The sequence below is a fragment of the Gobio gobio genome, assembly GCF_949357685.1.
Source record: "Gobio gobio genome assembly, chromosome: 14".
NCBI classification, from domain to species: Eukaryota; Metazoa; Chordata; class Actinopteri; order Cypriniformes; family Gobionidae; genus Gobio; species Gobio gobio.
In genome coordinates this window covers 9,107,421-9,167,182 of record NC_137107.1, presented here as the reverse complement: position 1 = coordinate 9,167,182, position 59,762 = coordinate 9,107,421, and the positions used below count along the sequence as shown (strand labels likewise).

The window sequence follows — 59,762 nt, the reverse complement described above, 5'->3', positions numbered from 1 at the left end:
AACCACATTTTTATCTTAAAAATATATCTAAATTATGACAAATGCAGAAGAGTTAGTTAATATGTTCATGACCTTGAGGCTAGATTATTGTAATGCTCTACAGCAGGCATTCTCAACCCTGGTCCATGAGGGCCACTGTCCTGCAGAGTTTAGCTCCAACCCTAATCAAACACACCTAAACCAGCTAATTAAAACCATTCAGAATTACTAGAAAGCTACAGGCAGGTGAGTTTGATCAAGCTTGGACCTAAACTCTGCTGGACAGTGGCCCTCGAGGACCAGGGTTGAGAATGCCTGCTCTACAGGGTGGTTGTCATGCATGCTTAATAAAACAAACTCCAGCTGGTCCAAAATGCAGCAGCTAGAGTTCCCTTTCGAATTGGAATTTATACTGCATCCTCTAGAGGACACTTTGGGGAACACCTTCAGCGTGACCGGTGTCTGGAGCATGTGTAAAAACGTGGCAATATTATTGGCCAACTAGAGTCTGTGACGTCACCACGGGTGCGACCATGAGTATAAAAGTGCACCTGTATCAGCTTTCAGGAGACTGTTTGTTTTTCATTTGTTTTCAAGGCGATAATGGCTGAATCCTCTGACAAGCGTGTGTCAAGCATTACCTGACACTGGACAGAGATTAGATCTCCCTTGGAGGTGCGAGATGCCACAGATCACTCGTAGGCATTTAGACAAACGTTTTTGACAGGCCATAAAAGTACAGCTCCTGTGAGTTTTCCGTTTCTCCCGGATCTTCACACTGAGGTGGAAAGGTCCTGGAAGAAACCATATTTGCCTCATATTCATCTCTTTCATCTTTCGAATTACGCAAATGTTGAGGGGATGTGCGAGCATGGTTATGCATAGATGCCTCCTATGGAAGGATGCACTCGCAAACTAGTTTTAGGACTACAGACAGGCCCAGAGGAAGAGTGTCGCCAACAGTGCCCCCCTTCCTAATCAGGGGGTAGGGCTCTGAAGAGGCGTAACCAGAGTGGAGGTTGACTGATTGATTGGCCGGCTGATTAATCGGGCTGATTTTTTTTCTTTTTTTTATTAATCGGCATTAGCCGATTGTGCTGCAAATTAGGGCGATTAATAGGCAGGCGCATCTGCAAACAGCTAAGCGGTGTTGTGGAACATGTGACGCTGCCTCTTGCGACAAGCAGATTGCCATTCCACTGCCCCCCTCTGCCTGCTTGCTTTTTGAAGAGAGCTGGCAACTTTCCAAGAAAGTGGTAAGACCTACGTCTTTATCATTCGTTCTTAATCAAGCCATATATATATAATTGGTTAAATATGATACTACTTTTGGAGAGAGAATGAGAATAACATTTGGAGAGAGAATTCGAGTAACTTTTTGGAACTGTATTGTTAGAACAGATGAAAATTCTGGCTAAAACGTTAATTTTCCTCATTAAATATATCCGACTTAGCCTCCATGACTTCATCGCTCGTGGCCTGTGCACTCTTATGAGCTGCAGGCTATGTAAAATGAGTGAACTCTTTTATTTTTGTTATCACTTTATGTTTTCAGTTTATGGCCATTGTGTTCACACTAGGGGTGCACCGAAATTTTGGCCGCCGGAAATGTTCGGCCGAAAATGGCATTATCGGTTTCGGGCCGAAATAAAAAAAACTGCTGAAAACATAAACCGAAAATGAATCTCACCGCCCCTCCCATCCGTGCGCAAGCGCTTAGGTTTCACTCACGGTCGAGCTGTTATCACGCAACGTGTCTGCCTATCAAAGATGCATGTCACCGTTATGAGAACACATGAAGACTTCAGATGCAAAAGCCTCGAAGTCCGTCTGACGTTTTTCTTTAAAATAATTCTTAATGGACTGAGGCTGGGATTAGTCGGTCTGAAGTGAAAGTATTTTATGAACGTATACTAGGCCTATATGCGGAGAGCATTCACTCAGTATCGTTATCTCATTTTTGACCGAAGTGGCTTTTAGAGGCTTTTGCATCTGAACTCTTCAAATAGAGACGTATAGCTGAACTACACATTGCCAGAAGCGACAATCCCCTTGACTACTGGCGCGCGAACGAAGGCTGCTTTCCATTGCTTGTGCGGATTGCATGCAGGTATTTATCTGCCCCAAGCACCAGCACAAACAGTGAAAGACCATTCAGTGCAGCATCTCTTAATGAGAACCTTTCTGTGATTTTGTGTGCAGTTATTCAGATAATTGTGGATCTTTTTTTGCACAACTGTTAAAAAACTATTTTATTTGATAGAACATAAAACTTGAAGAATAATTTTATTTGGTATTATTATTTATATGTATTGTTAAAATATTTTAGGTTTTGTTATGTAACTTAATAAAAGTTTGATTATTCTATTGGTTCGTGATTTTTTCATTTCAGATCCATTAAATTTAAGCAATTTATATATATATATATATATATATATATATATATATATATATATATATATATATATATATATATATATATATATATATATATATATATATATATATATATATATATAAAAATATATATACACATATATATATACACACATATACATACATACATAATAAAAATATATATATTTTTGTGAGGAAAATAAATATTTGAATACCCTGCTATTTTGCAAGTTCTCCCACTTAGAAATCATGGAGGGGTCTGAAATTGTCATCGTAGGTGTCAGGGTTTGTGTAGGTAAAGGAGCGAGGACTCAAAGATGCAGATAAATGGGCTTTTTAGTGATAATAATAAAACAAAAAAAACAAGACAAAACAAACTACACCAAGGGGGAAAAGACTTGACTTGACTTGACTTGACTTGACTTGACTTGACTTGACTTGACTTGACTTGACTTGACTTGACTTGACTTGACTTGACTTGACTTGACTTGACTTGACTTGACGGGAGCAGGGAAACATGAGGTACATTCGACGACGATTCCGCACTGGACTGCAAACACAAGAAGATTAAATAGGGAACAAACAAAAGAGGGTAACGAGGGAAGACAGGTGGGGCAAATGAACCAATAATCAGGAAACAAGGTGGGCGGGGTTAGACAATGGACTCGAGCACATGGCACAAAGAAACACTTAACAAGACATGTGCTCACACCAAACATGACATGAACATGCAGCTAATGAGAACTCATCAGCTGCATGTTCACACAAAACATGACAACATGACGTAGCACGTAGCCAGTGAAAAACACCAACCACGTGCTACACAACAAGACAAAACATAACATGAAAGCACACGGCCGATGTAAACATGAACCGTGTGTTACACAGACAGAAGAGCACACGCTCACGTGACAAGACAGTGTGACAAAACAAACACGCGGAGCATGAATGTCCGAATCCCAACACAAAACTGAAACCCAAACTAGACCGAAGTGCTGGGATCCGAACACCACGCCCGCACACAAAACACAAGGACAGAGCACGCAGCTTGAGCATGCTCAAAGCTGCGCGCTCACACAAGACAAGAAATACAGGAGTGTCAGAGCTCTGTCACAAAACCATGAATAAACTAGACAGAAGTGACAGAACCCTGACAGTAGGTGCATGTCCACTGTGAGAGACATAATCTAAAAAAAAAATCCAGAAATCACAATGTATGATTTTTTAACAATTTATTTGTATGATACAGCTGCAAATAAGTATTTGAACACATGTCTATCAGCTAGAATTCTGACCCTCAAAGACCTGTTAGTCTGCCTTTAAAATGTCCACCTCCACTCCATTTATTATCCTAAATTAGATGCACCTGTTCGAGGTCCTTAGCTGCATAAAGACACCTGTCCACCCCATACAATCAGTAAGAATCCAACTACTAACATGGCCTAGACCAAAGAGCTGTCCAAAGACACTAGAGACAAAATTGTACACCTCCACAAGGCTGGAAAGGGCTACGGGGAAATTGCCAAGCAGCTTGGTGAAAAAAGGTCCACTGTTGGAGCAATCATTAGAAAATGAAAGAAGCTAAACATGACCGTCAATCTCCCTCGGACTGGGGCTCCATGCAAGATCTCACCTCGTGGGGTCTCAATGATCCTAAGAAAGGTGAGAAATCAGCCCAGAACTTCACAGGAGGAGCTGGTCAATGACCTTAAAAGAGCTGGGACCACCGTTTCCAAGGTTACTGTTGGTAATACACTAATACGTCATGGTTTGAAATCATGCATGGCACGGAAGGTTCCTCTGCTTAAACCAGCACATGTCAAGGCCCGTTTTAAGTTTGCCAATGACCATTTGGATGATCCAGAGGAGTCATGGGAGAAAGTCATGTGGTCAGATGAGACCAAAATATAACTTTTTGGTCATAATTCCACTAAACGTGTTTGGAGGAAGAAGAGTGATGAGTACCATCCCAATAACACCATCCCTACTGTGAAGCATGGGGGTGGTAGCATCATGTTTTGGGGGTGTTTTTCTGCACATGGGACAGGGCGACTGCACTGTATTAAGGAGAGGATGACCAGGGCCATGTATTGCGAGATTTTGGGGAACAACCTCCTTCCCTCAGTTAGAGCATTGAAGATGGGTCGAGGCTGGCACACGGCCAGGATAACCAAGGAGTGGCTCTGTAAGAAGCATATCAAGGTTCTGGCGTGGCCTAGCCCGTCTCCAGACCTAAACCCAATAGAGAATCTTTGGAGGGAGCTCAAACTCTGTGTTTTTCAGTGACAGGCCAGAAACCTGACTGATCTAGAGAAGATCTGTGTGGAGGAGTGGGCCAAAATCCCTCCAGCAGTGTGTGCAAAACTGGAGAAAAACTACAGGAAACGTTTGACCTCTGTAATTACAAACAAAGGCTACTGTACCAAATATTAACATTGATTTTCTCACGTGTTCAAATACTTATTTGCAGCTGTATCATACAAATAAATAGTTAAAAAATCATAAATTGTGATTACTGGATTTTTTTTTTTAGATTATGTCTCTCACAGTGGGCATGCACCTACGATGACAATTTCAGACCCCTCCATGATTTCTAAGTGGGAGAACTTGCAAAATAGCAGGGTGTTCAAATACTTATTTTGCTCACTGTGTATATATATATATATATATATATATATATATATATATATATATATATATATATATATATATATATATATATATATATATATATATATATATATATATATATATATTAGTATATGTTTTTAAAAGAAGCCATTTTTGGCTTCAGTTTCAGTTTTCGGCCAAGTGCATCCTAAATTTTCGGTTTCAGCCCAGAATTTTCATTTCGGTGCATCACTAGTTCACACGTTTTTATCTGTGTAAGCACTCAGTGAAGAGCGAGCACCATTGAAGTACTCGGTGAAGAGCATAGATTGTAGCCAATCACAGACATGTATGTGGAGCGTGTGAACACAATGGCCAATCAGAGGTGTTTAAGAATCCGTTCAACATCGCTCAAAATGCTGGAGGGAAATGCTGGTATCGTCACATTTTTAAAATTTCATTACTTTTGTTTTTTATTTTCTTCCTTTTTTAATAATTACAGTCTGATGCCTGAACAGAAATCAAACCAAGTATGGAGTATTTCACTCAGCCAACATCAGGGAAGGCCAAGTGCAATATCTGCCAGACATTTCTGAGCATGGGAGCAGAAAAAGGAAAGACTAAAAATACCACAAACATGTGGAATCATCTGAAAGCCCACCACCTCCAAGCTTATGAAGATGCGCAGAAGGAGAAAGAAAATGCAGCAGTACAATTACTTCAGCCCGCTGTAGTAAAGATGTTTGATTCTCAAAGAAAATAATTCTGATCCCCGGTCCAGAAAAAAATTGATGCCCTAATCACATAAATTATTGCTACAGACAACCAACCCTTTACAGTTGTTTCAGATATTGGCTTCCATCGCTTTCTGACAACAATATAACCGAGATACCATCAAAAGTGAAAAATACTACCACACAGACATGCTGGAGAGTGTGTACAAAAAGTTTGAACGGGGAATTAAGAAACTAATTGCATCAGAGAATGCTGGCCCCTATTTGTCCTTCACCAGACTGTTGGTCTGGATAAACTGAATCACTGACTACGTTTACATGGACAGCAGTAATCTAATTATTGACCTTACTCTGAATAAGACAATATTCTGATTAAGGCGTTTACATAAGTCGCTTTTAGAATATTACGTTCATGTTCCCGTTTTATATGTTACAGAACATAGCTCGATTAATGGTACGTCATTACGTCCCCATGCCACGCTACACTGTCCGACGTCCAATCATAGCACGACTTTCGTGGGTCTGTTCAAATCAATGGGCTCAGTCAACCCACTGTAACTTTACCTGCGGGGGTCGCTGTTGGACAGTGTTCCTTTATAAAAACGAGTGATTTTTATACTTTTTAATGTAATTTATATATATATATATATATATATATATATATATATATATATATATATATATATATATATATATATATATATATATATATATATATATATATAGATATATGTTGTTTTATATTTGTAATATTATATAGGTATTGTGTCTTTCAGAGACACTGCCCATCTTGCCTCCTTCTTGACAGCCTACATTTCGAATAATAGCTTTGATTAATGATGAAAATTAAGGTTTCAAAATCGTGATTGTTAGGATTGTTTTTTTCTGCCGTCGAGCCACAGGCGTTCACTGAATGGCCACATGGCTCGCGAGCCTAGAGGTTCCCGACCGCTGTTGTAAACAGACAATTATGAATCTGGGATTACAGATACAAACTTATTGTATTTTACTTTTACAATGAGCAGAATTATTACAACACAAAGAAAAAAAATATCGAGGAGGCCGTGTCAGAGTGAGCAGTCAAGCAGTCAAGCACCATAGCAACACGTCATGGCAACGACATTTAAGACTGAAAGATAAGTAAAAGATAAACGGGAATTTGAGCGCTTTGTTACTGTTTTGTACGCCCGGTTATATTAATTATAATTCAAAATTCTGTTTTATTTGTCACAATATTATTGATGATTGTTGAGAGGTGCACTTTTGATACTTTTGATACGAGCCCCCTAAGCCCTCCCCTCTGCACTTGCCTGGTGTGTGTGCCTTGTGTGTGTGTGTGTCCTGTCACAAAACGCGGCGAAAACTCCTACACAACGTTAATAGTTAGATTAAGGTGTGTACATGTCTACAATGCACTTAGATAATGCGACTAAAATAGGCATACTCCACATGTCTTAATTCGATTTTTGTTTAATTCGAGTATGGCTTTAACCGGATTAAGGTATTTAGAAATCGCTGTTTACATGGTAGTTTCTTAATCAGAGTATGGTCTTAATTAGATTAATATCGGAGTATCGTTGTCCATGTAAACGTAAAGGAAACAGGTGGTCCTAAATGTCGAGGCCATGTCTGGCTCCCATACTGGGGAATACATCAGGGAGATGTTCCTTACCATGCTTAATTATTGGGACATCAACCAAGACAGAGTAGTGCTTGTGCTGCGAGATAGTGGTGCAAACATGATTAAAGACCTCAGACTGGCAGATCTACCAGACTTAAGCTGCAGTGCACACACATTGCAGCTTGTGGTGAAAGAAGGCATCAGCAGTCAGCGAGTAGTGGGGGACATTATTGCCAAGTTAAAGACATGTGCTACACACTTTAGCCACTCTATGCTTGCAAAACAGCGTCTAAGAGCCATTCAGAAATATATTGGCCTCCCCCAGCACAGCATAATTCAGGACGTTCCCAACCGCTGGAACTCCACATGACATATATTGGAACTATTGGATATAATTTTAAATTTGATTGATACACTGGGCCCTATTGAGGAAGTGACTTTTAAGATGAGCAAGGCAGAGGCCTATGCATTGCTGTGCTGAAGATGGTGCTTCAGGCTGAGGACACTCAGAGAAACCATGTTGCAAAGCTTGGAGAGACGATTTGCAACGGTGGAGGAGACCAAATGTTTAGTGCTGGCAACACTGCTTGATCCACAGTACAAGGGTTGTGTCTTTGCAGTGGACACACTGAGCAAAGCAAAAACTTGGCTGCAAGAAGAGCACGCCATTGTGTCCAAACAACATAAAGGGAGCCACCAGTGGAGACGAAGGATCAAAACCAAAATGGATAAGGGTGGAAGGATAAGGGGAACCCGGTCCCTCTGGTCTTCTTGAGAAAATGTATGCAAATATTTTGGGGGCTCATGGAACTCCTGCTGAAGAGACTAGTGATGACCATTACATTTCTGAGCAGTTGGACCCGTACCTCCATGAACCATTGATTGGCAGATGGACTGGTGTGCCATGGGATGGTGGAAACCCACCTGTGCCACCTTGCACCACTGGCAAGGCAATTCCTCTGTCTAGCCGCCTCCTCTGTTCCCAGTGAGAGAGTATTCAGTGAGATTTTGGGATCATCTATGACAAGAAGAGGAGCAAGCTCACAGGAGAAAATGCAGAGAGACTGTGTTTCCTGAACTACAACCTTAAACTGGGAGTACTTTAAGTGATGGATGGGTGGAGTGAAGAAGAGACTTTGGGACAGGAACTGGAGCTAAAACTAAAGATTCTGTGCACTTTTTTGTATTGTTTACAAACTTCCCTCGGTAATGGCAATTATCTATTGCTGTTAATTACTCGAGAACTTCTGTGCATACTCGAGTGCATACTTAGAACAAGGGTTCAAGTGATGTTCAGGTGTGAAATAGACTTTTCTTCAGACAAAAAACAAAGAAATGTGGCTGGGTGTTACTGTGTCTAGCATTAGTATTGTTTATGTGAGTTTACACATTTTTGTTCTCGGAAACCTGATAAATGCTGCAACGTATTTATTGACTTTGTTGATTACTTGAGCACTTTGTTTTACTTATTAAAATGATAATTGATTCAGACTCAAAACATGTGTTCAAGTAAAGTTCAGGTGTTAATTTTATATAGTTTTGTTCACTTCAGACAAAAAATTAAGAAATGCTGCTGGGTGCTACTGTGTGTAACACTACTTTAGTTTAATTTATTTATCATATGATTTATTTTATTTATGTAAGTTTTTGTGCACTAAAACTTTGACAAAGTCTAGATTTTTTGGTTACCTTAATATTTAATGTGTCATATACATTATGTTTTATTTAAATTATACAAGTGCACTGATTGGAGAGGCTTGTGGTGTTCAATACATGTTTAATTTAAAGGTCCCATGGCATGGATTTTTTAAAATTATTTTATAATGTTTCCTGAGGTGTATTTATATTGTTAGTATTGTTTTTACATCAAAAAATGTCATAATTTAGAAATAAAAAGCATTTTTTCTATACTGATATTAGCCCTCTGGCTTAAATGCTCTGTTTGAAGAGGCGTGTCTGCTGTAAGACTTCAGTGAAAACGCCCACTGTTGTGATTGGCTGGCATATTTGCATCTGAAATGAGTATTAGATTATGTGGCGGAGGGGGCGTGGTTTAGCTAAATTTTATTGTACCGAGTTGTTGAGACCGCAAGATTATTTTGTTTGTATCTGAGAGTTCAGAATAAACACGAGTCCCAGTCACGCGACCCTGTCGTCTTCCTCCTTATTCTATGAACTTTGTAACATGTGGAACCCTCTCGAATACTTTTACTACGTTTTTACCATCACAGCCGTCGAGATGAACGCATCGTCAAAGGGTTGATTATAGCATTATTTTTATGTGAATGAATAAATACAGTAAGAGCTTTGTGCAGCATAACAGCGTCATTCACTATAATGGCAGTTTGGGCAAGTGTGCAGATACACTCGTGACGTGTGATTGACAGATAATACATTATAAAGAGAGAATTCCTTTGATCGCTAATCTAGTGTCTAATCAAAATTGAAATAACAGATTTGTTTCATGCTACTAACAGAAACGATGTGAAGTTGATCGTTTTAGTCACTGGCTTGATTCACTGATGCATTACGCTTAGGGCATCAAGACGGCCAGCATCAGGACTGACAGTATTAAGCGATTTAGAAAGAAAGTCTGCGTGAACTTGAATGATTAGCTACACATCAGAAATCACTGATCACAGATCAGGCATTAATGAACACTGTGACTCACTGTTTGTGGCGGTGCTGTCTAATCCATATGGTAAAAGTCTGTTTGTAAAGCCTGTGCTGACATCGCGACTGATAAACAGAATCCATTTTCTCCAAATTCGCTGGGCAGGCAAAGCAGAGGAAGGGGAGGTAACCGTTCCCCGTATGACGGCATATAGGGGAGATTCCAGATCGGCTCGTCTGAGCTTTCATTTTCTCAAAGGCAGAGCAGGACACCCAGAACTCGGATTACACCTATAAAAATTTCTAGCCACTTGGGGACCATATACAGGCTAGGGGAACTCATATTAATGTTAAAAAACCTCATAAAATTAAAATTTCATGCCATGGGACCTTTAAGCAATTTTCTGCTTCACTTCTTATTACTTAACTGTTAGATTTAATATATACTATTTCTGCATTCTATATACAGTATATACTTAACTGTTAGAGGTTATTGAGTGTAAACATGCTGGCAACCAGCCACGCTTTAGAGGGAAGTAACATCTCACCTTCTCTCATAGGAGATTGTTAATGTGGTCGTCTAGTTTGGGCCTCCCCCTTACGGTCTGTAAGTAGGTCTTCTGCTCCCACAAGAGAGCTCGAGTTGATCCCCAGACGGCCAGACCTTGGAGACTATAGCACGGCTTTTTTAGTGTAGCTGTTTCTAGTACTCTTCCTCATAGGTATTTTTGGGGTCTTCGTCCTTGGTCTTAGCCTAGTCTAATCTGGGGATACCAGTTGTGGGTGAGCATTGGACTCCTCTCGATTAGAGTGTCATTCTGCTGAGTCCTCGGCTCTGGCCCTGGTGAAAAGCGGCTTTTTGTCTGAGCTTTGTATCCCTAATTATTGGTTAAAAAATTTCAGGAGTATTTTACTGAGGTCGAAGCTGTCTACCCCTGATTGCGTGTCATGTAAGTAGACAGCTCCCTTAGGTTATGGTTAGGGTGTCAGTTTTCCCTTAAAGATAATGTCTAGCACAGAGGCTAGTATTAACAGACCTTTGAGCTCCGGCTTTTTAATTTAAGAGGTTTTGGAGCTTGGGTGGTGGTCGAAGGGAATAATGTCACTGACAGTTCTGTGGACCTGAGTGAGGGAATCTGACTCCAGCATCTAAAGCCGCGTTTCCACTGCAGGAACTTTCCCCAGGAACTAGGAACTTTGGGGGGGTACTCTGTGTGTTTCGACCGCAGGAACCAGGGTCTAAATTAAGTTCTGGGTAAATATTTCCCCCTCCAAACGGCCCTGCTCCCGAGGTAGTACTTTTTCAAAGTTCGGGAACTTTCGGGGGTGGGACTTGTGCGCTGAACATGCTGATTGTTTGAGCTAACGCAGCATTTTATTTCAACTGGCATTTTTAAAAGTCTTGCGAGATTCGTTCTGCGTTCAGTAAATATCAGTCTTGCTCTTTCTGTCCGATGGCACGCGTTCGTCTCAGCAATCGCACGGTCAACGTCCGTAATAGCTGATAATAACATACGTTGTCTTATTTTAAATCTAGCTTTTACGACCTTTCAGAATACGCTTTAGTATCAGTGCTTGTCTCTTTTCCGCAGTTTTGTTAATGACCTCTTTATTAAACCAATACATAACCAGCAAAAACAGCACTGCTTGAATCTCCTCCATACTTGTTATTGTTGCAGACAGTATCGCGCAAAAATTATTACTGTCCGTCGCTGACTGGGAGGAGCAGTCGCGCGCAGTCCTACATCACCGGACTAATTTGCCTGATCTTCACGGTACTTTAAACCGCAGTGGAAACGCAGACAGTAGCAGGTCTAGGGGGGAAAAAAGTTCCTGGTACAAATTGTTCTGGGTAATTTTGGTGGAAACGCGGCTTAAGTCCGTTGAGCTTGTTTTGTGCTTGTCACAGCCATTTAGGCAGTTATTCCCTGCATTTCTCCTAGCATGGCGGTGTGGGCATTTGTTCACCAAAGTGTCCTCTAGAGGACGCAGTGCGATGTCTCAGGTTATGCATGTAACCATGGTTCCCTGAGAAGGGGAACGAGACACTGCATATCTCTGCCATGCTTTTGGCCTGCCTGTCAACGTCTCCTTTAGACAGAAGTTTAATACAGGTGCCTTTTTATACTCACAATCGCACTTGTGGTGACGTCACGGACTGTTGTCGGCCAATAACATTGTCATGTTTTTACATGTGCTTCAGACACCAGTAATGCTGAAGGCGTTTCCCAAAGTGTCCTCTAGACTAGAGGATGCAGTGTCTCATTCCCCTTCTCAGGGAACCATGGTTACATGCGTAATTTGAGACGTTCTTACTAGAACCAGGAAGTATGACGATATCAGCCTGGTTCTGTCAACACTGCACTGGCTCCCTATTAAACATCATATACATATTAAAATCTTGCTAATTACTTAGAAACCACTAAATGGTTTAGCTACTCAGTAATTGAGTTAGCTCTTAATGCATTATTGTCCATCACGTCTATTGCAATCTCAAAATTCTGGCCAGTTGATAATACCTAGAATATCAAAATCAACTGCTGGCGGTCGATCCTTTTCCTTTTTAGCACCTAAACTCTACAGTCTTCCTAGTATTGTTCTGGAAGCAGACACACTCTGTCAGTTCAAATCTAGACTAAAAACACATTTCTTTAACCTGGCATACACATAACACATGATCAATTTCTATTATTCAATTAAATGTTAGGCTGCATAAATTAGGTCAACTGGAACACTTCCTATAGCACCCAATGTACTAGTTACATCATAAGAAGAATGGCATCTATGCTAATATTAATACTGTCTCATCCTTATCGAGATCAGATGGTGGACCTGCACGAAGACACAACCAAAATACATCCTTGAATGTCAGCAGAGACTGTGTCTACTAGAAAATCCCCTGTGAAGGCCCTATGGCCAGTTTTGGCTCCATACCGGTGTGATGAATCCGATCTTCAAGCTAAAGGAACTGGATGAATATTTGAATGCTACCGATCCCGATCTGAATTCTGAGTTGTGATGAAGCCTGAATCATAATCACACCGTGTTTGTTCGTTGACCAGAGGATAACTGGCCCTCCGACTGAGCCTGGTTTCTTCCACATTTTTTTCTCCATTCTGTCACCTGATGAAGTTTGGGTTCACTTGCCACTGTCACCTCTGGCTTGCTAAGTACACTTAATATTCAACAATATTATTAATCTGACTGTACTGACGCTGTTGTATGAGAACTGAGCTGGACGATGACAATTTATTGCAGAACTGCTTTATAGATTAAATTAACTAATTTAATAATCGATCATCTTTACAACAGAACTGAATCAACACTGAACTGACTTCAGCTGAACAACAGCCAAAATGTATAATTTTCCTAATATCACTGTAAAGCTGCTTTGAAACAATCTGTATTTTATAAAGCGCTATTAAGGTGACTTGACGTATGACCATTTGAATGGACTGTAAAATGTAATGATCTATGAGCTTCAATTAAAGTATATTGATTATGAATTTTGTTCACCTAGAATTATTATGGCTGTTTATGATATGTTGCAACTGATTGTAAAACAGCAATTAAGGGCCAGTGTGTTGTAGCAATTAAAGAAAATGTATTTAGTGTATTATTGATGTTTAAATATAATATTATTTGTTTAACATTCCGTTAATTTATGTTAATTATGAAAGTAGACCATGTGTGAGTAAGATACGCAAGATTGATATTGATATGTCATAAGAGGCTGTGGCTAATGGAGTGAGACATGGAGTGGGTCAGATCACTTAATTTGACTTTGTTTCTTTTGGAAAGCTTTTCTTTAAAGTGAATTTTGGTTTGTATTCATTTTATTGTAATTTCAATCAATGTACTATCAATAAATATTTTTATTGGACTAGACAAAAATATGGATATGGAGCAACAAAAAGGACAAAAATCTAGATATTTCTTTATTTTATTTTATTGTATGACTAATGAAGATAATCAAATTATACAGGGCTATAACATTAAGACAGCAAACCTTTACAAAGACAATAGCCATTTCCCAGTATACAGTGCAGAATAAATCATTCTTTCCCTCTGGACATAGCTGTTTGTGCCAATGACCATGTATGCACATGTTCATCCTTTAAACTTAGTAGTTACTTTAACTTTTGCCAAGCACAAATCTATTTTCATTTTATTTATAATTTTTTTTTAATTACAACATGTGTTGGATTTCTCCAGTGCACTGCAAAATCAAAAATAAAACCACGTTCACAATCTGGTATGCATATGAAATGCTATAATCTCCCATACAAAAAAATACAAATTCATAATTCATAACACATTAAAAAATATATTATTAGATGCAACAAAACAATCTAAACGTATCTATTAATTGATGTGTAAATAATATAAATACACTAACTGAATTATTTTCAATCCATCTTTTTATTGCCACATTGCCATATCTTTGAAATTGATTATTCCAAAACTGAACAACCCACTTTTAGATTTTCTGAATGACAAACAGTCCCACAGCTAAATAGGGTGCACAGTTTGTAACTGACTTTTTACAATATATATCGAAAACGACAGTGATGAGTGGTGGGAAGCTAATTAATATGGTTTAAAGCTATCCTTGCATAGCACAAAGCTGACTACATAAATATCATATATGCCTATAATGTGCAAAATGCATAACAACAGGTTGGTACAAATAAAACGCTGCATCTTTAGAACAAGTATCATCATGGATAATGTGCTATAAATACTGTTTTAACATGATATTAAACATCAATTCAAGATATTGAGTCGAACTCAAAATTTTACCGCATTCACAAAAGTCTGGCTCCGTAGGACTCCATGACTGTGCATGTGCATACTGTTTTCTCACATATCCCAGAGTAAACTTTCAGTCTTTGCTCAATCTGGCACAAACTCAGCAAATTTCTAGGTACTATCAAAAAGTAGTTTTTTTGTGAAGGTCAAAGTATGAAATAAATCGGGGTAACATGACATTTATCTGCATCATCAAATCCAGATAATGTGCCAGAAATATCCTTATCCAGTGACATACCCCAAAAACATCCATCCCAAAATTTTGAAAAAGAAAAAAAAGTGTATTTTAAACAAAGAAAGTAACAAATTGATAAAACAGAGGAGCACTGCCAACTTAGGCATACATTAACATACCAAGAATAGCAACTCAAATTGATCATAATGGTGTGCCTTTTATCACTTCAATCACAAAAAAGCCCTTACTAATCTATATTGCTACATCAAAGTAAAGTATGATTATGTCAAAGTTCATTTAAAAGAACTTTCTCTCTCCCTCTCTCTCTCTCTCTCAATCCAAAAATAGAGAGAATACTCCTTTATAAGTTGTTTTTAATAGGTGCTTGAGCAACTGACATGCCACAAACAAAAGAAAAAATTTGGCATTGTTATAGCATTACAAGACATATTTATATGTAGAACAGTGTATTCACATACATGGATAATACCTAGACATGTTTTCTTTTAGTTTGCATTAACAAGCAGGGACAAACATGTCTGTAATGGATCGTTTATATGTTCAGTATGACATGTGAGACAAAAGGCAGTGTGGCTGATACTTTCTTTAGTGATGTTTTTAAAAGGTTGCCCATAAAATTAAAAGAAATAAGTGGAGCACCTTCTAAGAAAGTACCCTTTCAACTTGCAAATATATACTGTACAAGGCACTACTCTTGATCCACTCTGACTTGATCACACTAAAGTGATACTAGTGAGTTACAGCACATAAGTGATAACCCTAGTGCCGTAATTGTGCGCCATCCACAAACATCTACCAAAATAAAGGATAACGAGTATTTTAACGTTAATATAAAATTGCATTCTGACATCGACAGAAGTTTACATCTTTGATCTACTGTAGTCCCTCCTCTTAAACTCTTTATAAACTGTGCAACTGCACTGGTTTTCATGTATGTAATATAATCATGAAAAAGTAAATCCAAACTAGTGTCTAGTAGATCTAGGGAAAACAATTACATACCCAAATGTTCTCAATGATCTGCACAAATCGAAACACAAAGCACTCTTTCTGGCAAGCACTGAGTTTGTACCTTGTAGTTACATTTAGCAAAGCTCAAAATTATTATTGACATCTCTAACGCTTTATATTTACATGAAAACTAAATAAATAGTATGTTTTATGATATACACATTAATCTTTTTTAAGTTCTCTTCAATTTTTATATCCATGAGTATTTTTTTTTCTCCACTGAGACATGTTTTATTGCTGTTAATGGAACCCTAGTAGAATATAAGGTCAAATAACATAAGATCCAAAACACAGGCTAAAGAAAACAGAGAAACACATGACTAAATCAAGCTGTTGATTGGGTATAGAAAAGCTTCACCCATGCAAACTTATTCCATGTGCATTGCTAATGTAATGCAAAAACATATTTAAACATTGAAATAAACATCTTAAGAATAGTTCACCCAATTTACTCAAACTTTAGGCTGTTTTTTGTTTTGTTTTTTTGTTTTTTTCTGGAACACAGAAGTAGAAGAATTTTTTTTCTTTAATTTTGCACGTACACTTACGTAGTCACCACATAAAAACAAACAAAAAAAAAAACAATAAAAGCACCATAAAAATATTCTATACAAAATCTATACTGTGAATCTCCTAAAGCCATGTGGTAGCTTCATGTGAGGAACGGGACTTTAGAAGACTTGGAATGAAGTGTATGGTATATTTTTCACTTTTATGGTGCTTGTTATTGGTGTGTTTGTCCTTTTCAGGTCTGGATAGACAGTCACTAAACTGCCATTGTAATAAAAAGAGCAAAGTGTCTCACTTTGTGTTCTACAAGATCATACATTGGAACAACATGGAGGAGAGTATATAATGACAGAAAATGTATTTATGGGTGAACTATTCCTTAAGGAAATGAGTTTTAAACTATTATTCGGTTACACTATTTCGATGGTCCACTTTAAACACTCTACTAACAATAAGTAACTTTGCAATCATATAGGAAGATACAGTATGTTACATATGTTGACACAAACTTGAAAGTGGGAACTTGACTAACATTGAAACAAATTTGAGACAAATTGTTTCTTTTCACTTTTTTGTAATTGTTTAGAAACATAAGGGGAAAAAAGACAGAGGAGTTAGACTTAGTGCGGTTGGAGGGCACCCTGTAATTTGGGTTTTTTATTCAAGTAAGTTGCCCAATACACTAAGTTAAAGGTTCCGAAGAGCAACGGGAATGCTATTCTGGCAATCCTATCGATCTTGCTCACGCTGTTGAAGGTCTTTTTTGCCTCGGGAGGTTTGGGCTTTGGCTCTTCCTTGGGCTCGGTTGGGGGAGGGGGGGCACTTTTAGCAATAGTTGCCAAACCAGGGTCTCTGGCAATGTTTGGAGCAAAAGATGTTGCTGTTGCAGCGGTGTAGGTGTTGTTCTTTTTCAGTAATGACTCCTTCTTCTTCTTTTGCTGTAAAGGAGGTCAACAGGAAGTATGTCATCAGCTGTTACCACTGGCTATTGCTGTAAACCTAACTGTAGATTATTTAAGTCTACTACACCCATGTTTTTAAAGGAGTTAAAAAAAAATAATAATTCTGTCATCAAAAGAACAAACTGCTTAGCTCAAAAAGTGAAAACAAAAACGACAACAAAACACCCTAAAAGTCAATTATTGTGCTGTATATTCCATAATATCATAATTATGAGAACGTTTTCAGAAAGATTCATATTTTTCAAATAGATCTCCCTATCTGTCAGTCACTTCAACATGGTGTCAATGTGATGACACAAGGGGTCGCACTTGTGAGTCCTAAACACCTGTGTTACTCTAAAGGCAGAGTGGGATTTGCATGTGCTACTCCCTCGGACATACGGGCATAAAGGAGGCATTGCGGATCCACTCATTCACATTTGTTCTTCAGTGCAGAGTGGATGTCAGCAGACAAACGCTCATTTCCATTCACTCTACAGGCTTTGCTGGAAAATTTACGGCACATTGCGGCGGTCTCTCCTCCCCATGCACGGATTAATGTAGTGAGCTTCCCTTGGCCGCTTCAGCAAAAGAGCTGTTTCAGAGCTCTAAAAAAGAGCAAAACTCTGGTGGAGAGTGTCTTTTTAAAGATGCATTTCTGCTTGTGTGCTTCCTGTGATCAATATTTATCTGCCACGGACAGCCACAACCTTTATCTCACGTGTCTGGTTAAGCACGCTGAGACAGCTTTCATGGATGGTTCATGTCCTCACTGCGAGAACATGAACATGGCAATGATGCGGCCACATCTCTCCTTTCTGTGAAAGAGAGAGTCACCTGGAATCCACGGGGCTGCGTTGGTTAGTGCTGAGGGCGATATGAGGGCAGCAACGGGAGTGTTTCCACTGGGTCAATCTCCATTGACCTCCTGTTCCTCGCCACGCACTTTGCGCCCAGATGAGTTCGACGTTGCGTCACATGATGAGGCTGAATTCTCATTTGGGGCTCCAGATGAGGGCGATGTTTCGATAGCAGCATTATGGAGTGTGCTTTCGCCTTCTTATGCTGTAGACTCGGTTGGGCTCTAATCTTCTGAGTTGGCAGCCATGCTTGCCCGGGACGGCGCATTGGACTAGAGTAGAATCCTTCGCCCTGTCCTGAGTGTTTGTGTCTGGATGATTGGTATCTGGGCTTGGAGCGTGACTCACAGTGCCTTTCTCCCCAGAGGTGCATGATGAGCTTAAGAAGTCGTGGTAGGCACCTTTCACTGCCCGGTCCCGCTTTGTGAGCTCATCCACCCTCAATACCCTCGATAGTGGGGTGGCCATGGTGTACTTGGAGGTTCCCCAGGAGGAGCAGGAAATTACAGTGCATTTATACCTGCAGAAAGCCGGCACCTGGAGATTAAGATTAAGGATACGTACTTCCATGTCTCGATTCTACCTCACATAGACAAAAAAGTGTGGAGTTTTCCATTGGGACCCCTAGTGTCATCACATCAACACCACATCGAAGTGACTGACAGATAGGGAATGTTTCGGTTACTGTTGTAACCTTCATTACCTGAAGGAGGGAACGAGACGTAATGTCCCTCCTGCCACAACGCTGAACTACCTGCTGAAATAGCTGGGAAATACTCTCGCCTCCTCAGCACAAACCTGAATGAGTGGATATGCTTCCTCTTTTATACCCATACACCCATCAAAGTGGCGCATGCAATTTCCACTTGCCTATTCTCACTGGGCTTTTTTGAAGTATCAGAGGTGTTTGGGGCTCCAAAGTGTACAGCAGTAACTGAGACGCTCCGAAGTTTGATCATGACCACTCAGTTTTACTTTTCGCTTTTAACTTGCCTTCTGACTAATAACTCATGGGCTTTAACAAAAATTTTGTTATGAGAATGCTGATTAGCTGAGTGCACACAAAGAACATGAACAGTCCTAGACCATTCACTATCAATTATCTGAGCATTGAAAAATTTGATTCCATCACATTACACATATATTCGTGAAGGCCCGTAAATGGAGAAAAACTTTTTGCAGCCAAAAGTTATGAAATCTACCAGCTAACTGATCTAACGGAACCATGAAAAACAGCCAAACTGGACCATTCAAAACAGTCAAACTTTGACCCCCTTGGATGCAACACATCTAAAAGTGCCATGTTTTAATATGCACAAGCAAAAATTAGATTTTTTTCAAAGGGCCAACTTTACTAAATAGGACAAATTTGTGAGACTGCAATCCCATAACAGCACCAATAGGAGTGGAAAGTTATGCGGGTGATCTACTGGCAGTTCGCAAATTAAAGAACTCAGGCATAGCCAGCTCATTTCCATTATGAGCAAAGCAATCTATCAAGAGCAGCACAAATTAGCGTAGGGTCGCAAACAAGTGGAGTCGAGGATAATCAGGTGCGAGTGATCTACTAGCAACTCAGGCGCAGCAAATTAAAAATAATGTGGCTTGGCAAACAATATGTTCGGATAACGTCTTCCTCTGGCATTCCAAATGAACACGAGTTGAGAAAAATGTCCCCCTTCTACCACTCGCTCTCTGTTCTCTGCGCTGCCTCCTCTTAGACTGACTACTGCAACCCTTTATAAATCACATTGCATGACTTGTTTAAATTTTCTCCTCCCATAAATTTTGCATCCGAAAAAACCCTACAAATACATATGTAATAAGGTCAGCCACACAAATAACTGTTCAGAAGAGGGTTTTTGCTGGCGCAAGCCGTTAGTAATTCTGGCTCATAGAATATAACATAGCATAGTTCTTTTTTGAACTTTCCAAAATAATTATAAATAATTTCTGAACACTTTCAGGGTATGGAAAACAACAGCTTCAAAATATCATGAGAAACACAATAATGTGAGTGAGAAAATTATGACAGAATTTTCATTTTTTTTAATAAACTAATCCTTTAATGACATTTATCTCGATTTGTGTAAACATATTTTGTTTTCTTTTATGTGAAAAAAAAGAAAAGAAATAGCTTTACCTTTTCTGGCACCACACTTTTCCCATCCCAGGCGTAACCCCTCTTTGTGAAGTAGTTAACGGTGGCAAACTCTATGAGAGCCGAGAAGACAAAGGCGTAACAAACAGCAATGAACCAGTCCATGGCTGTGGCATAGGCCACCTTGGGAAGAGAGTTTCTTGCACTGATACTTAGGGTAGTCATAGTAAGGACAGTGGTCACTCCTGCAAAGAGAAAACATATGGAAAGCACCTGCATTAAACAAGTTTATATCAGGTTTTTATCAGTCTGCCAGAAAACAAAATAGTGCTATTAGATTGATTGCTGGATTTGTTTTTCTAGGCTAATAGCTTATTTAAAAGAGATTTAGAATTTAGTTTGAAGCTCAAAGTAGTACGCAATATCTATTTGGAGAATTGTATATTCACTTTGCTTTCTAAATTATGAAATAATCTAGATTTATTACTTTTGGATGGAATGGAATTCTGATAAAAAAAATCTCTACAAATTTATGTTAATTTCTTTAGTATTTTCTGTACCACCCACAAAGACTGCCATATTTCATATTTTGATTTATTTTCACACCAATCCATTATCGTGATATCTATATTGTGATGTGTTCTTATATATTTTAGATTTACAAATCCCTAAACAGCACCTTTTTTTTTGTCAGAATAAACTGGAAAAGTATAGTATCAAAGACCTTGGCGTTACAACCCCAATTCCAGAAAAGTTGGGGCTTTTTGCAAAATGCAATAAAATCAAGAATCTGTTATGTGTTAATTATCTTGAACCTTTATTTAACTGACAAAAGTATGAAGAAAAAAAAATCTCAATGTTTTCACTGGCCAAACTAATTGTATTTTGTAAAAATAAACAAGTTTTGATTTTGATGGCTGCAACACACTCCAAAAAAGTTGGGACAGAGGCAAAATAAATGTGAAAAGATTACAGAATATCCAATTTAAACTGTTTCGAAACAGTCCACAATTAGCAGGTGAATTGGTTATAGGTGAGTGTATCATGATTTGGTATAAAAGGAAAATCCACCAAAGGCACAGTCTTTGCAAGCCACGTTGTGCAAAATGTCATGAGAGAGTTGTCGAACAATTTAACAATCCCATGTCTCAATGCAAGATTGCAAAGTATTTAGGTCTTTCTATCTGCCATACATAATATTGTGAAACGCTTCAGGGAATCCAGAGAAATACCAGGCTGTCTAAGGCAAGGCAGGAAACCTCTGCTGAATGTGCATGACCTTTGAGCCTTCCGGATGGCATTGCATGAGGAACCATCATGCTACTGTGTTAAAAATAGCCACATGGGCACGGGAGTACTTTGGAAAATCATTGTCACTTAACACTGCATCAGCCGCAGCATCAAGAAATGCAACTTGAATCTCTGTTATGCAAGGAGAAAGCTATACATCAATTCTACATCAGTTCTCTGGACCCGAGCTCATCTCAGTTGGTCCAAAAGACAGTGGAAATGTGTGCTGTGGTCAGATGAGTCCACTTACAGCTTATTTTTGGGAAAAACAGACATTGAGTTCTCAGTCCCAGAGACAAAAAGGACCATCCATACTTTCATCAGCGACTGCAAAAGCAAGCATCTGTCATGGTATGGGGGTGCATCGGTAAAAACAGCATGGGGGACTTGTATATGTGTGAAGGTACCATTAACGTGAAGATGTATTGGGATTGTACAGAGACATACTGCCATCAAGATGACATCTTGCCTGGGAAGCGAGAATGTCAGGCCTCATTCTACTCATGCCACAATAGAGTGGTTTTGTAGATGTGCTTGAGCTGTCTTGATTTTATTGCATTTTACAAAATGTCCCAACTTTTCTGGAAATGGGGTTGTATTTTAGACTGTAACTTATCTTTTGACTTATATTTCCTGTGTTACAAAAAACAGTGTTCGTCAACCTTAGAAACATTTCCAAGTCTAAGAACGTTACCTGTTTCAGATGCAGAAAAGCTAGTTCATGCATTCTTGACCTCAAGAATGGATTATTGTAATAGTTGTCCTGCATCTTCAACAAACAAGCTACAGTTAATCCAAAATGCAGCTGCAAGAGTTCTTACCAGGTCAAGAAAATATGACATTATCACCATAATTTTATCATCTCTACACTGGCTATTGTATTGGTTATAAAATACTGCTTCTTCCCTATAAAGCCCTAAATGGTCTAGCTCCTTTGTATTTCTTCAACCTTCTATCACGCTACAATCCATCATGCTCTTTAAGGTAAAGCTTTTTCACACTTGGCTCCTAAACTCTGGAATAGCCTGATGACGTTCAGGGCTCAAACACAATCTCTCTGTTTAAATCTCGATTAAAGATGCATCTCTTTAGCCAAACATTCACATAATGCTTCTCATAAACTACTACAATTACATCTGATAAAATAGTACCAAATAAACATGATTATCTTTTGCCTAATATGCTATGAACAGCAGCTATGTCAATCCTTTTGCTTCCCTGTTACTACCTCGGAATGGCCATCCCAGAAAAACAGGAGGAGCAGCAGCTAATTTGCATTTAAAGGGACGCATACAAAAAATGGCATGTTTTTGTTCACACAAATAGTGGCAAATTTGACAAGCTATAATAAATTATCTGGGGGGGTATTTTGAGCTGAAACTTCAGAAACATTCTGGGGACACTAGAGATTTATATTACATCTTGTAAAAAGGAGCATATGTACTCTTTAATATTGTAATATTACCCCCATATTGTAATCAATAAGAGCACAAGTTGTAATTGCTACTAAACACTTTCATTGTGTTATTTTAACTGAATATATGAAGTTAATTAACCCCTTGCCTGTCACCCCCCATTTTGGCAAGTGGGGCATTTTGACATACCCCAAATAAAAGGGTTGCCTCTCACAAGTCTTTCTGAATATACACATAAGAAACATATATCTAGAAAGCCAACGCTTAAGCGTTTCCAATTCAAAGCTCACGAGGCCGCTCGAGCCCACGAACTCGCCCCATTTCACGAGCCCTTCCTGCACCCCTGAAGCTCCCCAAATACATTTTTTTGGGGGGCCATACACCCGTGGGTGAGGCTCCTGATCCGCCTTGGCATCCCACGGCTCCTGATCCGCCATAGCCACCCACGGCTCCTGATCCGCCATAGCCGCCCATGGCTCCTGATCCGCCTTGGCATCCCATGGCTCCCGATCCGTCATGGCCGCCTGAGACTCTTGATCCGCCATAGCCGCCCACGGCTCCTGATCCACCTTGGCATCCCACGGCTCCCGATCCGGCATGGCCGCCCAATGTCCTAGTCCCCTAATTTTACACTCCACGCCTGTCCCGGACTCCATTTCCCAGAATCCTCCCTGTCTCACACCTGAACCCACTTCCTCATCGTCTCTCCCGCTCTCCCCGGTTTCCCTGCACCTGGTCGTCATCGTCTACACTCCCTTTACATGGAACTCACTCCCAGCACTCCTTGTCTGTTCTAATGTTAATGTTATACGTATGTTGGTATGCTGTGTTTTGTTCCTGTTGGATTCCTTGATTTATTAAACCTGTCTTTTGTTTTGAAGTCTGTGTCTGTTATCATCCCTGCTGCACTACCAACCCGTAACAAACGCATGTCTATACATTAATAGCTGAAGATTTTAACATTTGTTAATGAATTAGTTAACATGAACTGACACAAGATAACACCGCTTTACAACATTATTTAATCTTAGTTTGTCACTTTATAATTTTACCTTTCCTAAAAAAAGGGTATTTCACATCGGGCAAAATGGGCTTTCAATAAAACTTTGCTGCCTATGCAGCAGAAAGGTGAATTTTTTTTTTTTTCCCTACTAAACTTGCTTTTAGAAAATACTTTTTAGCAAACGGGTAAGGAACGAGATGTTGCGTAACTGTCGTACTCCGTTACTGCTATGATTTCCTTTGTAGAAATATAGGGAGTGATGGTAGAGATGCATCATTTTCAGGCACTGGTGATGCAGCACCTCAGAGGGTATTTCTAGCATTATTAAACAATAAATTGGGATTTATTATTGTATACTTCAGAAATGTGTCACACATGGAGGTCACACTGGTTTCCATGTCATTATCTCAAAACAATGGCTGCCAGTTTGTTGGATATAACACATTGATTTGACTAAATCAAAACTGTCTTCTGGCCTTACCCCGATTCACAACAATAAGCTTATTATAAGGAATTATATTTTGAGTGGCTGGATTTTCGAGGAAATGTTATATTCATGTCATTTTTCTTTGCGTAGTTCAAGAGAAGCTCCAGTTATTACAACACGTTTACAGTGGGGTGGGAGTTGTTTTATTAGTTCTGACAGCTTGTAGCCATTATTAATGAGCAACATTATTAACACTACCCCAACCATAACCATATTGAAACTGCTGATCAATAAAGGTGTCCTTGAAGGTCTAGAAAAGGGAGCCATGATTTGACCGTGGTAACAATATGAGTGTCAGCATCAGCCTGTCCCATCAACAAGGGGAAGCCACATCCTATTTCAACTATAGGCTTATTTAATACACATTAAACACTTTATTCCAACTATTAAAAAAGTGTTAGGCTATTTATTTCAACTTTTTATATTTTCATATTTTTTTTACTTAAAATAAATGTCTCGGTATGTGATTGGTAAAGAAAAAAGAAAAGGATTGGAATAGGGCAGATTCCAGGGGAGTAGATCCCAATACTAATATCCAGTGACCACGATTTGTCCTTATCAATCAAATCCTTATTAATCAAATCGAATTGTTTCAATCAAATCTTAAAATACATTTATATTTAACCACTCATGTCCGATTGTGTCTTGTGGTTTTTATGTATTATTTATTTTATTCAACCTTTATTTAACCAGAAAGAGTCTCATTGCGATTAAAAATCTCGTTTTGTGAAAATGTGCAGTTCCTGGTACACAGACAGTTAATAAGTCCTGCCCTCTGAACCCAAATCGCTAATCCTTGGCTTTGTATTTTCTTTCTAAATTGTGAGAGGCTGTTGCTACATTTGGTCGTGCAAAGCTCCTCCGAAAGATGTAGTAAGTGAGGGAGAAAACAACATTTCTTTGCATGAAAATACGAAGGGAAAAATCATATTGATTCAGGAACAGTGCAGTTTTTTTAATATGACAACCGCGGGATAAGTGGAAAACCTAATCATTAGTGTGTGTGGGAGAGAGAAAGTGTGTGTGTGTGTGAGAGAGAAAGTGTGTGTTTGTTTATATTACATTACAAATGTAATATTACAAATATACCCACAAGGATAGTAAAACCTGAGATCACCTACATTGTGGGGACCAGCCAGCGGTCCCCACAATGTAAATTGATTCATAAACATACTAAATTATGTTTTTTTGAAAATGTAAAAATGCAGAATGTCTCCTGTGATGGGTAGGTTTAGGGGCAGGGGCAGTGTAGGGGGATAGAATGTACAGTATGTAAGGTATAAAAACCATTACGTCTATGGAAAATCCCCACAAAGATAGTGAACCAGACATGTGTGTGTGTGTGTGTGTGTGTGTGTGTGTGTGTGTGTTTGTATGTGTGTGAGAGTGAGTGAGTGTTTGTGTGTGTGTCTGGAAAACCCTACATTATGAGGACAAAACGTCCCCGCAAAGATGGCAAAATCCGATATCCTTGTTCTTGTTCTTGTGTGTGTGAACACTTCTTTGTGAGGGGCACCAGCTATTTTGTGTGCTCACTAGTTAAAAATGCTTATAAATCTGCCTAATCATGTTTCTATTTAAATCCAGTGTTTTGCACAGATTACTGTGAGGGTTATGTTTAGAGGCTGGGGTTATGTAACATCACAGAATTAATTCATTAACATGTTGTTATTTAGCATTATAACATACAGTAATGTTAACATAAGGTCAATATAGACTAAACCTTAATACATTTTCCTATTCATTTCCTGAATCCTCAGCTTCTGGGGATGTCCCCACCAATTTCAAAATCAAACTTATTCCCTTGGCGGATTATTCCTCTCTACATCAAAATTCCAGTTACCATCTTGGGTTCTTTTGTAACGCTGTCTGGCTCAACCAGACAATGGTGGGCAAAGTTAGTGTAAATGTTTTTTTTGTCAATAAAATAGGCTATTTTTTGATAGGTCCAAAAATGAAATTGAGAACACGAATATAGTTTTTCAAGGCTACTGTAAAGCTAACCACCACGAGCTAAGGCACAGTCAGCTCTCAGATGCTACTTTTTGTTTGTGTGACATGCAAACGCTTGGGAATTCAGAGTGCTCAGTCAGGAGACTTAAAGCAAGGGTATCCCAACAAGCTGACAGAAGAACAAAATCTTTCCTCTCTGATATGTGTTATATAATACATTACACAGAAACAGAAAATCCTCGGGGCACAGTTTAAAACTTTGAATACTGTTGTTCTCACTGCCAAATTAAGGATTTATGATTTTGCAGTTTGCAGGATTCTCCTAAAATAACTAACAATCAATGCATGCAACCTTTTAATAAAGTATTGAAAACTATTGAGAAAACAAAAGTAAGAATTTGACTAAACTGTGTTCAAGACCAAATAAGACATGGAAAGCTGTTGATTTTTTTTATGCAAAATTAAAATAAGAACCCCATTCCAAAACCTGCCTAGCAGGTGAGCTGCCGACCTACAGCATTTTAAGCCCCCATAGTCATGTTTTCTACTCAAAGTCTGCTCCAACAATTATTGGGGACATGCTGAAGCTGAATACCTTATTCAGAAAAGTAATAATAACTTCAAAACAAATAACGAATTTGAATAATATTAATAATAATACAAATAGATGCATTAGATGCAGTCACTCTTTGTGCTTGCTAGATTACAGGTGAGCCAGGTGATGGCACAAGCATCTACAATTACAATGCAATACTGAGTGCATAAAATGAATGAGTAGAAGCTCTATGAATGAAAATGAGCACAGCGCAATCCAATAGCCACATTACAGCAAACACGTGAATTTGTCCTGGCAACAGATACATTTTACACTGATTTTCCGAAAAGGTAGCTAGAGGCATAGAGATATGTAAGCAGCCTCATTTGTTAAGGTGTACATATTAAAGCATACTGTTACACGCCTGTTCTCACACACACCTGAGTGACCACAGCAATAGTCATCTGATCATTTTAAACCGGCTGACCATTTGCCAACTGAATGACTCTGCAAATTTTTACATGTATGAATTAAATTACGAGGAATGTGGTATTGTTGCTATTTCTGTGTGTTGTACATGGAAGCAAGCTATTTTGTTTTTGGCTCTCAAAAAGTGAAAGAGACAAAATCGATGGTGGGGACATGCCCACCCAACATGCAAATGAAACCGAAGTACTCTACTAAAGATATTCCCCCTTTTATTTACCATTTAGTATTATTGTTTAAAAAACATATATAATTGTATGAATAAGGATACAAGGAGCTGCTGCCTAGGTAGATTATTCCAAATCAACAATTTATAAGATTCCATTTCATGTAGGGATGCTGATTTAGCAAGTAAAACAGCTACTAAAAAGCTCACTAGATTTTGGGAAAGAGCTGTTGAAGAGTTGGAGACTGCTGTAGAGTGATGGTAACATTGAATGGTTAACTTAAAGAACAATTTGGACACTCACCAAACACAGTTCTGGCTGGGACAGATTCCCTGTTTAGCCAGAAGGACACCTGGGACAGGATCACGGTCATGATACATGGCAAATACGTCTGGATGACAAAGTAACCAATCTTCCTTTTCAGATGGAAATGTGTTTTCATGACAACATACTCTCCTGAAAGTACAAAGAGATTCAAGTGAGAAAGTACAGAAAGAAGAACTATAATTAGATCCAATTAGTGTGTATATTAGGACAGTCAATTTAACATGTTCATTTACCATGGTTTATTATAAAGTAATGAAAATAAATGCAATTAATCATGCCCCCTGATCCATACATAAATCTGTAACAAGGGATTTCCCTAACCTCTGAATAAATCAAGCCTGAAGAGCTACTTTCATGCGAGTCTTCAGGTCTAATCAAATTGCACCAGTGGTTCTCAGTCAGGGGGACGGGGCCCACTAAGGGGGCTCAGCAAACTTCCAAGATGACTTCAAATTATTTAAGTTAAAAATTTTAATCATTTTAAAAGTGTGAGTTTTAGACTAACAGACTGACAAACTCAACTGCAACATGGAAATCTGTGGAGATGTAGCCCAGTGATAGACTAAAAGAAAGAGCGAAGAAACAATCTGTTTGCTTCAAAAGCAATTCTATGACTATTCAATGATTTAGTCATCTTCTGCAACAATATATTTTAAATATCTTCTAGGGACTTTTCTCAGAAATTATTGATATGCATGATTAATTATAATGAATCTGAACAGTTCATGAGGGTTTCATGAAGTTCCCTTTTGAGTGGAACTCGACAGTGCATTATGGTGTTGACGCTATGGAATTTTTTTTGTGTGAGCCGGTGTCTGAAGCATGTGAAACAAGGTTGAACGTTTGGACATTGTGAGTAGCGTGGCACTGTCCATAAATATATGCCAGAAATGGCCGTTGACAGCTTCTTTTTCTTCAGAAGCCATATGTTTATTGAAAATGTGTCTGCAATGTCTGGGACTGTGAAATCTGTCAGGACTTGTTAGTCAGGACTCGTAGTAGTTCTGCTTGGGTCCCGCTGCCGTCATGGGGATTGCAGGTTGAGCATGTCTCGGAGAATGAGAGGACCTCGTTTTTTTATCATCTACATCTGATGACTGGATGTGGATAAGCAGGCGAGTGCTTCGGCAGAGCAGCTTCCTCAGTTTGACACTTTTGAAGAGCTGCTTGAGGTTGTTACCTCAGTGCAGTGGCCAAATTAAATCTGGATTGGCCCGATGAGAGAAAATGGATGTAAAGTGGATGACCACTTCTTCATATCCGTGCGAGTACAGCCTCCTCACCGCCATATCCTGTTCTTTCCCGAGCTCCACACTGAGATGTCAAGATTGTGGAAAAATCCATCCTCTGCTCATGCCACAAGCATCATCAACCTACTTGCCCCATCTTCGCTCATGAGTGATTCCTTTCTCTGGTCAGTCTGGGTGATCCATGCCAGTCCGCTGCTTGAGGGCACTGAACAGACCAATTCTATTGAAAATGAAGACAACTTCTGCCTGATATCTCTCAGTGGGTTTTGAATACTGTAACAAAAGGTTACAGGATTCAGTTTGCCTCCCGTCCACTTTGTTTCCAAGGAGTAATGGTCACAAAAATACGTCAGGGAGACAAAGTATTCCTCAAACAAGAATTGTGCTCTGGCAAAAGGGCCATAGAACATGTACCCTTCATAGACAAAGACACTGGATTTTACAGTTGGTACTTTATAGTACCCAACAATTAATCCAATTTAAGATCTACGGGCCTGAAGATCACTCTTCAGACATACAGATTATAACCATACATATACAGATGCTAACTGAAACAAATAGTGCCACAAATAAAATTTGAGGATTGGTTTGTGATTATAGATTTTTTAAAGGATGCATACCAATGCTTACCAATATTGAGCACTTCCTTTCGGTCTAGCACTGTCCCCACGCATGTTCACCAAGTGCATGGATGCTTTTCTGGCTCCGCTGCGACTCCAGGGCATCTGTGTACTGAATTATATCAACGACTGGTTGACATTAGCCCAGTCGGAAGAGCTAGCAGCACGACATTGAGATCTTGTGCATGCTCATATGAAGCATTATGGGCTTAGGCTGAAACTCAAGAAGAGTCTGCTTTCTCCAGAACCACTTTTCTAGGGATAGTGTGGGATTCGAAAACAATACAGGCACATCTGTCCTAACTGTGAGAGACATCAAACTAGACCAACAGATTTCTCACGACAGACACCTCTCTCTCATGGGTTGGGATGCAGTTCTCGATGGCCGACAAGCCCGTGGCCTATGGGAGGGCCCTCATACCTTGTGGCACATAAACTGCCTTGAGATGAGGGCAGTGTTTCTAGCTTTGAAACACTTCTTTCCACAGTTGAGGGGGAACACCTTGATGGTCTCTTCCCAATACCTTGATGGTCTCTTATTTCAATTACCAGGGAAGACTGCGTTCGCGGCCCATTTTCAGGCAGGCACAGCAGATCCTGCTCTGGGTATAGAACAAGTTATTGTCTTTGGGAGAGGTTTACATTCCGGGGGTTATATGCCCTGAAATGGCAACTGTTTGTATCCTGGTCTGAGCAACATGATGCGGATCCAGTTAACTGCCCTGTCAGTCCAGTACTGGAGTTCCTTCAAGACCATCTCACAGAAGGGCTGGCTCCTGCTACCTTAAATGTGTATGTGACCACCATTTCCGCTAGCCACACACCTCTGGACTGATCTTCTCTGGGGAGGAACCCCTTAGTGATCCAGTTCTTGCATGGTGCCAGATGGTTGCGGCCTAACTGCTGGTCGCAACTGCTAACGCCTGGTCCAGCATTGGTCCTGGTATCCTTAACAGAGCCCCCTATTTGTGACCTTGGAATCAGTCTCAGACAACATGATGACTATCAAAGTAGCCTTATTGTTAGCTTTGATGCAACTCCAAAGAGTAGGAGACCTGCAGGCCCTTTCAGTAACCTCCTCCTGCTTAGACTTTGCTCCAGATTATGTCAGTGCTATGCTACACACTAGACCCTACTATATTCCAAAAGTTTATTCTATGCCTGGTACGCCAGTTGTCTTGAAGGCTTTCTTCCCTCCACCTCAAGATATGCAAGAGCAAGAAAGTCTCCATCTGTTATGTCTAGTCCATGCTTTGAGGATCTATGTCCTTCTGGTCTCTCTCGTAGTCGCAACTGAGGAAATACGGTCACCAAGCAATGCATCTTGCATTGGATTACTGATGCTATCACCTTCTCCTAGAAGGCACCTGATATGACTTCACCTGTAGGGGTCAGGGGTCACTCAACTTGGAGTATGGCCTCTTCCAAGTCCTTTGTTAAGGGTGCATCACTTTACGATGTATGTGCTGCAGCAGGTTGGTCCGCCAGTTGGAGTGCTCATAATCTACTCCAGATGGCACTCCTCCCGACTCCATCTTATGAACTGTATTTCCACAATCCATTGCCTGGACTTATTGTGATTGATTACACCTGTGTCTCATTATTTTGTTAATGCCTGTCTATTTAAGCCCTATGTTTTCACTCATTCTTTGCGAAGTCTTGTTTGTGTCACCATGCATTTCTGAGCGCTCTTTCTGATCCTTCTGACTTTCTGCCTGATTCCCTGTTTTTATGTGTTTTCTTCCCAGTTATTAGATTGTTTGCCCCGTGACTTCACCTGTATTTTGGACTACGATTGTGGATTACCCTAATAAAGCTGCATTTAAATATTCAACCCATGTGTGTCAGAGCAGGTTGTGACAGGAACAAATAAACACATATTGCTTTCCAAGAAATCTTTCTAGATCTGGAAAGATCTACCTGTTCCCAGTTGATATTATAAAAACATTCAGGAGATGTTTATGATTCAGACTGTATATGAATTGTGATCAATTGGTCAATAAAAAGGGCACAGCATAATTTGAATATCAACAAGAGAAAAAATGGGCATGATACTCTGGGCTAAACTTTCACAAATATAACCACAGTATGGAAAAGTAATACTATTTAGCTTAATTTATGGGTTGAAAAACGCACCAGTGCTGGATTGTACCACACCCGAGTCGACAGTCTGTCCCATCAAGTCATACTGGTTGAGGCGGGAGCCGTCGTCAGCCACAACCACAGATTGCGCTGCCCCTCGTGTCCATACATACACCACTTCAGCTCTCGTGTAGGCATCTGGTTCAAACAAACAAACACAAAATAAAATGTTTAAAGTGAAGAAGTCACTTGTCAGCTGTCAGTGCTTCTTGGGGTCATATACTGCAGTGGATTCTCAAGCACAGCAGAGACGCAGCAGACACTGAAATATTTAGAGCCTTGTGTCTTTGAGTCTCAAGCTTGTTTTTTTATTCATGTTTCTTTTCCTCCTCATTCTTCCTCCGATGCAGATACATAATTTTTTTTGTCTTTTCAAGGATTAGGGTAGAGCTGGCTAAATCTAGTATGTGAGGTGATCTCTAAACTCTAAGACTAGCTCTAAGAGAACCTAAGAGAAAATTCCTGTTTGCTCACATCTACTCATTTTGAGTAGGATCTAAACTTTCTATGGAAAAAATGTAAAACAGCACAGCACTTACAGCTGCCGAACTTGAGAGGGCAAGCATGGGCATCCATTGGGAAGTCCTCTAAGTGCATCGGACATTCAGCTCTGACTGTAAGCCTGAGACACAAGAGAGAAGGTGGGATACAATATTTACACTCCATGACAGTTAATTACAATTTCACCCAGTTGTAACATCTTTCAAATCTGAATACAGTTGGTATTATTTGTATGTAATATGATGCATTGATATGGAATTCACTTGATATGCAGTCACTGCTTATCCATTCAGAATTTAGAGATGTTCACATCGATACCTTTAACTTTTTGTTTGATATATATAATTCCCTAGATTATCCAAAATTAGGCATTGCCACAATGTTATTAAATAAATGCACCTTTTTGTCATTGTTTTAAATTATTTAATTTATAGCGTGAAGATGCTGGAGCCTATCCCAGCATCTCAGGCCACAGGCAGGGAAACACCCTGGACAGTTAGAAATTACTATTCCTTGGTTCTCTCCACACAAACATAGTCACACCCACATCAGCAATCTCACTACAGCTTGACAGGATGATAAAACAGTAAATGTCATCTCCTAGGGTATGTTCCTCCCATTTTTCATCTTCACCCCAATCTCCTAATTAACTAAAACAGACTAAAGGATGCCTGATGCATGTTTTGACCTGACCTGTACGTAACCCGAGGCAGAGATCCATGATATTTATGGTACGACCAAACTACAAACTTACACTTGATATGTATATTTGTGGCAATAGCCAACAATACATTGTATGGGTCAAAATTATAGATTTTTTATGCCAAAAAATATTAGGATAATAAGTAAAGATTGTGTTCCCTGAAGATATTTAGTAAATTTCTTAATGTAAATATATATAAAAAATATGATTATTATGTGTTGCTAAGGACTTCATTTGGACAACTTTGCACCCTCAGATTCCATATTTTCATATCGTTGTATCTCAGCAAATACTGTCCTAACAAACCACATTTATTTAAACAAGCTTATTTATTAACCTGTATAAATCCCAATTTAAAAAATAAATAAAAAATAATGATATGTATATAGAAAGATGGTTACCCAGCTATTCAGCTGATCTTGGCAAGTGCAATCACTTGAGATAAAACACCAACATTAAAAGGAAACAGCATGAAAAGGTCATCAATTGCACCTTTTGTTCTTGCTAAGCAGAAGAAAAACAAGTAGCAGCTTCACCTCATAGTGTAAAGTAGAGTTCCTTCCTCTGTGATCCGTAGAAGTTTGTTAGGCATGGTCATATTATGGGCGACTGACTTCTTGCCATTGTGGAAAAATGTGTCGGGGGTCCAGATTTTGCTAGCCATGAGATTGTTGAGACGGAGCACTGCCATGGGACCTTTGAATTTCAGCCTCTCATCCTTCCAGCTCTGCCTGAAGAACACATCTATGGTGTACTCCTGAAAGACCACATATTTTCAGTTTCATTTGAATAATATGCTCACATTTAGCTTAAATGTATTGTAGTTTTAATTTCAGTAAATCATTTGTTTGTTACAGTATACAGTTTTCTTTTTTTTTAAATGTGACACTCTTGTCATACAATTATAGTTCATAGTTGCCATGTGCTGTTAAGCTTAGAATGTGAAAAAACAAGCTTTTTCTCCATTTATCCTCAAATACTTTAAGGATTCTAATTGATACTTGTCGAGTAGCTGTTGTGCAGTAATTTCAGTAAAACTGCAGTCACAGGAGGAGCCATGAGCTTTCTGAAGCATTGGTGGTTATAATTAGCGGCATGAATCATTCTAACAACTACTGATTGTCATAGCTGCAAGCATTTTTTTTTTTTCATTTTCACATGATCATTCATTATGACACTGATTAGTGTTGGCTAAGTTACTCAAAAAAAAAAAAGTAATTAATTACTAGCTACTAATTACATCTTCAACAGTATATTTAGATTACTGTACTAATTACTCATACTAAAAAGTAGTGCATTACTAAATACTTTCTAAATAGCATATCAACTCCGACCAGTTGAACATGGTCAATAAATAACATAATTTTGTATAAATTACATAGGTTACATTAATAACATACATTTTAACATTGTTAAATCCACCATTGCTCATAGAATTGTTATATAGTCTATACAGTATTGAATCAGAAGTAACTGTATTTAAATTATAGAAAAATTAAGAGTAATCCCATACTTTACTTTTTCAAAGGAAAAGTAATGAAATTACAGTGATTAATTACTTAGTAATGCATTACAACCAACACTGACACTGATTTAGCTGGTTATTCCATAGGTAAACTTACATAACTTGATGATGAAAAGAAAAGAAAACAATTGATGAAATTAGACCTGATTTACAGGCATGCACGGACAATATGTTGCTTTATGAAGGAACTTATGTTTGACAGGAAAAATGTGATTTGATAATATCTTTAATATCTAATATTAAAGATTTCGTATTTTTCAAGCTCCCTTTGATTATCCTTTGTATATATAGCCCTGTGTTCCTAGTGTTCTTTGTCCGATCTTGTTTGTATGTAGTGGTTGTTCTATTTGCCGTGTTTTTGTATTCTGAGAATCTGAGAAGTGTAATTTGAGTTTTTTTTCATTAAATATCAACTGCTTGCAATGAGATCCAGCCTCTACTCGTCCTTGCTGCAATCCTAGCATAACACATAATCATATTAACCTGTTAACCCATGGGAGGACGCAGGTGTCCTGAAGCGTTCTTTGTTTACATAAGTTCAAAGTTACTGTAAGCCTTAAAGGTTTAGTTAACCAAAAATGAAAATTAGCCTCAAGTCATCCTAGGTGTATATGACATTCTTCTTTCAGATGAAAACAATCAGAGTTATATTAAAAAAGTCCTGGCTAAACCAAGCTGTATAATAGCAGTAATTGTTGCTCTGTTTTTGAAATCCATAAAAAAATGCATCTGTCCGTCAAATAACGTGCTCCACGCGGCTCTTGGGGGTTAATAAAGGCCTTCTGAAGGCAATCAATGCGTTTGTGTAAGAAAAATATCCATATTTAAAACTTTATAAAGGAAAGTTTTGGCCGATCGCCTTCCATATTCTATTTTTGGAAAAAGTGTTGAAAGTGCCTCTGCAGTTCAAAAGGCGCATTTTGAACGGCGAGAGGCACTTTCAACACTTTTCCACGGAAGGCGATCGGCAGGAACTTTACTTTATAAAGTTTTAAATATGGATTTTTTTCTTACACAAACGCACCGATTCGCTTCAGAAGGCCTTTATTAACCCACAAGAGCCGCGTGGAGCACGTTATTTGACGGACAGACATTTTTTATGGATTTCAAAAACAGAGCAACTATTACTGCCATTATAAAGCTTGGATTAACCAGGACTTTTTTTTATATAACTCAGATTGTATTAGTCCGAAAGAAGAATGTCATATACATCTAGGATGACTTGAGGGTTGGTAAATCATGGGCAAATTTTCGTTTTTTTGGGTGAACTATTCCTTTAATGCTAAATAATATCATTAGCATGACAAACTATACATCATTAAAAAGGTCAAAGACTCAAGCTTCAATTTCTGACCTTTACACTAAAAATCATATAGTGACAATCATTTCTTAATTTGCGTCAGACGTTATAAAATGAAAAACTGAATCAATACCTTTAAAAATGAAATATGAGCCTCAGCTGCATCCATTAAAGAACTTCTGTATTGTCGTCATGATAGCGCTTGACTAAACAACATCCCTCAGGGCTTTTATTTCAAACACATGCACATTTGGAGAAATATTGATGAAATTTCTATAGAGAGGAGTAATATTTATTAAATTTTTACCTAAAATGAGGCGATGAGAGTGCTAACTGTGTGCAGCTGGACGGCGCCCTCGCACAAAGTCAATAAGGGAGAATCATAAAGTCATAAATCTTATGACGTTCCAGAAAATCCCTTATGGACAAAGGCATCCAGAGATTGCGGATTGCAGATAGAGATGTTTTGACAGATGAAACATGAAGACAATAAACAGACGATAGCAACTCTATATGGTTTGTCTGTTCTTCAAGCCATCTCGGGTATTTTCATAAGAGTAAAATGTATTTATAACTCAACGCTAATTGACATAGCCTTTATCATAGTATTTGATAAAGTTTTTCATAGATACTATGAAATAATATACTTTCTTCCTCAGGTTGTGGTAAAAAGCCACATGGAACATTGTTTTTATGTTTTAAATGGCATAGTTTTTCATTTTTGTTGCTGTGTTAAGCGATTATGTTTTATGTCTAATTTTGAAAAAAGTAAAAGGGCATTTGATACAAGTCAAAGAAGGTGAAGTGACAAGTTTGATGAAAGAAATGAGAGGATTACAACAGTGTGAATAGAAAGTCGTCAGTAATAAAGACAAAATAATAACATTAGAGCCATATCCCGGCTGGAGGGTTAAATACGTGCAGAGGAAAATGAAACTGAATGGGGCAGTTTGCACAAAAAAAAACAAAAAAAAAAACATATTCTCAACATAAAATCACCTGACATGGTCTTAACAAATATCTCAGCGTTTTAGAGTTATCATCTTCAGATTTGAAATAAAACATGGCTTTAGATGCATTACATTTCTAGGCTACAGCAAGGTCATATTTTTTTTTTTCATTTAGACATTTGATTTCATTCTTTATGGCTATAATGAATTCTGACTCAATGACAAGAAACTGCCAAGTGTCTGCATTCAGAAAAGTCCCCAAAAGTCATTTAACCATGTAAATGATTCCTCTGAACATTGGCAACACAGAAAACGTGTGACATTTAAAGAAAGAAAGGGAAAAAAGGGGTTTACCATGTCATGGTCCGAGACTGGCCCAATACTCGTCACGAAAATGTCAGTCTTGACTTCGGTTACACGCTCTGTTGAAGCAAGAAATTAGGAGTTTGAGTGTCAATCAGTATTGGTCATTAGTTTAAACAACCCTTTAATCCAGAGGTTCAGCCTGCCTGTCTTTGATCCAATCGAGGTTCAGAAAACTCTCCACACTCAGATTATACTGGCTCTACAGTATCTCTCTCTCTCTCTTCCAATAATTCCTGGGATATTTTGGTCCTCTTTTCTTTTTACAAAAGCACTCAAATTTAAAATCACATCAAGTAAACCTCGTTATAATGTTCTGAATAAATAGTTTGGTGTTGTTTATGTAGAAATTAACCTTACATTCTTGCCTTAAAAAAGTGTCTGTGTCATGGAATGATGACTGGTGTTGATGGAAGTTGTTCATCAATATTAAATTATTATTAAAAATGATATGTTATTGCTAACTCAGTCAATTAGTCTGTTTTGTTCAACGCTAATTTATGACAAGGCATGTTTCTGCATTCAATATTTAATATCTTTAATCCAAACTGATCACACTTGTATCATAGCTAAACATTTTTTTTGCAAACCTGATCGCATGCTGATTTTTTGGCAAAACGTAATACATTAAGCGTAAATGCGTATTATTTCACTTAATACATTAACCTTTATTTACATTTCTTTACGTTCATATATTTTTGGAGATCCCTTAACCCTATCTCCAATCCTAAACATTACCCCTTCAAACAATATCTAAAAAAAAAAACTAATATGCATACAAATGTACAGTAACAATCATTTTAGTAAAAATATACTGTAGTATTATATAGATATTTTTGAGCTGCTGCTCCCTCTCATATCTCTAAACCATATCTCTAAAGTAAATGTAAATATTTGTATGTTTTGTTGTTCATACTTAATTCATGTATAGATGCTCTCAATACGTAAATACTGTATGTTTTCGTGTCTAAGAAAATGTAAGAAAATGTATGTGTGGTAAAACTCACTATTTGTACATAGCCTATTAATGTATTTGAACAATGTAGAGGACATAATTTAAACTAATAAAACAAATTTAAAGGGGCGATGAATTGGGAAATCAATTTTCCTTGTGCTTTTAACATGTAAGAGGTCATCATACCATAAGAATATCTTGTAAGTTTCATAACTGAAAACTTACTTGTTAGTCCAAAAACTGCTTTTATTGTAACCAAGCCCAGAAAACGACTCTTTGTGGAATGTGCCACCGTCTAATAGATCCGCCTCGGCAGAAGATCAACACCTACTTCACCTCTGCATTTTGGCCCCGCCCACCGGGGTGTTAGTGAGATGACGAGGAGACTACAGGATCACTGGACTAAAAATAACATTGCATTCCAAAGGATCCTGATGCTAGGAATGTGTTTATTTATTTTCAACAATGTGAGTCTCAGTTGAGGATTATTTATTTGTATTGGTACATTTCACTGTGGATTCTTTGATAAATCAGTGGCAATTTCAGGCTTTGCAAGCAGACTTTTACGTTATGGACTCGAGAGTAATGCCACAACATGTAACTGTGTAAATTCTAATGCCTGATCTGTGACCAGTGATTTGTATGTAATTCATATTGACAGTATTATGTTATTACATTTGTTTTAGTGGTTATGTGTAGCATCGGAGATAGGCTTAACGTATTTGTAAACATTTTAAGGAACTTTTAAATACTAATGCAATTAATGGCCAATAAATTTTGGTTTAAAGCACTTAATTAATGACATTATCTGATTTTCTGTGACCTAATCTAAAGTGAGAACTATCTATGGGAAACAAGTTGTTAACAAAGCATTATTTAACTCTTTATATATGAGCTAATTAAACAATAATAATCGGTTAATTACAGTGACAATGTATGAAGAACTCATTGTTTGTATATAGTCTTTTAATGTAACTATAGTGTTCTATTAATTAACTATAAACTAATAGTTTGCTAATTATTTGTAAATACGGTATTACTGTATACATATTATAAAGTGTTACCATGATTTGAAAGGACTTTATTACTGTATACTTCTTATTAAATGTTACCAAAGGGGTATGAACAAATGAAAGGGGGTATGAACAAATGCCTGCTCACTGTGCTGTGAAATTAACCAAGCCAGCTTGGCTGTAGCCAAAGGCTACCATACAGAGCACAGAGTGACCAAGAGTGCCAGAGGTGTGGGGTCAACAGCTCAATACTCCCTACTTACCTATATAACTTTCCCGGGCACCGAACTAGCTTGGGAGGCAGCAGCTTCACTGCGTTCACCAGCAACTCCCAATTGGAAGAGGGTAGGCTAAAGTACTGCTACTACTTCGACCACAACAATCCCACTGCTATAAGCTCTAAAGGGCAACCTAACCAAAGGGAGAATATAATTAAGCATCCCATCCTTAAGGATTAGAAGAGGCCTCAGGAGAGAGCAGTGCTATCTCAATTGATTGCTCTACCCACAAGTCTCCTCAAGGAGAACTAGCACAAGTACTTTTGGGAGATCTGGCGAGAGAGCACAGAGAGTGGAACGCCTACCCAAGCTCTACTTTCATGCTCTTCATCGCTAATCATCAAAGAAGCGTGTCAACAAAGCTAGTCGACACTTGCTACCTCCGTGGCTAGAGAGGGCCACACAGAAAGAGGGATGCCTATCGTGATAAACACTTTTTTCTCTGAAGTGCCTCATTACCGAAAGACTGTCACCACCGAACCCCTAGAGAAGCACTCTACCTGATAGTCAAGTCTCCTAAGGAAAGGAGCCAAGGTATTCCCGTCAAGCTACTACCTCCAGTGTAAACCGGAAGGGGTCTACTGAGAGAGTGGGGCGCTATAGCGCCTGCCTCAGCTACTTCCTACCAAGTGGCTTTCATCGTCTGATGGTTGCCCATTCTTACTGTTCTAGCGCGGACATATAGCAAAGTGGGACGCTAATAGCAGTCATGCCCACACTTCCTACTCTATGAACAGCCCTTTACCTCACGCATCATAAGGGAAGGGCAATAATACTGTTTTCATACCCCATGTATTGACCATATGAATGTGATTCAATAGGAAGCACATTGACGTTTCCTCCTTACTCCAAGTGTCAGAGAGGGCGACAGATGAGGAAGTGGTATGCAAGTTGTGGTTTTGCCCTTTCACCTCTTATTTAACAGCCCATTTATATGTGATTAAAGATGGAGCACATTGCTTCTACCTCCTTACTTCCAGTACCAGAGAGGGCGACAGATGAGGAAGTGGGACGTGAGTGGAGGTATTGCCCACTTTTTTACTCAGTATCAGCCATTTATATGCGATTACATATAAATGGCTTATACTGATATTTAGGGAGCACATCGATATTACCTCCACACTCACAATACCGGAGAGGGTGACAGACAAAGGAGAGGGACGCAAGTGGGGGAATTTCCCACTCTCCTTCTTTGCATTAACCCACCTATTCACCTATTATAGAAAAATAAGGAGGACACTGATACTGCCTCCACACCTTTTGTACTGGACAAATAAAAGAGTGGGACGCAAGTGCCCAATTTTTCATCTGTACCCACCATAGATATGTGAGAGAAGGGAAGCACATCAATATTAACTCCATATTCCTAGTACTGGAGAACACACTGTGAACACACTTATACTATCTCCATCATATGGAGAAGGCAACCGATAAGAAAAGTGGGGCACTTATGCAAATGAGGCCACTTTCTTTTCATTAGCCTATGGTGTATGGTTATGAGTGCAATGTACGAGCCGCAATGTAGTTTGGTGGGGCTTAGATTGCAAGGCGCGAGCCTTCCAGGAAGATGCAGCGCCAGGAGAGAGATAGCTCACAATTGTCTTCTGAACCTGGGGCATCCTCACATACCTGTGATCAGCCATCCACTTCACATTCAAGTTTCTCCCACTATCTCGACACCTCAACGTGGAGATCAGGAAGAAATGGAATTGCTCATCTAATCTGCCTGGAACAGATTCTTCCTTTTCTCTGGTGCGAGGGAGATGATGGGCTCACTTAAAACATCCATCTCAACTCCCGGCACATCTAACCAAAGACTATAGATTTAGAAAGACGGTTCATGGCGGAATAGTCCCACCTTCTAAAGTGAAAGAGCCAATATCTCATTGGTAAAGTAATTGCGTCACTGCAGCTGCCGTTAGAAATCCTGGTTCCCATAGGAACCTGAGTCTCGCGCTTAGGACTGCATATGCGCATTGGCTCATCTAGCCTGATTTTTTTTTAAAAAGCTATTTGATAGTAAGAAACAATATTTATGGGACAGTTTATGTTCGATTTTGTTGCTGATTTAAAATATGTTATTTAATTGTGAGTTTGGCAAGCAGTTTTTGAGATTTCAGGATTCCCCCATTCAAATAGATAGGACTTGGTCTTGTGTGTCCGAAATAGCTGCCCGGAGGCCTTGCAAATATGGAGTGAACAGACTTTAGTTGAAAGAGAATTTGGTCTAACCCCATCAGAACTAGTCCAATCCAATAACGTGATCTCTTCCAGATTGGAAAAGGCCACTGAGCAAGCTTCCAGATCAGGCATGAGAGTGGCTGAGCTAATGGGGGATAGACCCGTCTCTAACTCCTTTTCCAGCTTCATCTGTAAAACCTGTGATTTAAGTCACTGCACCACCTCATGGGGGTGCCATGGGAACCATGGGGGTGCAGACACCTGGCTCCCATCCCCCTTAAAGAAAGCCAGATGGAAGTAGAGCTTCATCACTGTAAAACACAGTGAACACAGCCAGTCACCTCTGAGAGCTGTCCGTACATGCTCTGCTCCAAGACAGATGACACACATCTTTTGTGCATCATCCACTCATAATGAAACAAGGTCAGGGCATGATACATTTTCTAACCCACTTTTTCTTTCCATGCTTATGCATGATACTTTTAAAACAAACAGACAGAAGACTCGTGTTCAGATTTGACATGTTCAAAGCGGCTTCCTGAAGACAAAAGAGCTGATGACGTTTTTATAGCCTGTGAATGCCTGTGAAGTCATCCAACTGCCATAGCCAATCAAAATTGTCATGTATTCACACGTGCTTCAGACACCGGTTCATGCGGAGTGTTCCCATATCGTCAACACCATGACGCAGCGTCGAAGTTCCACTTCAAAAGAGAACCTTGTGGTTATCATCTGAGATAAATTGCTTATACTATTTATATTTATAACTCATTATATTTGGTTTTCTGTTTCAGAAATTGCAAACCAATTCTGTAGAATCTATATGTATAGAAACCTTTTGATAATTTGTTAATAGAACAGTGCATTAATAAAAGTATTATAATGGTATTAAATTAAAAGGTAGTTATTGTGAATGAAAAGTTTACATAGAGAAAATTATTATTATTTTTTTTATAGATTTTGCACATCATACTAATATAACTAAACATATGTTGAAATGCTTTGGGAAAATAATTCTTTTGTAAGATTAGTACTAAGAGTTTTGAAAATGTACCATTTGTATGTGAAAATTATACCAAAACAATTTAACCATACCATAATATGAAGTATGAATGTGCCCAAAGCCGAATAGCTTATTCGGAAAGACACAGATGATGGCTTCAAAACAAATAACACATTCTATCGAATAATAGGAAAAATATTCTGCAGGCACAGTCAGTCTTCATGTTTGCTGGATAACAGTTGAGCCAAGGCATTGCACATTATTATAAATAAACCTCTAACATCACCACACAATAATGAGTGTGTGAAGAGAAGGAGCGTAAACTGAATAAAATGAGCACAGCATGATCGCAGATAATAGCCACGAGTAATATCAACTAAAATACTACATCATACACATTTTCTACTACTTGATTTGTCTATTTAAATGTTTTAAACCTTGCACAATAAGATCCATTATATGGTTCCTTGTCTCACTCTCTCCCGGAAACGACAAGCATTTATGTATTCTCTAATTTGTTACGATTTGCATTTTGTGTGAACATTAAAATTTGTTTTAACACTTTTCAACTACTGAATATTTTCTTTCAACTTCCATGCTCTCTAATTCAGGTATTTTATATAGTCCAAATTCTCAGATTAGAGGTTGTGGTTGATTGTCCTGACTTAACTCCAGCCCAGGCTCCTTATAAAAACATCTTTGTAAAACGCAAAATACGTTGCTTCGTGCAAGTTTTGTGACAGTTTCAAAGTGAAATGTCCAGTGAGTGGCGCTAAAAGTGTGTTTAGTTTTTTTCAGAAACAGATGAACACAAGCTAAATGCTCCATCACGTTAAATAACGTACACCTACACTAAACCCTAATCCTACCCGATAGTGTTAAAAAAAGCAAATGTGACAAAAACACAATCGTCTCCATGCCATGTTAGCTTGAGTTTTGAACTCTTGTCTTTGAGCTCTTTTATCATCTTTGACAGGATTCAATTCTGTTCCAGCTGAGAAACCGAGCAAGCTTGGTATGTTAGGAAAGCCCAAACATATGGAGCTGTTTAAGTGATGCAGAATGTAATTGTTATGAATAATGAATGCATGCACTACGGTAAAAAGTGTTTTGAGGTCATAACATAATATTGTGCAAAGTGCTGCGTGATTAATCCAGAATCTGCCCCTGCAATCATAATTGTGTATGAAAATGATTAAAAGCGCTTGCTGTTTTGCGGTCTAGTGTTCATTTCTGTTGGAAACTGCAGTGATATGTACGTATTAGCATGTATTTAGCGTTTTGCAAAAATTTTGCCACAGGTATGTTTTTTCAATGAGCCTCTTTGCATAACTCTGTACACAAAGTAAAAAATACATTAATATTTTTTAATTAACATTTTCTTTTATTCAACATTTAGTATTATTGTTTTAACTAGAAGATATTAAAATATCGGGATCAGGAAAGGTCCCCGAAGCGAGACTCGAACTCGGGTCGCCCAAAGCACAATCGCATGTCATAGCACTGCTAATGAGACAATTAGAAGAAATTTTATCATTTTCAAATTCACAATAGCTCTGCCCAACAATGCCTGGTTGGGCCACACAAGATAACCCCCCCCCCCCACACACACACACACAAATTTCAACATCTTCAGTGGTGTAGTCAGTAGAGCATAAGGCTCATGTCAGATTTTGACGTGATAGACCCGGGTTTCAAATCTGCCTTTTGCAGAGCTCGCTCTTCTCTCTTTTCCCATCACATTGGAAAGGTATTTACTTTCAATAAAAATGAAGAAAATGTTCTAAAAGTTGAAACAAAATGCCTAATGAAATGTTTAATAATAACAATAAGAATATTTATTGGTTAGGGGTAGGTGTAGGGGGGGCTTTTATTGTCCCATTAAGGAGTCATCCATTTAATACTTGTAATAAATATAATAATTTACACTCTATGTTATTATTGCATCCTACTAAGGTGCAAATATATGTATCTTCCAAAATAAAGTATAAATAGCATCTAAATACTATTTACACATATTGGAAAAAACTATTACGTTTACATGGTGCAAATAGAATATATCACTATTTTCACCTAGTGTAAATAGCATCTATTGCCACTGCCTTTGTTAAAGGATAACTATGAATGGAACAGAATTACAATTGAAAAAGTCTTCTCAAGTCATTTTACGAACTTCCGGTTAAAGCCCCGCCCATGTCTAGATTTTATCCGGATACAGATACAAATAATTTTGAGATTGTTACAGATACAGATATTTGGTTCCACAGCACATCCCTAGTATAAAGGAAATATTTGCCACTTTTAAAAGTCTCTTATTTCCATCATGTGAGTGAATAAAATGGAGCTACTGGCCAGTGACATTTTTAGGTGTTTTTTTTGGTGCAATAAATAACTTCCATGAACAACTTCCATGGTTTAAATCCCAATAATAATAATAACAAAACTTTGCATGTGTTTGCATGTGCATGCATGTTTGCATGTGCAGTCGCTAAATCCAAAGATGAGATGCGAGACGCAGAATGATGATGAAACAAGAAACTTTATGACTTTATGAAACTTAACAATAGCACACAACACATCTAACATCAACTTAAACATGGAACAGAGATCAAAGAAAACAAGGATTAAATACACTAGTATAGATAATTACAGAAACAGATAACAGGTGTGTAACTAATGGGAAACAGGAACAGGGAAAACCATAAAAATGAAATTAAACAGAACATGACTATTCAACTAAACAAGGCAAGATCCTGACGTGAGTGCATCAAATCAGAGAGATAAGACATAAAAAGTGAATGGTAATGGTTCGTGGGAACTTTTTCCTCAGGACTACATTTAGCACCAGAAGTTTATCCGGAAAGCCATTTTCTTTTTAGCGTTAAAACCAAAGAACTCCCACAAGGCTGAAAACTGGGACACAAATGTATAAAGCAAATCATTAGTGAAACTTCTGTACCTACCTCCAAGACCGGGCCTAAGACGGTTGTCGTAGCCATCGAGGAGGCTGTCCAGAATCCTGGTGAAAACTGTGGTGTTGTCTTTCTGCTCATCTGTATTCTGATTGGAGCTGACAATGCAAAACAGCAGATATTTTATTCAAAACCCAACAAAAGCGATAATCACCAGCAAAGGGTGGCTAGAACACCCTCCTCGGGGTAATTCTGAAACATCCAGTCTGTTTAAAGAGAATTTGCAATGTATTCGCCTGAAGACAAAAAAACAAGTCTCCTTCTGTCTTAGGAGCAAAGGGGTATGCAGAACAATGCATTATTAATTAGCTAAAATACTTTTTAATATGCAAATAACCATGTGGATATTCTGAGTCCTGGCAACATGAAGCCAAATGTTAAAAGACACACTTACGACTGCAAAAAGAGTGAACTCTGTTGACATCTTTGCTCACAAGTATTTCAGACCAATAATGGAGTTTAATCGTACGGTGTAAAATGCTGTTTTATGATTAAGAGCTTCTAAGGACGGTGACCAATTTGTCCTCCACTACAAACCATCACCGGTGGCCGTTCGTACGTAATTGCTTGCTTTTTTGGTAATCATTGACATTCTTTTCCTGCTAAAAGGTACTGGACGACAAGTGCGGCTGCAGACTCAATCACACTGTTTGGAAAATAAGCTTGGCATGGAAACAGATTTCAAGGAGAGGATGAGGTCATCACGATTAGTTAGCAAGGACCACGGATGAGAGTGTTTGCAAATGGCTGAGAGAGAGGGAGAGAGTGACAGAAAGAAAGAAAGAAACAGAGACCCCCCCCCCCCCCCCCCCAAAAAAAAAGAGACATCACACGCACTGAAACGCAGGCTGCATCCCGTTGTTTCATATCTGTTATTGGATGTAATTTCATAAGGAATTTCACTATGAACGACACTTTCTCTTAAGGTGTCTTTGTCACAGTGTAATTATATATTTAGGTACTGAGTAATATTAATTAACAGCATGTACTTACTATAGGGTTGAGGGTTAGTTGCATGTAATTATGCGTCTTTTATTGTTATTACCATGGTAAGTACATGTAACATAAATTCAAATACAGTGTTACCGAATATTCCACTAAACCAACATGGTGAGAACTATTGATTCAAAGCAGTTAAATCAAATTAGCTGAGAAGAAAAGTGCACACATCATGTGCTCATGGCCGTTATCACAAAGAGCGTATGTTATGAGACCTAAGCGGACCAAAAGTCTGAAACCACTTTGAAAATCTGTGATATTAGCAGTTTCCAAACAAACGTTATGATTGGTTGTGACTGCTCGATACTGACCATTTTAATTACTTTCTACAAAAGGTCCGGTTTCCTTGCTTCAACTACAGCAAAAAACATCCAGACTCGAGCAGTATTCTCTCAATGATTTGTTATGAAATTGTTTTCATTTTATTCAGATGCACTTATTTTACAATGCCATTGTTACATGTAGTTACTATAATAATACTAATAACAGTAAATTATGCATAATTACATTCAACTAACCCTAAAACAAAGCCTTATCCTAAACCGAACCCTATAGTAAATACATTAGTAGTTACTAAATATTACTCAATATTAAATGTATAATTTCAGCCTAACAAAGACACCTTAAAATAAAGTGTAACCCTTTATTTTAAGGTGACGTAGTTACATTGTACTTACTCATAGTATTAATTAACTACATGTACTTACTATACAGTTATGGTTTGGTTTAGGGTTAGTTGTAATTATGCATATTTTACTGTTATTACTATAGTAAGTTAATGTAACAACATGCAATATGTCCCCTTAAAATAAAGCGTTGCCTTTTATTCTATTATTAAAATGCAAAACAGAGCCATTTTCACAAGTGGTCTCATACCTAGCTCGCTGGATTCAACAACAGACTGCCACAAATACAACGAGAAAAATAAAATGAGAATACTTCCACCCTTCCCCCATCTGCGCAGAGAGATATACACGCACATGCACACAGACCCTATGAGCGGCACTGAAAAGGGGTCATGAGAGGAAAATGTAGTCTCATATATTACGCATTCATGCCAGTACAAAACTCACAGCATGCTGGTAATGTCAGCCTGACCCAAAATTACATATCCGCTGTTATCTCTGATAATAGTAATATAAGGATGCACAAAAAAAAACAAACATCATAGTTAGAGAAAAATCGCAGCAGACTAATATGTATATATTGGTGCATTTGGTGGTAATAGGGTGAATGAGAAACCATACAGAGACGAATAACACAATCTAAAATCCATGTGCTTATGAGCAGAATCCAGATCCCCATTAAACATTGTACAGCAACCCCATCTACAGGTCATATAGACAGCAACAGTGCTCTCACACAGCACAGCTTACAAATAAGACATTGTATGCCTATGGCATTTTTAAAGTATTGTTATAAAATATTCATGGGAATGAAACCTGTCACCTGTCTGAACGTGTGGAATATATCTGAAGCTGTGGCATGACGTTGTGCTACAGTGCCATGATTAGTGCAAAAATTATAATATGCATCATTTTTGTTGTTGTTTTTGTGCTAAACAGCCGCATAATTCTAACAGCACAGATAAATCCAAGATGCATTAATAAAAACGTAACAGTCATCAGTTAATATCTCACGTCATATATTAAATTGAAAATAAAAACTCGAGCAGGTCATATCCTCTTTTGAAGCTACATCCTCCCAGAGGGGAAAAAAAAGACTCTGCATTTATCCTCGATATTTAAAGTAGCACTAGCTTTATAGAAATATCTTATGTTTATGTGTCTTATGGATGATGGGCACACGCATCATTTTTTCTTTTCTGACTTCATAATGCATGTCAGAAAAAAATCCATGCAGTCTAACAGTTAAGCAGAATGAAAGTATTAATGAAAGCTTCATTAGCATAACATCCTCTTTGATGTCTGAGGTTCTGATCTTGGTCTAAGTTAACATCGTAGGTTTAGATCAAAGAGCGAGGTTTAGATCAAAAAAGCATCACTGTAACTACAGCGAAGAGAGAGTTCATCAAAAGTAGAGGATGTGTTAATATGAGTAAAGTGCACAAACATACCTTTTTCCAGCCAGAGCACTGGTCACCAGTAAACAGGCCCAAATCCACAGCCAAGGCGCTCCTCTTCCACCCCACATCATTCTCCTAAGGATGAATCCTCACTAAAGAAGAGAAAATACAAAGCTTAGAGGAAAAGCATAGCTTTAATATGCATCAATTTTCGTTCGGAAACATAATTAGAAATCTGATAAAACTTGAAGGTTGCTGTTTATTGTTTTAGACACACACACACACACACACACACACACACACACACACACACACACACACACACACACACACACACACACACACACACACACTTGATCTTTAAAGTAACACACAGTCTGTCTATGAGATTTAAAAGCGATTTGTTGATTCACAATAAAGTTATTTGAGATGCTGCATACAACACATTTCATCATCTAAATGCAAATCCTTTAAACCACCCTATAGTTTAACAAGTTCTGAACAAAATGTTCATATTTCCACTTTTGAACCTAATTTAAAGCCTTCGTGAATACTGCGCGTTCATGTGAATTGGTGCTCTGTGCTGGTCCAAGCCCCTTTAATAGCTAGGGCATATTAATACTACAGCAATTATATGCGTTATCCGAATTAAGATTAAATGTGCATGGCGAAATACGGCAGTGAACAAGCCACGAGCCCTCAATGCAAATACTAAATGTTTAATCGCACTTACCCCTTTTCGAATATTATTTTGTGCTCATGCACATGCAACGCTGTGCATCATACGAGCAGAGTTCTATATAGGCTACGGCAGTGTGCTTTCAGTCCGTCGGTTGGCGCTACGCATTAACGCAAATCATTACGCGCACGATCCGTGCCCTAATCCTTCATAAACATCATACACAATGATTCACAGCTTTATGCAAAAACCTTGATCACTCGCCGACCTGCACGCGATATAGCTATCTGGCCGAAATTCCCTGACTTCACATGGATTATCATGCGTAGCCTACACAGTCCATAACATTCCCACTTTTTGAGTTCTGTCGCGAGAGAGCATCATCAAAAGCATGTCTCTTAAGGTATCTCGGAATTAGTATTGGGCGTGCGCCACGGGGCTGTTCCTAAACGTGTAGTAATTCAATTGGAGTAATTAAGCAAACGGATCGTTTAAGTTCGCGGCACAAACATCATGCACATAAAAGTAGCTCACAATCAATTGTCAGATTTCCAGGAATATGGCACTACCTTTTAACGCCGTTGTGATCCCCCAACCACCGGTTTTTTACAATTTCCAAGACACAAGCGTCAAGCCGTATGCGCTTTCGTTAAATCGATCGCACCTTATCGTCAAACTTTTGCAAACGTCTTTTGTGTCTGGATGCTCGGAGATGATGCTCTGAGATGCGAGCTGTGCTGAATTTGAGCTCGAGGCTGCTGCTGCTGCTACTGCTGATGATGATGATGCTGAGCGCGCGCAGCTCTCGCGCACTCTTCATCGAAACTCTTCCCGGTTTCCAGCAAATTAGTCATCTACCAGCCCCGAATCCACGAGAATAAAGCTTCACTACGGCTGAACAAGTGTGCTACGTCCCTGAAACGAGATCACTTGAGTGCATGGCGATTGTGTTACAGAATGGAAGGTGGCACCGATCTCACATCGAAAGACCAATCCGTCCTATTTTTATATGCAGCACAATTTCACTTGCACTGCTGTCGACTTAATCTCTTCCAGTGGTCGGGGATCAAATCCTCTTACATTTTACCCGGATTTCGCCGCTTTCTCGCGCTCTTCCGTTGCGTTGGAACAATAACACCAAGCGCATCATCATCATCATCATCTCCATCGCAATTAGCATGCTATTAATTATTACGGCAACGATACTGAGCGCTGCCACGCAAAAGGCATGTCAGACATGCATGCACAGAATATGCATGCCAACCCGCAGTGCATGCACATGCATACACCCCGAATAAAGTGGAATGCGTGCAATTCTCACCGAGAAAATCCAGATGGCTCGAATCTTTCCCCAAAATCACCTCGAAGCTGTGTCTACACACACAGTCTCTTCTCACTGACTCACCCACCGCCTGGAATATTGCACGGATATTTTGAAACAAATGCTTAAGGAAGATCCGCAGTCCTTACAGCGCATCTGCAGAGGAGCTTTCTGATCATTTGCGTAGTGAGGACACAAACTAAAAGCCGGAGGGTGTTTTAAACGTGACATTAACGAGGAAAACCGCGCAGCTTATTAGAGGCCACGTCGCCAGCTTCGGTTTCAGACCGCCGAGTGTTAGAGAGCGACGGCTTGACACGTTAAGAAAACATTCGTACAAACTCCACAGCGTCTGTGCATGCTCATGCACGCGCGAGACGGGATTTACCTCAATAAACGACGATGAGTAGTAGCTCGCGCTCGCTGTCATAAGTAGGCTACAGTTCAACTTTAACCCGGCCGCGACACTTCCAGTTTTAAAGTTTTAATGTCTACAATGGTCGTGTATCTTAAATTCACCGTGTTTCCATCCTGGGACTACCTGAGCAAAGAAGTCGGACCTCGCGTATCCCTGCACGTTTCGCACGTGACTGTGCAGACGGCGTCATGTGCATCGGGAAAGTTTTTTATTTGTCGAGCGCACCCTTCATCTAATCAGTAACTCATAAATGATTCACGTTTAGAGAGTGACATTCATTCTAATGCATGATCCGTATTGCTTTGCCCGTTTCGCTTCAGCACCACGGACAGCGACAGACAGCTTTAAAACGCTCTCCAGCTGAGGCTTCTTACAGCGCGCACGTGCACTGGAGGTCTGATGGAGGCTTGATGAAACCTCTGCATGATTAAGCATCGGATTAGTCATCGTGTTGTTTCCAAATAAATGAATACACAAACAAATAATCATTTGATTCATATTACTTATCATGGAATGTTGTTGTCAAGACCAAACCGAGTCCAAAATCAAGACCAAGACAAGTGTGTGTGCCGACCAAGACAGGGCGAGACCGAGTCAAGACCAGACCAGCACTCCTTAAAATGATGTCTTATATGTAATCAATAAACACAATTAGAATAAAAAGACAACATATAGAGCTGATAATCAAATGAAATCACCATAACAACAAAATCCATCTTTGCATGGCGCACAGGAGTTGCATTTGAATTGCTAAAATAACAGCTGCATAAATCATTTTGAGATAAAAAACAATATTGTTTGCATAAAATCAATATCAAGTTTGCAACCATGCTCATATTCACGAAAACAACTCTCTCGCTCTTTTTTGCAGTCTTGATTTTTGTGGGCATTTGTATTCATTTTAGTGACATTTGTGACACAAATTCATTTCTGAACCTGCACAAAAGAAACCAAACTAGAATTGTTAGTTATTGATTGCATCTGAAGCAATACTTTTTATATACAATCACATGAATAAATCTGTAACCCTTTACAATAAGGTTTCATTAGTTAACATTAGTTAACTAACATGAACTAACCATGAGCAATACATCTGTTCAGCATTAGTTAATCTTTGTTAACGTTAGGTAATATAAATCCAGCTGTTCATGGTTTGTTCATGTTAGTTCACAGTGCATTAACTAATGTTAACAAGATTTTAATAATGCATTAGTAAATGTTGAAATTAACATTAGCAAAGATAAATAAATGCTTTAAAAGTGCAGTTCATTATTAGTTCATGTTAACTAATGTAGTTAACTGATGTTAACTAATGAACCTTATTGTAAAGTGTTACCAATAAATAAGACAATGCACTGGCAATTTAATGATATCCCCACAGTTTGTGGTCTTGAAATCCCAAGTCTGAGACCGAGCACAAGCACAAATGCAGATGATATTGATAAAATATTATAAAAATTATATTGACACCATGACCACATTGTTTTCCATGCAAGGTCAACATTTTGGTTTAAAATAGTCCACAGACATGGTATTCATCATAAGTAAAATACATGGACATAACTGTCTTGCTATTCTATTAACATAGTGGTTACTTTTTCTAGCCTGCCCTAAATGCACAGTGAGTTGCATTAATGTATATAAACAGTTCTGACAAATGCTCTTTTTCTTATTAAAACTAATTTTAGTAATTTTGGACACTAATTTAAAGGAGTAGTTCCCTTAAAAATGAAAATTACCCCATGATTTACTCACCCTCAAGCCATCCTAGGTGTGTATGACTTTATTCTTTCTGATGAACACAATCAAGGTTATATTAATAAATATCCTGACGCGTCCAAGCTTTATAATGGCAGTGACGGGGTCCATTGAGTCTGAAGCTGGATGCATTTTTTTGTCCTTCAAACTTGTGAACGCCATTCACTGCCATTATAAAGGCATTATTCTGGATAACTTTTTATATAACTTTTTCATATAGATTGTGTTCACCAGAAAGAAGAAAGTTATATACACCTAGGATGGCTTGAGGGGGAGTAAATTTTGCGGTAATTTTCATTTTAAAGTGAACTACTTTAATCATCTCAATTCTCATTCATGTCTGTCACAGTTCTGTTTTTGTTTTGGACTTCCAGTTTGTATTTTGATTCTTTCCTGAGTTCCTTTGTTCAGTTTTTCGCCTGGCCTTTGTTCCTATGATTACCCTCGTTAGTATAGTTTGGTTCAGCTGTGTTTAGTTAATCATCTTGTTTCTGTTTTCTACTTAAGTTGCACCCTCACCTTCAGTCTTTGTCTAGTCACTGTTATGCTGGAGTGTATTTCCCTGCCTTTCTGTTTTGTTCCTGAGCGTCATTATTAAAGTTTAAGATCTTCTGAGTCTTCAGCCTGTTCCTAGTTCACAGACCGTTACAGATGACTAGACCCACTCCAAAAATGTCCGAAGATCACCTCCTCTTCTCCATCCACCAGAGTGGTCGTCCTTTGGAGTGGTATATGGAGGAATTTTGTGAGTATTGCTCTCTGGTGAGCTGGAGTGATCAGATGCTTTCGGATGGGACTGGACGATGACTTATTTCATGTCCTTTCTCCTGGTGATTGTTATAGGTCTGTAACTGACTTCATTAATTATGTCCTTTATTTAAATGGTTCTGATTTCATGGTTGAGGCTGTTTATGAGGACAATCATCGTCCGATCCCTACCCGGAAGCATGTAGGCACTCCAGCTCACCCAAAACCCTCACCCTCCACTTACCAGTCCATTGTGACGACCACTCTGCCACAGTCACCCCATTCCACTCCAGCCAAGTGGACATCTCCTGTCTCTGTCGAGAGACAGTGGCATCTCCTGTCCCTGTCCAGAGTCTGTTGACGTCTTCTGTCCCCGTGCAGAGTCCAGTGGAGAACCACTGGCTAATAGACTTTTGGTCTGAGCTACTTCCAGCCCCTGACCAGAGTCCAGTGTTGGCTCCAGCCCCTGACCAGAGTCCAGTGTTGGCTCCAGCCCCTGACCAGAGTCCAGTGTTGGCTACAGCCCCTGACCAGAGTCCAGTGACGACTACAGCCCCTGACCAGAGTCCAGTGTTGGCTACAGCCTCTGACCAGAGTCCAGTGTTGGCTCCAACCCCTGACCAGAGTCCAGTGACGGCTCGAGCCCCTGACCAGAGTCCAGTGACGGCTCAAGCCCCTGACCAGAGTCCAGTGACGGCTCCAACCCCTGACCAGAGTCCAGTGACGGCTCGAGCCCCTGACCAGAGTCCAGTGACGGCTCGAGCCCCTGACCAGAGTCCAGTGTTGGCTCCAACCCCTGACCAGAGTCCAGTGATGGCTCGAGCCCCTGACCAGAGTCCAGTGACGGCTCGAGTCCCTGACCAGAGTCCAGTGTTGGCTACAGCCCCTGACCAAAGTCCAGTGATGGCTACAGCCCCTGACCAGAGTCCAGTGTTGGCTACAGCCCCTGACCAGAGTCCAGTGATGGCTACAGCCCCTGACCAGAGTCCAGTGTTGGCTCCAACCCCTGACCAGAGTCCAGTGTTGGCTACAGCCCCTGACCAGAGTCCAGTGTTGGCTACAGCCCCTGACCAGAGTCCAGTGATGGCTACAGCCCCTGACCAGAGTCCAGTGTTGGCTCCAACCCATGACCAGAGTCCAGTGATGGCTCGAGCCCCTGACCAGAGTCCAGTGTCGGCTACAGCCCCTGACCAGAGTCCAGTGTTGGGTCCAGCCCCTGACCAGAGTCCAGTGACGGCTCGAGCCCCTGACCAGAGTCCATTTTTGGCTCCAACCCCTGACCCCCGGTTGGACTCGTTTTGGCGCAAGCCGCGCCTTCCAGGAGGAGGAGGTACAGTTCTGTTTGTGTTTTGGACTTTCTGTTTGTATTTTGATTCTTTCCTGTGTTGGCTACAGCCCCTGACCAGAGTCCAGTGTAGGCTACAGCCCCTGACCAGAGTCCAGTGACGGCTACAGCCCCTGACCAGAGTCCAGTGACGGCTCAAGCCCCTGACCAGAGTCCAGTGATGGCTCGAGCCCCTGACCAGAGTCCAGTGATGGCTCGAGCCCATGACCAGAGTCCAGAAAGAGCTCCGTCTCCTGTCCCCAGTCCAGAGAGGGCTCCGTCTCCTGTCCCCAGTCAAGAGAGGGCTCCGTCTCCTGTCCCCAGTCCAGAGAGGACTCTGTCTCCTGCCCTCAGTCCAGAGAGGACTCCGCCATAGCCCAGCACAGGCAAGCCTGTTCCTGGTTCACCGACCGTTACAATGATTTTAACACTTTTTCAATACTTAGAATTTTTTGCAGCTATCTGTACATCATATTACCCATTGTTTGGACATGTTAAGGTATAAGATAATGTTCAGCTGCAGTGGATATTAAGAAAAAAGTTGTTTACCTGGGCATAATGTCATTAATCATTCCTGTCAGTGTCAAATTCTGAAAAGTGCATTCTTGAGTTCTCATTGTACATAATCTTTGACTGGTCTTAATGGATACACTCACTGTTGAAGCTTATATTTTGAATGCATTTCTAATAAATGTCTCACAAATGCAAAGCAATGCACCTCCTCAATGCTATTTTAACATATCACACGTGTGCATATTGTGCATATGATGAAAATCAACATATTTCCATCCTTCCTCAACCACCACAATCACCCGAAACCATCAGTACCCTTTGCCCTTATAGACCTAAGAAGAATGAAGAAAACAAAGAAGGCTGGGAAATCTTTCAAGCACAGTATGCCAACAAAATATGCCAACTGCCTTAATTTTTTGACAGTGTAGGGGCTAACCCTTAACTGTCAGGCTGTGCATCTATGGGGGAGCAGACAGTGAGCAGTTTATGTAACAGTGATTACAAGCTCAGGATTTAGTAAACCACTGCACATATTAATACTTCTAAGGCCATCTGTTTCACCTCTTGCTTGTACGGTGGCCCAGTAGTGCACAACACAACAAAATTTATAAAGCATACATAAGTTCACAACACAACAAAATAAATCCACAACGCAACGAAATATAGCTACAACACAACGAAAAAGCCACAACACAAAGAAATAAAGCCACAACATAACGGAATCAAGCCACAATACAACGAAATAAAGCCACAACACAACAAAATAAAACGAAAACACAACTAAATAAAGCCACAACACAACGAAATAAAGCCACAACACAACGAAATAAAGCCACAACACAACAAAATAAAGTCACAACACAACGAAAAAGCCACAACACAACGAAATCAAGCCACAAGATTCGCCAGTCTTACAAATATTTAAACACTACGATCAGTTTTAAGTGTGCAATTGTATATCGACATGAAATATTAATTCAAAATCACCTACATGCATTATAGCTGCATATTTATACTCGAGAACACTTTGACCCGCTGCCACGGCGCTAAGGGAACGTCTGCCAATTCCACAAAGTTGAAACATATAATTTACTTTTTTTATTTTATTTTTATGTTCAAATTCCAATGTTGTGTTGTGTACTGTGCTTAAAGTCCGTTTTACCCATTCAATCAAGCTGTGGAATTTTAACATGTCTGTTTTTAAATGTTAAAAGTAATTTTATTAAATAAAAATTATACGTCTCACACACTTGGTAGAATTGGCAGACGTTCCCATGCACCGTGGTATCGGTTCAAAGTATTCACGAGCATAAATATGCAGCTATAATGCATGTAGGTGGATTTGAATTAATATTTAATGTCGATAAACAATGGTTAGCCTACATACTGTTAAAAATAATTGTGGTATTGATATCTTTGTAAGATTGCCGATTTCGAGCATTTCCGTTGTGTTGTGGCTTTTTCGTTGTGTTGTGGCTTGATTTATTTGTGTTGTGGCTTGATTTATTTGTGTTGTGGCTTTTTCGTTGTGTTGTGAACTTATGTTTGCTTTTTATATTGCATTGTGTTATGCATTACTGGGCCACCGTATGCTTCCCTTCTTTAATGTTTAGCATTCTTTAACATTAAACAGTTCTCAGCATTGGTCTTAAACTTACTATTAAGTTAAAATAACACCTATTTATCACTGAATAACAAAGTTTCAAAATTTTTCAGCTTGTTCAAGAGAAAAAATCCTAATTCTGAGTTATGATTGTGTCACTAGTTTTGGCCTCAGGGCCATGACAGTAACTGTCATCCCACGCTTGAAATAGGTAGAGAAGGACGGATCTCAGATTATTCACGCCTGTAAATGAAACGCTGGAAGAGGTGACATAATCAACACGTATGCACGTCAACTGTTCAAGGCTGCCAGATTCGACACTATTTTGGGAGAACCAGCAACTAGGCTTCTCGGTTTCTGAAGCGCGAGCTACAATGAGGCACACAGTAAATCACATGACAGGTAGAAAAAGCGTCAGCATGTACTCATAAGATTTGCCTGCCAAACCAGGTGTGAATGTCATCAGTCAGGACCAACACATGGAATTAATTCTGAGACAAGATAGAGAAATAGGATAAAATATAGAATCTATGCAGTCTTTGCTGCATTACTGTATATATTTTTACATTCTAAAGAAGATATATGGACAGTGAAATCAAATTGATAGGCTGACAGCCTCTATATAATACATAGTTGTGACCCTGGACCACAAAACTAGTCATAAGTCGCACGGGTATGTTTGTGGCAATAGCCAACCATACATTGTATGGGTCAAAATTATTGATTTTTCTTTTATGACAAAAATCGGTAACACTTTATAATAACTACACGCTATGAAGCATTAGTAAATAGTTAATTCATAATTTATAAAGCATTAATAGATATCACTAAGCAGTTTATAAATACAGCTATAAATGCTTTATTCTTGATTTATAAGCATATCTATAATGTGTTTAATAATTGTATTTTCATACTTTATTAATGATCAATTTATAATTTCTAAATTAAGTATTACTTAATCTACAAACCAGTTATTTAGGAGTTGTCAGTGGTTCATCAGATCATTTAGAAAGTGTAAGTAAAGGATTAATAAACTATTTATATATTTAGATCTTATTATTTAGACCTATAGTAATATTGTGTGACATTGTGTTTATTAACATGCTTTATTAACATGTATTTCTACTGTAATTCATGATTAATTCAGGTAGTTATAAAACATTTACTAGTTGTCAGTAAACTATTTTTGTGAGCTCATCTAAAGTGAAAACTATTTATGCCTCGTAAAGCTTTTACAAAAGGGATATAAAGGCTCAGTTCTCTTCTGAACAGAAAAAGGAAACAAACACAACACAGAGGAATATAGCACATATAAAAATTTATTTCAAAATGCAAAAATCGAGACTGTACAACTAGTAATAACTTAATATAAAATTAAAATTAAACCTCTTCAATGTCATAGAAAATAATATTCCTTTAGACCGCCAGAAAACAACTGCAGTCAAATGAAACCAAGCCTCTGATATAAAAATACATTTATGTAAAGTGTAAACATTGCTGAATAAAAATGTACCAGTGGACACACTGGATTACAGGAGTGCCAAAATACAACAAATAAAATTGAGATAAAACAATAACAATATAATAAAATATTTTGCAGTGTCAAAACAGTAGTAACTTTAAAACATTAGAGAACAGCAGTGCAGAAGAGAACTGAGCCTTTAAATCTCCTTTGTAAAAGCTTTGCGAGGCATAAATAGTTTTCACTTTAGATGAGCTCACAAAAATAGTTTACTGACAACTAGTAAATGTTTTATAACTACCTGAATTAATCATGAATTACAGTAGAAATACATGTTAATAAAGCATTTATTAACACAATGAGTAACTATTACAATATGTCTAAATAATAAGTATTTATAATATAATAAATACAATAATAATTTATATTTAAATAGTTTATTAATCCTTTACTTACACTTTCTAAATGATCTGAGTTACTCCTGACACTGACAACTCCTAAATAACTGGTTTGTAAATAATGTAATACTTAATTTATAAACTATACATTGATAATTTGTAAAGTATGAAAACACAATTATTAAACACATTATACATATGCTTATAAATCAAGAATAAAGCATTTATAGCTGCATTTATAAACTGCTTAGTAATGACTATTAATGCTTTATAAATGATGAATTAACTATTTACTAATGCTTCATAGAGTGTAGTTATTATAAAGTGTTACCAAAAAATCAATAGGATATTAAGTACAGATCATGTTCCATTAAGTTATTTAGTAAATTCCTACCGTGAATATATAAAAAATGCATTATTATTATTAGTAATATACATTGCTAAGGACTTAATTTGGACAACTTTAAAAGCGATTTTCTCAATATTTCGCAATAAAAAAAAAATTTTTTTTTGCACCCTCAGATTCCAGATTTTAATAGTTGTATCTCGGCCACATATTTTCTTATTCTAACAAACCATACATCTATGGAAATATCCAAGGTCACATTTGGCAATGAACATTATTCTAAAACTGTGATGCTACTGTATATCCAATGAGTATTGTCTTAAGAGAAAAGAGAAAAGAAAGTTATGTGAAGTGGAAAATGTGA

At 38.7% G+C, this 59,762-nt stretch overlaps 1 protein-coding gene across 5 annotated transcripts; it reads right to left on the bottom strand.

Moving 5' to 3' along the window:
- Window positions 1-13,907: 13,907 nt before the first annotated feature.
- Window positions 13,908-51,502, bottom strand: gabra1 (gamma-aminobutyric acid type A receptor subunit alpha1). 5 transcript variants are annotated; one of them, XM_079834028.1, is made up of 10 exons: window positions 51,371-51,502; window positions 48,881-48,981; window positions 45,796-45,902; window positions 37,394-37,461; window positions 33,801-34,021; window positions 32,600-32,682; window positions 32,055-32,198; window positions 28,025-28,177; window positions 20,428-20,630; window positions 13,908-17,421 (listed from the first exon to the last, which is right to left on the bottom strand). In XM_079834028.1, the coding sequence occupies exons 2-10, from the start codon at window positions 48,958-48,960 to the stop codon at window positions 17,104-17,106; spliced, it is 1,377 nt and encodes a 458-aa protein (XP_079690154.1). In that variant the 5' UTR covers window positions 48,961-48,981; window positions 51,371-51,502; the 3' UTR covers window positions 13,908-17,103. The 5 variants fall into 5 exon arrangements, with proteins under 5 accessions (XP_079690154.1, XP_079690152.1, XP_079690155.1 ...); XM_079834026.1 differs by having other exon boundaries at window positions 50,830-51,382; XM_079834029.1 differs by having other exon boundaries at window positions 51,218-51,376.
- Between the last annotated feature and the right edge of the window lie 8,260 nt (window positions 51,503-59,762).

Coding starts and splice junctions, on each gene's coding strand:
- gabra1 (XM_079834028.1), bottom strand. CDS start 48,960: ATGATGTGGGGTGGAAGAGGAGCGCCTTGGCTGTGGATTTGGGCCTGT. Junction 34,022..37,393: donor CAGTCTCGGACCATGACATG/GTAAACCCCTTT, acceptor GTGGTCTTTCAG/GAGTACACCATAGATGTGTT. Junction 28,178..32,054: donor TGTGGTACAATCCAGCACTG/GTGCGTTTTTCA, acceptor TTGTACTTTCAG/GAGAGTATGTTGTCATGAAA.